Below are 72,089 nucleotides of genomic sequence, written 5' to 3' on the forward strand. Positions count from 1 at the left end.
ACTGTCTTGATTAGTTCCATAGTAAGAGATACTCTTCAGAAGCATATACTGAAGAATGGCCCTGTGAGTATATGGGGGGATAGCAGCTGTCTACTAGGGAAGTGGAGAGGCCTCACCTGGCCATGCTGGTACCCTGATCCGACAATCCCAGTTTCTAGAAATGTGAGAAAATACGTTTCTGTCATTGAAGCCACTAAACTTATATTTCTTTGTAATGACAACTTACAGTAACTTCCCCTCCTCATGTTTTATCTCTCATCTTCCCCATAGGGTGACCCACTGTCCTGGAGGGTTGGGTCTCACATACTGTAGCATCTTACACATGATTCAGTGACTCAGCACTCAAATCCAACCCAGTCTTTCTGACCAGTAGAGGAAGGACCTCTCTCTATCTGTGGGCAAATGGTTTTAAAAATAACTCAAGCTACCCACTGTGGTGTGTGTGTGTGATCTCAGCATTTGGGAGGCAGAAGCAGGAGGATTGGGCAAGCTTGAGGCCAGTCAGGGCTGCATAGCAAGACCTTGTGAGAAGAAAATGATGATGATAATAGTGGTGGTGGTGATGATGATGATGATGGTGATGATGATGATAATGATGCTGATGCTAATGATTCGGAACAAGCTATGCAGTACAGGCCTGTAAATCCCTGCAGTTTAGGGAAAGGCAGTAGGCTCACGAGTATAAGCCAAACTTAAGCTACTTAGAAAGACCCTCTCTTAAAATAAAAACAAAAGCAAGCAAGCAAACAAAAAGAGCCAGGCATATAATTCAATGGTAGAATACTTGCCTGCCTATCATTCTCAAGTTCAATGGTCAACACTTTAGGAAAACAATGAATAAATAAATTTAAGAAAGCTTTTATATCTTGAAGATTGTATTCCACCTAGAATAATGCCTCCTAAAAATAGTAACCAAGAGGCTGTAGAGATGGTTCAACACTTGTTGCTTTTGCAGGAAACCCAGGTTCCATTCCCATCGTCTACATAGTGGTTCACAACTGACTGTAATTCCAATTCCAGGGGATCCAATGCCCTCTTCTGGCTTCCCCAGTCCCGCCTCTGAAAGCCTTGCCTGGTTACAAAGGATGGACAGTTGGGGCTCTGAACCCTCCATTTCTAGGAGTCCCCCTTGTATAATCCTGAGAGTTTCTACTAGACTGGGTTTCCACATCATCCCTCCCCCCAAATGCCCTCCAATCCCAGTTATGTCTCCCAGTACTGTCTCCCTCCATCCCTCTCCTCATCCCTGCCACATGATCCTTCCTGTTTTCATCCCCACCAACCCCTAGTCCACCCACTAAATCTATTCCAGCTCCCTTCCCAAGGAGATTCATGGGTTCCCCTTGTTACTTAGCCTTTCTGGATTTGTGGATTATAACATGATGATCATTGACTTAATGGCTGATATCCATTTACAAGCAAGTACATACTATGTTTGTCTTTTTCTATCTGGGTTACCTCCTTCAGGATGGTTTTGTTTCTAGTTCCATCCATTTACCTGCAAATTTCATGATACGTTTTAACAGCTGAGTAGTACTCCTTTGTATAAATGAACCACATATTCTTCTGTTGAGGAACATCTAGGTTGCTTCCAGTTTCTGGCTATTATGAATAAAGTGCTATGAACATAGTTAAGTAAGTACCCTCGTGGTAGGATGGGACATTCTCTATGTTTATGCCCAGGAGGGGTACAGCTGGGTTTTGAGGTCGATCAATTTCCAGTTTTCTGAGGAACCACCATATTGATCTCTTTTGTGGTTGTATGAGTTTGCACTGCCACCAGCAATGGAGGAGTTTTTCCCTTGTTCCACATCCTTGACAGCATGAGCTGCCAGTTGTGTCAACTGATGTTAGCCGTTCTGACAGGTGTAAGGTAGAATCTCAAAGTAGTTTTGATTTGCACCTTCCTGATGGCTAAGGATGTTGAACATTTCTTTAAGGGTTTCTCGGACATTTTAGTTTTCTCTATTGGATTGTTGTTTTCTTGATGTCTAGTTTCTTGAGTTCTTTATAAATCTGGATTTTAGCTATGGTGGTTTGAATAGGAATGTACCCCCCCACACATACATACCATAAACTCATGTATTTGAATGCTTAATTCATAGGGACTGGCACTATTATGACATGTGGCCTTGTTGGAGGAAGTATGCCACTGTGGAGGTAGGCTTTGAGGTCTTATATGCCCAAGCTAGACACAATGAGACATACACTTCCTGTTACCTTCTGACCATGTCCTGCCATGGAAATAACGGATTGAACCTCTGGAAAATGTAAGCAAGTCCCAATTAAATATTTTTCTTTTAAGCATTGCTGTGGTCATAGTGCCTCTTCAGTGATAGAAACCTGAACTAAGACATTAGCCCTCTATCTGTGGGATAGATGAAAATCTTTTCCCATTCTGTAGGCTGCCATTTTGTGCTATTGATAGTATCCTTTACCTTGCAGAAGCTTCTCAGTTTAATGGCATCCCATTTATTGATTATTGATCTTAGTGCCTGTGCTACCAGTGTTTTGTTCAGGAAGTTCTCTCCTTTGCCAAAGCATTCACGGTTACTCCCCACTTTCTCTTCTATCGGGTTCAGTGCGTCTGGTTTTATGTTGAGGTCTTTGATCTACTTGGACTTGAGTTTTGTTCAGGGTGATAAGGACTATTTGCATTCTTCTGCATGCAGATATACAGTAAGAACAGAACTATTTGTTGAAGATGCTTTCATTTGCCATTGTGTATTTCTGGTTCCTTTATCGAAAACCAGGTGTCCTTAGGTCTGTGAATTTGTGTCTGGGACTTCTGTTGGTTCTATTGATCAATGTGTCTGTTTTTATGTAAATACCATGCAGTTTTTATTACTATAACTCTATGTTACAGCTTGAAATCTTGGATGATGATACCTCTGGAAGTTCTTTTATTATACAGGATTATTTATTTTTAGCTATCCTGGGTTTCTTGGTTTTCAATATGAAGTTAAGTATTGTTCTTGAATTGTGCTGGAATTTTGAAGGGGATTGCATTGAATCTGTAGATTGCTTTGAATAAGATAGCTGGGTTTTGTGTGTGTGTGTGTGTGTGTGTGTGTGTGTGGTGTGTGTGTGTGTGTGCGTGCGTGCGTGCGTGCGTGCGTGCGTGCGTGCGTGCGTGCGTGCGTGCGTGCGTGCGTGCGTGCGTGCGTGTGTGTGTGTGTGTGTGTGTGTGTGTGTTTAAAAGATTTATTGATTTACTATATACAGTGCTCTGCCTGCATGTATCCCTGCAGGCCAGAAGAGGGTACCAGATCTCATTACAAATGATTGTGAGTCACCATGTGGTTGCTAGGAGTTGAACTCAGGGTCTCTGGAAGAGCAGACACTGCTCTTAACATCTGAACCATCTCTCCAGCCCTAGGATAGCCATTTTTATTATATTGATCTTACCGATCCATGAGTATGGGAGATCTTTCCATCTTCTGATGTATTCTTCAGTTTCTTTCTTCAAAGACTTGAAGTTTTTTATCATACAAGTCTTTTGTTTAGTTGGTTAGAGTTAAGGTATTTTATATTGTTTGTATTTTTGTGAAGGGTGTTGTTTCCCTGATTTCTTCCTCAGTTCGTTTGATATATATATATATATATATATATATATATATATATATATATATATGCTGGTGATTTGTTTTGAGTTAATCTTTTATCCTTGCACTTCGCTGAAGGTATGTGTGAACTATAGGAGTTCCCTGCTAGAAATTTTTTTGGAGGTTGGTTGTGTATATTATCATATCATCTGTGACTAGCAATACTTTACTTCTTCCTTTCCAATTTCTATCCCCTTGACTCCTTCAGTTGTCTTATTGCTGTAGCTAGAACTTCATGTACTATATTGAATAAATATGGAGAGAGTGTGTACAGCCTGTCTTGTTTCTGATTTTAGTGGAATTACTTGAGTTCCTCTCTATTGAATTTGATGTTGGCTGTTGACTTGCTGTAAATAGCCTTTATTATGTTGAGGTATGTTGCATGTATACCTATCATGAGGGGGTATTGGATTTTGTCAAAGGCTTTTTCAACATGTAATGAGTTTTTTTTTCTTTCAGTATGTGTATATGATGGATTATCTTGAATGATTTTCATATGTTGAACCATCCTGCATCTCAAGGATGAAGGCTACTTGGTCATAGTGGATGATCTTTTTTATGTGTTTTTGGATTTGTTTTTTGATAATTTTTGCATCAATGTTCATAAGAGAAATTGGTCTGTAATTTTCTTTTTTTGTTGAGTCTTTGGGTGGTTTGGGTATCAGGGTAACTGTGGCCTCATGAAATGTATTTGGCATTGTTCCTTCTATTTTTATATTATAGAATAGTTCGAGGAGGATTGGCATTTCTTTGGATTTTTTTTTAGAATTTCTCTTTTTTGAAAGTCATAGCATTCTGAATTAAAACTGTCTGGCCGTGGGCTTCTTTTGCTTGGGAAACTTTAATGACTTCTATTTCCTTAAGGGTCACAGGTCTATTTAAATTGTCTGATCTTGATTTAACTTTAGTAAATGTAATTATTGATAAAACTATCCATTGCTTTTAGATTGTTCAATATTGTGGTGTACAGGTTTTTAATTTATGACCTTTTTAATTTATGATTCTTTGGATTTCCTTAGTGTCTGTTGCTATGTCTCTCTTTTCTTTTTTGATTTTGTCGATATGGATATTCTATCTTTTACTTAGTTTGGATAAGGGTTTATTATCTTGTTAAGTTTCTCAAAGAACCAGCTCTTTGTTTCATGGATTGTTTGTATTGTCTCTTTGTTTTATTTTATTGATTCGGCCCTCAGTTTGATTACCTTCTGCTTTCTACTCCCATGGGTGTGTTTACTTCTTTTTGCTCTAGAGCTTTCAGATGTGCTGTTAAGTTGCTAGTATGAGATCTCTCCAATTTCTTTATGTAGGCACTTAGTGCTATGAACTTTCTTCAGCACTGTTTTCATTGTGTTCTATAAGTTTGGGTATATTGTGCATTCTTTTTCATTGAATCCTAGCAAGTTTTTAATTTCTTTCTTTCTTTATGCCTTGAGCCACTAACTATTCAGTAGAAAATTGTTCAGTTTCCATGAGTTTGTACATTTTCTGTTTTTGAAACCCAGCTTTACCCTGTGGTGGTTTGATAGAATGCAGGGGTTATTTTAATTCTTGTATCTGTTCAGACTTGCTTTGTTACTAAGTATGTGGTCAGTTTTGGAGAAAGTACCATGAGATGCTGAGAAGAAGGTATATTATTTTTGTTTGGGTGAAATGGATCTGTTAGGTCCATTTGGTTTATAGTTTCTTTGTTTATTGTTTGTCTTGATGACCTGTCTGTTGGTGAGTTGTTGTAAAATAATCTCTCGTTGGTTTAACAAAGAGCTAAATGGCCAATAGCTAGGCAGGAAGAGGTTAAGCAGGACTTGTGGACAGAGAGAGAGACAGAGAGAGAGAGAGAGAGAGAGAGAGAGAGAGAGAGAGAGAGAGAGAACCATGGGATGAAGAAGGGCAGAGTCACCAGGAGATACAGGGAGAAGCAAAATGAGCATGCCATACTGAGGAAAGCCACATAGTAGAATGTAAATAAGAAATATGGGTTAATTTAAGTTGTACAAGCTAGTTAGTAACAAGTCTAAGCTATCAGCTGAACATTTATAATTGATAAGTTGCTGTGTGGTTATCTGGGAGATAGGTGGTGAGACAGAAAGTTCCACCTACCGAAAGTTGGGTATTGAAATCTCTTACTATCAATGTGTAAGGGTCAGTGTATAATTTAAACTTTGGCAATATTTCTTTTACAAATGGAAGTGCCCTTGAGTTCAGGGCATAGACATTATGAATTGAAATATCCTCTTGAACATTCCTTCCCCATGTTTTTTGGTTAATTTTGGTTTGAAGTCTATTTTGTTAGATATTAGAATAGCTATGCCACCTTGTTTCTTAGGTTCATTTTTTTTTGAAAGATCTGTCTCCAACCCTTTACCCTGAGGTAATACCTATCATTAATGTTGAGGTGTATTTCTTGTATACAGTAGAAGGATGGATCCTGGTTCTTGCATCCATTCTGTTAGTCTGCATGTTTTTATTGAAGAACTGATAACATTGATAATTGAGAAATACCAGTGATCAATTATTGTTAATTCCTGTTTTTGTTTGCTTGTTTTTTTGCTGTTATTGATAGTGGTGTTGGTGATGTGTGTGTGTGTGTGTGTGTGTGTGTGTGTGTGTGTGTGTGTGTGTATGTGTGTGTGTTTCCCTTCTTTTGGTTTTGCTGAAGTAAGATTATTTATTTCCTATGCTTTCATGAGTATAGTTAACCTCTTTGGGTTGGAGTTTTCCTTCTAGTACCATCTATAGAGCTGGGATTTGAATAGATACCATTTAAGTTTGACTTTATCATGGACTACCTTGTTTTCTCCATCCATAGTGATTGAAAGTTTTGCCAGATATAGTGGTCTAGGCTGGCAGCTGTGGTCTCTTAGAATCTGTAAGACATCTATCTGTTCATGCCCTTCTGGCTTTTAGAGTCTCTGTTGAGAAGTCTGGTATAATTCTAATAGATCTTCCTTCATATGTTACTTGGCCCTTTTCCCTTGCCATTTTTAATATTCTTTCTTTGTTCTATGTGTTTAGTGTTTTGATTATTATGTGGCACAGAGACTTTCTTTTCTGGTCCAATTTATGGTGTTCTTCAAGCTCCTTGTATCTTTAGGTTAGGGATTTTTCTTCTATGATTTTCTTGAAAATATTTTCTGGGCCTTTGAGCTAGGAATCTTCTTCTATTCCTATTATTCTTAGGTTTGGTCTTTTCATAGTGACCCTGATTTCCCGAATGTTTTGTGTCAGGAACTTTTTAGACTTAACACTTTTTTTGACCGACGATATCTATTTCTTCTATCATATCTTCAACACCTGAAATTCTCACTTCCCATCTCTTGTATTCTGTTGGTGATGTTTGCATCTGTGGTTCCTGTTTACTTATCTAGGTTTTTCATTTCCAGAATTCCCTCAGATTGTGTTTTCTTTATTATTCCTATTTTCATTTTCAGGTCTTGAATAGTTTTATTTATTTCCTTCACCTGTTTGTGTTTTCCTGGATTTCTTTAAGGGATTTATTCATTTCCTCTTTAAGGACCTCAATCATCTTAATAAAGTTGGTTTTAAGGTCTTTTTCTTGTGCTTTCTGTACTTTCAGCCATGTTTGAAAATTCAGTGATTGTTGTAATAGGACAGCTTGGCTCTGGTGCTGGCATATTGTCCTAGCTGTTGTTGATTTTGTTTTTATATGGCTCTCCAGACTTCTGTGCTTGAGGTAATTATAAGTGTAGGTACTGATTTCTGAGTTTGTCTTTGTTGGATGGGTGTTTTGTTCTTTGGTTTCTGTTTCCTTTCTTGTCTTCTAGTCAGTATGGCCTGTGGTTAAACAGGGGGTCTCCACTTGAGTTGGGGCCTGGACTTCTAGCAGTCAGTTTGGTCTCTGGTAGAGCAGGGAGTCCCTTTTTTATTTTTTAGCATACATGTAACTCTTGAAAAGGGAAAAATTGTTAGAATAAATAAATAAATAAACAAACAAACAAACAAGCAAGCCCAGGGTACTGAGGGTCATCTTCTGACTCCAGTCCTTTATCTAAAACAAGGTATTGATATTTCCTCTGAAACATAATACTACATTCTAGTAATAGCAGATGAGGGAAAGACTGGAGTCTTGGTCCATTCTCTCTTGCTAAAATCAATGCCACACATGGACTGATTCATAAAGGAAATAAATCTCTGTGTCTCATGCTTCTGGAAGTCCAGACACACAGTGCTGACACCTACATGGCACCTGGAGTCTTCCTACTGTGTCATGGCATGGTGATGCCTAATATGACCAGATGGAGAAAGCATGACAGAAAACTCCCTTTTATAACTGAATCACTCCAAAATAACCCATCAGTCCTCTACTCTACTAATCTATAAATGAGTGAGTTCAATAATTCATTAACTAACTTGTCCACTAATCCATGGACTAATCCTTTCATGAAGTAGAGCCATCATGACACACAGTCTCTTAAAGGTGCCACCTGGATTATTTGGTGTTTTGGAGACTAGCTTCTTGAGTTCTTTGTAAATTTTGGAGATCAGCCCTCTATCAGATGTGGGGTTAGTGAATATCTTTTCCCATTCTGTGGGCTGCCTTTTTGTCTTGTTAACTGTGTCCTTTGCCTTACAGAAGCTTCTCAGTTTCAGGAGGTCCCATTTATTAATTGCTGGTCTCAATGTCTGTGCTACTGGTGTTATATTCAGGAAGCAGTCTCCTGTACCAATTTGTTCAAGAGTACATGGTATGTACTCACTCATATATGGATTTTAGATATGGATCTGGGGATTGCCAGTCTACAATCCACACAGCCAGAGAGCCTGGGAAACAGGGAGTACCCTAAGAGAGACATGCATGGTACCCCAAAGAAAAGAAAGGGGATGGGATCTCCTGAGCAGAGTGGGAACATGGAGGAGGGGAGGGGAAACTGGGAGAAAGAGAGGGAGAGAAGAAGAGGGGAGAGGAGGAAATGCGGGAGCAGGAAGGTTGAGTTATGAGATATCATAATAGAGGGAGCCATTATAGATTTGAAGAGAGATCTGGCACTAGGGAGAATTCCAGAGATCTACAAGGATCACACCAACTGACAATATAAGCAATAGTGGAGAGGCTACCTTAAATGCCCTCCTCCGATAATGAGATTGATGACTACCTTATTTGCCACCCTAGTGGCTGATGGAAGCAGAGGCAGACACTCACAGCTAAACATTGAACTGAACTCCTGGAATCTAGTTTCAAAAAGGGAGGAGTGAAGAGCAAATGAGTCAAGACCTAGCTGGTGAAACCCACTTGACCTGAACAAGGGGGAACTCATGGACCCCAGACTAATGGCTGGGAGGCCAGCATGGGACTGATCCAGACCCCCTGAACATGGGTGTTAGTTAGGAGGCCTTGGTAATCTATGGGACCTCTGGTAGTAGACCAGTATGTATCCCTGGCATATGAATGGACTTCGGGAGCCCATTCCACATGAAGGGATGCTGTCAGCCTGGACACATGGGGGAGGGCCTAAACCGTGTCCTGGATTATAATACAGACTTTGGTGATCCCCCATGGAGGGCCTCACCCTTCCTGGGTAGCAGAGGGGAGATGGGGGTGGAGAATTGGTGGGAGGGTGGGAGGAGGGGAGGGAGAGGGAGCTGGGATTGACATGTGAAGCAGGCTTGTTTCTAATTTACATAAAAATAAATTTTTAAAAAATTAATAAAAAAAGGTGCCACCTGATCTTAGTATTCACAAAGGGGCATCATATTTCAACATGAGGTGTTTTTGGGTAGGGGGCATTCAAACCATAGTAGCTGGGCTCTCTGAGAACTCACTATTCCTCCTTGTAAGTGGTTCAGCCATCATAGGAGCTGATAGAGATATATGCATGAGATTGTCAGGCCCAGTCACTTGACCTGGTCAGACTGCTGTGCCTTCACTGGGGAGAAGGAGCCCGTTACATTTTCTATCAGTACAGCCTTCCTTGATGATGGATGCAGCTTCGCTGCAAATGTATTCAGCAGAGCAAGCCACTGGTCCCAGGGCCCTCTGACTGGCTGGGTGTACCTGCCCGTGTCTTCCATTCTGTGTAGTGCCTGCCTTCTCTAGCACTTCTGCTCACTGCCCCTGCAATACACACAGCCCTTGCATATTTCACATAGCATCCACACACTTATCTCTTTTACGTGGCTTGAGTGATTAAATTCAATTTCTCATATCTCACTCAAATGTTATTTGCTACAAATAAATCTAATTTCTTCCACTGAGACTAATAGGAATTGCTGATGTTATTTGCTTGTTCAGAGACATGGTCTAACTCCATAGCCCAGGCTGCCCATGAACTTGTGACATTCCTCCTACCTCAGACTCCTGAGTGTTTGACGTAGTAGTCTGTGACACCGGGACTACATTAAGAGTGCCTTCCTTAAAGTTCTAGGGACACTGGCCTGAAAGTAACTCATTACACAAAGTCTAGAGTATAGACAAGCAGCACTGAAATCCCTGTTAGTTGTCTCCTTTAGTGTTCCTTTCCAGTGAGCCTCCTTCTGTTTTCCCTGCTAGAGTCCAAGATGGTCTACCTTCATTGAATGACCACCAGAAGTCCTAATGGTCCATACTATAGAACTAGAAATGGCGTTCAGTGTTCTGAATGTCTTCTGTATCACACAAAATCTCCCCTCTTCTCCCACTTTCCCCTTCACCCCCTGCCTCCCTCCCTCCCTGCCTCTCTCTCTTCCTACATGGCTCCAATGTAGGTCATGGCTTCAGCAGATGACTGGGGCAAAAGGAGACTACAGAGCTTTCTTTCCCAGGTCCACCAAGCTTTTGGTCTGTCATTCACTCTGCCATTCACTCACTCAGTAGCCCTGGAATAAACCCAGGGTCTCCATGGCCCAACTGTCCCTGATACAAAAGCCTTTTCCCTGGGTACCAACATTTCTAAGTACACTTAACATCCTCTGTGTGTATGTTTAAATCAAGCTGCTGTATGCAACAAGGAAGGCAACTCACAACCACAAAGAAGAAACATTTTAAAAGGAGAATGAATTGGCAGCTAAAATGGTCAAAAGCAAAGAAGCCTTGGTAATCTGTCTACTTCCCGAAGACTAAATGCTCCCAGAAATCAGAGGAAGAAAGGGAAAAGAAAATGGACTCTGCTGTCTGCCATAATGTTAAGTTTTCTGGCCTCCTTCTGAAAGCATCTCTGTGGGTCCAGGCCTTAGAGGAATAAGATTTGTAACAAATTCCCTGTAATCAAGAACCCCAAAGGACTTAATGGTGCCAGAGCCCACCACGTTTGCTGGATGGTTATAAGCCAGTAGCCAGCTTGCCACTCCTTGCTACAGTCTTGGCTCTGTGACACAGCTTTCTGGTGGCCATGATGATCTTGTCACCAAAAATGCAGCCCAACCCACTTGATTTCAACCCAGAAATGCCTCAAGATCAAACCACCACCCCAGAAAGGAATTACAGAGCTTTGCACTTGGGTTAACTCATCCTTGTTCTGTTGTACTTCTAGCCAAGACCACTTTAATAGACTCACAGACAGTGTCACCAGGAAAGCTTTTGTTCTCACAACCACAGTAACATACCCCAACTCGGTAATAAAGATGGAAAGTTTGGCAAGGAGACTCCCCTACATGGCTACTCCAAGCTGTATATAGGCCCTGTAAGAAGTGCTTCTAGGAATGGTTTGCCCAGCACTCCAAAACTCGCTTTTTCTGTAGCTTGTCTATGAGTGCCATGTAGGTGTGGGTGAGATGCTGGAATTAGAAGATCAGTTTGAACCTTTTGCCCAGGTCTGTTGAGCTTTAAAGCCACACTAAGATACATGCAGAGTCACGTTCATCCTGCCCTGTTCCCAGTACTTGGGCAGATCCAAGTCCATTTCCACAGCCCCTCCGTGTCCTTCTTTGCATACTGAGTGAAAAAAGACAAACCTTTTCTAAGTCCATCCAGTTTTTAAAAATCACATTAATTTCCAAAGCCCTGGCCAAAAGCTGTTCAGAACTTAGAGACACAGAGAGCAACAAAGCCCTGACACCATTGCTGTTATTTTTCCTTGTCTTGGCCAGTCTTACACCCTGCCAGCATTGTATAAAAGGGAGGTTTTGGAACCAGATGTATAAAGTGAGGACATGACTGCTCCAAGGTATTGCTGAGGGGAAGGTTTTATTGTAATAGGAGGGAGAGTACAACGAGAGGCATCTGGAAGAGCCCAGAGCAGGGAGAGAAAGTAATAGACTAGACATGGCCACTAGACGGACTAGGACCATGAAAGGAGAGAGCAGGAAAGGAGGACTAAGAGAAAGGTGCAAGAGGTCAAGAGAGAGGGGAGCAAGAGGACCAAGAGAGCGCATGGCTGAAATGACAGAGTTATATAGGAATGAGAAGCTGGGGGGAGGGAAGCCCATGAACTGGAGACATTTGGGGAAGCAGGAGGGGTGAGAGGAGCCGAGTGGAGCCACAGGTGCTGCGTGGGCCTGAAAGCCAGGATGCACTTTGGCATTATCATTTTCTTTGGGATCTGACAGGCCTCTCAAAAGTTCAAGGCTCCCTGTGCTGTGCTGCTTAGTTGCCTGTCAACTTGACACAAGCTGGAGTTATCTGGGAAGAGGGACCCTCAACTGAAAAAAACACCTCCATATATTTCTTAATTGATTAAGATTAGTGTGGGAGTGTCCGATTCACTGGGAGTGATGCCACCCCCAGACAGGTGGTCCTGGGCAGTATCAGAAAGCAGGCTGAGTAAGTCAGTAAACAGCTTACTCCATGGCTTCTGCCTCAGTTCCCTCCTCAAGCTGTGCCCTGACTTTCCTTCAGGGAAACAAACCCTTTCCTCCTCAGCCACAGAAAGCAAACTAGGACACTCCCCTTGCCCCATCCATAATTTCCAGGAAGAACTTATGCTGGTCTCTTCACTAGGAAAAACTTTGGAGACATCATCCTTGCAGAAAGATTAAAATTGAGGTTCCTAAAACTAGCAACATGGTGTTCATTATGAGCATAAGTGCCAACCTCAGCCAAATGTTGCTAGGCAGCAAGAGTTGTGCGCAGGCTGGCCAACTGTCTGCAGGGGCCTGGGCCAGAGTCATCTGCTGTTAGGTTCCTGTTAGGAAGTCAGTGAGCTACAGGAATGGCTTTCTAAGAACAATGGCAGGGCCAGTTTCCCGCCCAATGGGAACTGCATGACTTGCCTGGGCCTAGTCTCCCCTGACTTCCCTCTTGCCAAGCCAATACAAGGAGAGCATTCCTCAGCTGGGGTGTGGGGAGCTCAGATTGTCTAGCATTGTACTAAAGAAAGGCCAAACTAGCCACAGTGAAGAAACTTGACATTGATGAACACAGGGAGAGCCCCGGGTACACTAACAGAAACCATCTCCCCAAGCTAAAGAAACCTCATCATCAGGAACTCCCTTCTTGGGATGAAAAAAAAACATACCAAAACAAAACAAAAACGTAAGTGTAAGTAGCACAATCTAGAATAGTATGGAAGTTTGGGAGACTGCATGCAGACATCCTTACCTTCATTTTCCCTGGAGGAAAGCTAAGACTCAGAGATGATCCGATCTGCCCGGGGTGACACTGGCCAGGCTGGAACTGGGCCCCATGTCTGTTTACCTCCTCTTCAGGACTCAAAGCCTTCATGCAAGGCTTTGTCCAGGGCTATACAAGAACCCCAGGGTCATTCAGGCAAGGGGAACCCATGGCCCACCGTACAGGATTTCAGAATTGCAGCCAACTCAAGTAGATCATGAACAATGCCTGGAGCTTACACCATCATTTCTCCTATGGCTGTTTAATTTGTAAACATGTTTGCCTTTATTCTGTCTCTTGCTACCCACTGACTACTTCCCCTTTGGTAGTCCTCACCTCATCTAAAAAGAATAAATCCAAGTTTCCCCATCTCTTCCCACCCCCTTTCGCAGCCTTTTGTTGGAGGCTGAAACTCTGGAGAGGGGAAGGGGACCACTGCACATTTTTAGTCCTTCTTTATCCTCAGCATGGCTGAAACAGACTTTCAAGACACCCCTAAATGTGACCAGTCATGGATCTTGTCAGTCTTCTTTCTCCCCGGCCTTTTGTTCAGTGTTACTTGGCCACTGCTTCCCTTCACTGTCTCTGTCTCCAATAGTCTCCATTTCTTCCTGACTTATCCTTGCTGCTCTGCTGCATTCTGCTTTGTGGCTTGTGCATCACACTGGTCTCTAACTTAAAATCTATCCTCTCCTGGACCAAAGGCATCAGCATAGTGCCCATCACTTAGGTGGAGGCAGAAGTGTGTACACTCTGACACCTTGTTCTGTTCTTCCCTCTCCAAATCTAGTTTACAAAGTTTTGCAAATGCTGCCCCCTTGTTTTGGTCAGCTCTCTTAACCTTGTATGTCCCTTTTTTGTTATCTACATTAAGATATCTACCTAGTCTTCCTGATCCCATAGTGAGAGGCCTTTATAAAGGTACAAAGTCAGGTGTGGTGGCTCATACCCAGCACTCAGGAAGCTGAGACAGGAGAATTGTTGTGACTTCAACATCAGCCTGGACTACATAGTGAATTCCAAGCTATTGAATAGTGACTTTTTGGCCCTGTCTTTAAAAATAAAATAAAACAAAGGTACAAATATGACCACATTAAGACAAAAATAAAACATTTAAGTCATCTTGGGAAAGTGGCTCCAGGGCTCCTCTTGGGACACCAACATCCTCTGGGGCTTGGGTTTCCAATTTAAAAGAATATTCCCACATAACTAACTCTAGATTATTGTGATGGTTAGTGGGGAGGTTGAACTCAGCAGAATCCAGAGTTGCTGCAGAGAGAAGCCCTGGGTATGCCTGTGAGGCAATTCCTAGATTAAGTTAGTTGAGGTGAGAAGACCCACCTTAAAGCTGCACAGCACCATTCCATGGTCTGTGACCCAAGGCTGCAGAAGAAGCAGAAAGCTAGCTGAGCACCAGCATCTATCTGTCTGCTTTCTGACAGCAGATGTCATATGACCAGCCACCGTGAACGCCACCCCCCCATCATGATGGACTGTGTCCTCAAACTGAGACAAAGTAAACTCTTCCTCTTCACTTTGCTTTTGTTGCATATTTTGTCACAGCAACAGACTAATAACTAATGTAGTTACTTACACAAATACAATGGAAACATTGAGAGTAGTTGGTATACTGTATTGCTTAAAGAAAATAACAAGGAAAACTAAAAAACCATCTACATGTCCAGTACAGATACCAACCTCACAAGCTCTAACTCCACGGCACTCTCTGATGTCAATTGAGGTGGGGAATGGGAAGAACAGGCCTCCATGGAGGGTCAGCTATAATCCCAACTGACTGTAAATTTAGGCCTGAATGTCCTGCCTTAGAGTCCAGCCTCTTTGGAAAGGGAATTTGCTGCTTCCAATATCTAAAGCCACTGTAGGTCCATGCAATAACCTGATGCTCCACCTCTCCCCCACTTTGCTTCTCAACTCTCCTTCATGAGAGCTATACACCTATGGATACTTCATGGTCAAATATCCCCTCTATCCAGGCGTCTCACGCCCCCCCCCCATCTTCCTCCCTGATCAACCACTGGTCTTGTGTTAGAATGTCAGGGCAGATGTGTGTGCACATGGGTGTGGAGGGCAAAAGCCAACCTTCATGCTCTCCACTTTTTTTTTTTTTTTTTTGAGACAGGGTCTCTCAGTGGCCAAGTAGGCTCAGCTAGCTGGACAGCAAACCCCAGGGATCCTCCTGTCTGTCTCTACATACATAACCATGCCCCTGATTTTTGACATGGATTTTGAAAATTAAACTCAGGTCCACAAGCACTTTATGACAGGGGTATCTCCTGAGCTCCAGCCTTGTTCTTCTAGAAGGCAGCAGTATCTAGCATAGTGATACCATAAGAGATTCATAAATTATAATGGTGACCATGGAATTAAATGAATAAGTTAGTGAGTGTAAACTGCTGTTTCTAGAACTTTCTGGAAGGAAAAAGGTCAAAGATGGGAGAAGGCCAAGACAGAGAACACAGTAGCATACTCAGATTAGGGAATCATCCATTGAATTTAAGTGGCAGGATCTGGCAAAACATTGGCTGCCTTGGGTATCCCAGAGAGTTCAGAAGTTACAGCAAGCAAACGACAGGGCCTGTGGTGACCTGTAAGGCCTAAATTGAAAGGTGACAGACCTGTGATAAAAACAACAGCTACTTCATAAATTTCCCTCAGGCTCTTTGTCAAACAACAGTCTCACAGGGTTGATGGATTGGGTTATGAAGAGAGTAGTGAAAAATCCCTGAAAGTCAGAAAGCTTTTTCCAAGAAGTCAAATTCACCAGTGTGATTAGGGCTCCACCTGATGGATTTATACAGAATGAATAAAGACTCCAAATGAAAGTAATCCCAGCCTTCCAAAGCTGAGCTCCAGCCCAGACTAAGCTACGACAGGAAAAAAAAGAAAGAAAGGAAAAAAAAAAAAACCAGCTAAACAAAAACACAGTTTAGCTAAAACAATCCTGAATGATAAAAGAACTAAAGGGAAAGTACTATTCCTAATTATAAGTTGGACTACAAAGCTATTTCAAGTTGTTCTGCAAATAAAAATAGCATAGTATTGACACAAAAACAGACATGCGATCTGATCCATGGAATCAAATAGAAGACCCAGACATAAATCTACACACCGATGTACACCTAATTTATCTATACAGGAGCCAGAAATGCACATTGGAAAAACAAAGCATCATTAACAAATTCTGCTCGTCAAACTGGACAGCTACAGTAGAAGAATGCAGATTGGCCATATTTATCACCTCGCACAAAATTCAAGTCCAAATAGATTGAAGGCCTCAACGCAAAACCAGATCCACTGGACCCGATAAAAGAGAAAGTAGGGATTAACCTGGAATACATCCACACAGGAGAAAACTTTCTGAACAGAACACTGTTAACACAGGCACTAAGATCAACATTCAATAAAAGGGACCTCATGAAACTGAGAAGCTTCTGCACAGCAAAGGACACCACCATCCAGATAAAGTGACACCCTATAGAGTAGAAAAAGATTTTTACCAAAAACATATGTAATAGAGGACTAGTATCAAAAAATATAAAAAACTCAAAAAACTAGATATCAAGAAAACAAATAACCTAATTAAAAATGGGGTACAGATCTAAAAGGAATTCTCAAAGGAGGAAACTCAAATAGCTGAAAAACACTTAAAGAAATATTCAACATCCTTAGCCATCAGAGAAATGCAAATCAAAACTACTTTGAGATTTCAACATACACCTATCAGAATGGCTAAAATCAATAAAACAAGTGACAGTTCATGATGTTGAGGATGTGGAGAAAAGGGGAACACTCATCCGTTGCTGGTGGAAGTGCAAACTTGCACAGCCGATATGGAAATCAATTCCCCAGAAAGATGGGAATTGATAGATGTCAAGATCCAGTTATACCACTCTTTGGTGTGTACCCAAAGAATGCTTCCTCCTACTGCAGAGACACTTGCTCAATCATGTTCATTGCTGCTTTATTCACAATAGCCAGAAATTATAAACAACCTACATGTTCCTCAACAGAAGAATGGATAAAGGAAATGTGGTACATTTACACAATGTACACATTTTAAAAAAAAAGATATCATGAAATTTGCAGGTAAATGGATGGAACTGGAAAAAAATCACCCTAAGTGATATATCCTAGACACAGAAAGACAAATACTGTATGTATTCATTTACATATGGGTATTAGCTGTAAGGTTAATAATAACCAAGCTACATCCAAAGAACCACAGAGGTTTTGAATAGAGTAAGCCATGGGAAATGGAATGGATAGTTCTGGATGGATGGGGGAACTGCAATAAGAGCATTAAGTGGGGAGGGAGAGAAGAGAAGGGGATGATGGAGAGAGCAGGGGAAAAGACAGATAAATTAAGGGGCATGTGAGGAGTGGTAAGGAAACATAATACAGTAGAAACTTCTAAAATGCATACATATATGAAGACAATATGAAATCACCAAGTAGTGGGGGAGACAGAGTCTCAACTGGGCATCTTTTGTCACCAAATGAAGCTTCCAGTACCAAGATTGGGTTACATCTAGTGAGTTGTTGGCCAAGGGGGTCCCGTGGGAACCCTCAAACAACCCAGGCTGTTGTCAAGACTATAGGTTGCTCTCCTCAAACTCAAGTCAAGGCCCTGTTGCTGAGGGCAATACTTATGCAACTCATTGAACATGGAGAAGCAAGCTGGTACCCACATAAGCTTAACCCCTATGTCACAGCATCTTTGGTACAGGAAACTACTGTTCATACTACCAAAAGATAAATGCAAACACCAACACAGCCACACTCGCTCTGATCTACAATGGTCTCCTGCCTGCAGCATATGTTAGGGCAATGGTGGTACAAAGCTTTTGGTAGTAAACAACCAGTATCTGATTTGACTTAAGGCCTATTCCACGACATGGAACCCATACCCAACACTGTTTAGGTGACCAAGAAACTGAGACTAGGTAACCCAGAGATCTAGGATAAAACCAGATAGTATTGTTGTAAACAAACAAACAAAAAAAGATAGCAATAAAATGACTCTTGATGACATTCTGCTATACTGAAAGATCCATGCCCTACACAGCCATAATCAGATAATTTTCCTCCTGGAGAAAATAGAAAACAAAACAAAACAGAGACCCACAGCCAGACATTATGAGGAGACTGACCTTGGAACAGTCAGCCCTAAATGGGATATCTCCATCAGACCCTCCCCTCAGGGACCAGGGAACCCTCAGAAGAGGTGACAGAAAGACTAACAGCCAGAGGGGATGGAGGACACCAAGAAAACAAGGCCCTCTAAGTCAACACATGAACTCACAGAGACTGATGCAGAAGCACAGAGCCTGTATAGGTCTGTACCCCATGGGGTCCTAGAGCTGAAAGGAAGATTGGACACACGTCCCCATCCCTAACCCAGAAGCTCTCTCTAATTGATAACCTCTTGCAAATGCAAATGCAATGCAAGTGAAAATTTAGTTTCCTCCAAGGGAGTCTCACTGAGTAAACAAACCTCTCTTAAGGGTAGGCAGCAGTAGATGGCCAAAAGAAAACGAACTCAAAGGCATCTTTGAAGGTTCCTTGTCTTATAATGTCATGTATAAAGCTTTTCTTTAAAAAAAACTTACCTTGTTTTTTATTCTTATTTTATTTATATTTATTTATTTCTCTTTTTGTTCTTCAGATCCTTTGCATATCCTTTACATTTATATTATACTTTCCAGTTTAGTGAGTTTTTTTTTTTTTAAGATTTATTTATTTATCATGTATACAGTGTTCTGCCTGCATGTATGCCTGCAGGCCAGAAGAGGGCACCAGATCTCATTACAGATGTTTGTGAGTTTGTGTGGTATGTGGTTGCTGGGAATTGAACTCAGGACCTCTGGAAGAGCAGCCAGTGCTCTTAACCTCTGAGCTATCTCTCCAGCCCATGTGTGGTGGGGATTGTTTTGTTTTGTTTTGTTTTGTTTTGTTTTGTTTGAGGCAGGGTTTCTTTGTGTGGCCCTGGCTGTCCTGGAATTGCTATGTAGACCAGGCTGGCAGATCCACCTGCTTCTGCCTTCTGAGTGCTGGGATTAAAGGTGTGAGCCCCCACACCTGGCCAGTTAAGTGTTTTATGGGATTCCTGAGTGTGCAGACAAGTAATGGATATGTTTCTTGTGTTTTTTCTTGGGCTCTTTTCCTTCTGTGTGTTTATTTTGTCGTATTTCAATGTGTTAGTTTTTAGCTTATATTTTATTATTATCCCTCCAAAACCTGTTTGTTTTCTAATGAAGAACAGAATGGGAGGGGAGGTGGGAGGAGTAGACAGGAAAAACATAAACAGAATATATTATGTAAGAAGATAATCTAGTTTTCAATAAAAGAAAAATGTCTAAAAAAATAAAACCAAAACAAAAGGTAAAATTTTATAATTCTCTGATTTTTTGAAGCTTTCATCTCATTTATATGTGTGTGTGTGTCTATATTTGCTTTTCTATTGCTACTGTTAAAAATTTAGTGGCTTAAAACAATACATTTTTAAAAAGAAATTCTTACAGTCTCTAGAATAGAAATTCAAAATAAATGTCGCTAGGCTAAAATCCAAGAGATAGGAGGGGGTGTTCTGCTGTAGGGTGAGAGTCTGGGGGAATCTTTGCCTGACACACACATTTTCCAGCTTCTCGAGACCCCCATGCTCCACAGCTCACAGTTCCCCTCCACTTCAGAACCCTCTGACCCTTCTCTGGCTACACTTCAGACTCCCACCACAGCTGGGATAGGCCCTCCTCCATGAAAGATTCTAGAGAGAGTCCATCCCTAAAGATCCAGAATAATAGTCCCATCCCACGACTCATAATTACACCTGCAGAAGAGTCTCTTTTACCATGAAAATGTATATATTCTCGGCTTCCCGGGATTTTGACGTTGTTGGGGCTCAGGGAATGATACCCTGGGATGGTGTTCCCACACACTGCCGGGCAGGAGAAGTTGCTCAGAATCCAGGTTCCTCTGCCTTTGTCTGGTTTCTCTCCAGAGCGCAAGGACAGGCTCACTCTGGAACTCACTTATCTGACCAAGGGGAGAAGTCTCATTAACCAAACCCATCCTGGCTGCCCTGAGTTGCTGCAAGGAACAGATAAGGGAGTGCATGCACTAGGCAGAACAAAGGATTAGCCTCTCCTAATGACTCTGATGCTTTCATAATTCCTCAGCTACAGTGAAGAAGAAGAAAGGTGACTTGGCTAGGAAGAGTCTTGGAATGCCCTGGGGGCATTCCCCCACACCCCCACACCACACCCACACCCACACCACCAAGAGTCTCGTCAGATAACCAGGGGAGATAAACTACTGGGATAAGAGACACTACCATCGTCACACCTTCTGTGTGCTTATTTTGTCCTAGTCCGATGTGTCAGCTTTTCCAGTGTTTCTTCTCTCCACACAGGGATGCACTCCTTCACTGAGCTGCACATCCAGCCTCTCCACCCCCTTGACTTTCCATCTGTTTTTCCAAAGGCAATTCCTGGAGATTGCTTAAGAGCCTTTATCTCCTCACTGGGCCAACCTTTGTTCCCTGTGCATTCCTTTCCCTACCTCTCCTGAAGCCTTACTGACAACACACCCCAGGGCATTCCAAGACTCTTCCTAGCCAAGTCACCTTTCTTCTTCTTCACTGTAGCTGAGGAATTATGAAAGCCATGAGCATCAGAGTCATTAGGAGAGGCTAATCCTTTGTTCTGCCTAGTGCATGCACTCCCTTATCTGTTCCTTGCAGCAACTCAGGGCAGCCAGGATGGGTTTGGTTAATGAGACTTATACAGAAAGGCATCTGCTCAGGCTCTTTCGGGGCACAGATCATTCAGGCTAAGTCTGGTTTGCCTAGACCTCTGTCCATATGTATACTCTAACCACCTCCTAAAAGGAATGTGCCAGAAACAATCACTTTGTTACCCAGTGATGTGACCTAGCTAAATCTGTGTTTCCACCCTGAGAATATATTTATCCTGAAATGAAAGCCCAAAGGTAAGCTAGCCAAAACACCTGCATTCAAGATAGTTGTCAGAGAGGCCACCAGACAACATACAATTTCATTATGGTTTCATTCCCATACTAAGTGACATGCAAGGGACATTTGTTAGAAAAGCACCTGGTGCAGAAAATGCTTGCTGTTGTTGTCTGCTTTACTAGGCCTCGTTAACTCCTCTAGATCTGACTCACTGAGTGGACAGAAGCAACTCCTACTGCACTGACGTCATGTGCCAGCTGTCACAGAGCTGTGATTGTCAAACACCCAGTCAGCTCCTGTTTGGAACTGTCCTGGGGTGGAGACAGAACCTATAGAAAATAAAACCCCACAAGTTTGCTTGGAGAGCTGGGAGGAGGGCAGGGCAGGGCCTTCAGCAGAAGAAAGAAAGATCTGAACAAGGTACAGGCAAAGAATGCCTACAGAAAACTGCTCTAAAGACAGGGGCTGCCTTCTGCCTGTAATCACAGCATTTGGGAGGTAGAAGCAAGAGGTCTGCAGGTTTGAGGCCATCCTGGGCTATATAGTAAGATTCAGATCAGCCTGCTGTACATGACAAAATACGAGCTCCCAAGAAAATACTTTTTACTTAGAACTTGTAAGTATAAAAAATTAAGGATGTACAGACCCCACAGTAATCATAATAAATAATAAGCCTTCAATAAATGTGCTACATCAAGTTTATCAGAGGGATTTGTCTGGCTTCCTTTTTGGATGCTTTTTTCAATTTAGTGTGAAGTCTACTGCCCTCTTCTGGAAAGAATGGAAATTGACCCTTACTTATGATGGTGAGCATGGAAATCTGAGGCCAACTTCGCTGTGAGAGTGAGGTAGAATGGGCAGGTGACTCCAGACAAAGGAGAAGCAAGATGGAAACAGATAGAGGTTACAGCATCGTGGCATATTTCTTAAAATATGAAGAAAGACTTGAATGCCCATTAAACTTGAATACTTGAATTTTTTAAACGCAAGTGGGTGATGACTTGGTTCACAGAGTACTGGATGTGCAGGCTTGAGGATCGAAGTTCAGAAGTCCAGAACCCAAAAGCAGGCATGGCTGCATACCTGTCATCACTGTGCTGGAGAGGCACTCCCGGGGCTTGCTGGTCAGACAGTCTACAGTGTGCTAAAGGTTCAATGAGAGACTTTTCTCCAAAAAAAAAATAAGGTGGGAAGCAGTTGAAGAAGGTACCTAAAGTGAGCTTCTAGCTTCCATAGACGTGTGCACACACATGCATACATATACATAGGAAAACCTCTACAAAATTTATCCACGAGCAGACAGCATTTGTAACGATTCTGGCTTAACAAGGAAGGGACTCAGACTTGGGAGTCATATTGATCTGAGTTCCATGCAGGCTCTGTTCTTTGCTGTTTGAGAAGTGGCGATCTGAAACCAGTTGATCATTTAACATCTCAAACTCGGTTTTTCATGTCAAACCCAGTGGGATAAAGTGAGAGACCATTTAAGAGTCTCACACATCATGAATTTCCTCTTGAGATAAGTAGTTAAGGAAAATTATTAAAACCCCCAGGGGAAAAATGAAAAGGATTCTAAGTTGAGAAATGCCTGAGATCTTTGACAGTCAGCACAATTAACTAGTGGGGATAGAAAAGAATTAAAATACGTATGGGAGTGGGTGAGTAACTGGGAAGAAACATGAGGGGAAATGTGTTTTCTTTCATATATATATATATATATATATATATATATATATATATATAATTATATTCAAATCTATCAAGTATGCACTTAAAACTTAGACATGTTAGGTGTGTGTTACACTCTAATTTTTAAAAAGTGATGAGGACAGAAGACAAGGAGGAGAAAAGAAAGGAAAGAAAAACTCTGGGGTGGGTGAGGGAATCTTAGCTGTGGTGTCAAGACAAGGTTTTTAACCCTGCCCCACCACACCCTAAATGTCCTTGCAACATCTGTGGGCTCTGGAGCCTAAGGAAGAGAGAGCCTCATGCAGAAGCCATGAGAAATTCCTGCTGAAGCAGCCATGAGCACAGTAAAAGTAGATGAACCTGGGGCTTGACCCAGGGAAAGGAAAGGCAACTCTTAAAGAAACGGATTCCAGAAAAACAAAATTCGGCAGAAAAAAAATTAAATCAGATTCCACCCCGAATTCTCTAGTGAGAAATAATCATGCAAATAAGTATTATTAATTTAGAAAGTCATGATTAAACTATATTTGGAAGTTGAAGGGCAGGGAAGGAGGCAGCAAAGATATTCAATGTCCATCCATCTACCTTTAAAAAGACAGTAAATTATGGGGTGGAGAGATGGCTCAGAGGTTAAGAGCATTGGCTGCTCTTCCAGAGGTCCTGAATTCAATCCCCAGAAACCACATGCTGGCTTACAACCATCTGTGATGAGATCTGTTGCCTTCTTCTGGTCTGCAGGGATACATGCAGGCAGAACACTGTATACATAACAAATAAATAAACTTTAAAAAATAAAAAGAATAGACAGTAGATTATATCAAATTGTTGTCAAATCAAGAAAAGGCTGGGCGGCCGACCGACCCACGAACGAGAGCCCTCATCCAGTGGCTGATGGAAGCAGAGACAGACATCCACAGATATACACTCAGCTGAAATCTGGAACTTAGTTGAAGAGAGGGAGGAATGAAGAGCGAAGGGGTCTGTACCAGGTTGGAGAAACCCACAGAAACAGTTGGCCTGAACAAGCAAGAGCACATCGACCCCAGATGCTGTCTGGGAGGCCAGTACAAGACTGATTCAGACCCCTGAATATGGATGTCAATAAGGAGGCCTCTGCACTCCAGGGAGCCTCTGGTGGTGGATTAGTATTTTCCCCTGGTGTAAGAAGGGACTTTGAGAGCCCATCCCACGTGAAGGGTTACACTCTGGCCCTGGACACATGGGGAAGGGCCCAGACCCAGCACAGGAAGATTTGGTGGACTTTGCAGAGCCCCCGTTGAGGGCCCTACCCTGCCTGGGGAGTGGTGGGTGGATGGGGTGGGGGTAGGTTGGGGGTGGGGGAGGAGGGATGGGGGTGAGGGGAGGGAGAGGGAGAAGGGACTTACATGTGAAACAAGCTTGTTCCCTAACTACAACTAATAAATAAATAAATAAATAAATAAATAAATAAATAAATAAATAAAAAGAAAAGGCTGGGCAATTTCCATAATATAATAATCCTTCTGTAATGTTAGTAATAATAATAATACATAAGAATACGAAAATAGAGGATAGTCGCAACTGATGGGAGCAGATGTCGAGACCCACAGCTAAACATTAGGTGGAACTCGAGGAACCCCTCAGAAGAGAGGGAGGAGGGATTGTAGGAGCCCAAGGGATCAAGGATGCCTCAAGAAAATGGTTCACAGAATCAACTAAGCAGGGCTCATAGGGGCTCACAGAAACTGAAGCAACTGAAGCCTACATAGGTCTGCATTAGGTCCTCTACATATATGCTAGGTTTGTGTAGGTTGGTGTTCTTGTGGGACTGCTAACAGTTGGAATAGGGGTGTGTCTGACTATTTCACCTGCTCTTGGCACCCTTATCCTCCTATTTGGTTGCCTAATCCAGCCTTGATGTGGGGTTTACACCTGGTTGTATTGTAACTTGTTATGCTGTGTTCAGTTGACGTGCCTGGGAGGCCTGCTCTTTTCTGAAGGGAACTGGAGGAGTAGGTCTGGGGAAGAGGAGAGGGGGCGGTGGGAGAACTGAAAGGAGTGTAGGGAGGAAACTGCAGTTGGGATGAGATGTATGAGAGAAGGACAAATAAAAAAAAATAAATGAAAGAATATAGAGGATCGGACCCGTTAGCCATAAAGAGTGGTTCAAAAACTGCTGAATGTTTGAAAGATTAAAAAAATGATTTATGTGTATATATGTGCATCTATGTATTCTATAGGCATGCATGCAGATGCCCATGGAGATCAAAAGCAAGTGCTGAAGTTACAGGTGGTTGTGAGCTGCCCGGGGTGGTGCTTGGAACTGAACTTGACTCCTTTAGAAGAACACTTAAATGCTGATGTGTCTCTCTAGCCCCAAACTGATGCAACTTTCATATGTGCTCATTGGTTGAATAGTGGCCCAACTGTTACAGTGGTAATTAACTGCTCTCTGGTTGGATTTAAGTGCTGTTCTACAAGACAATATCCATGCCTAATTTTGGTTTTTTGTTTTGTTTGTTTGTTTGTTTTGTTTTTCGAGACAGGGTTTCTCTGTGAAGCTTTGGAGCCTATCCTGGCCCTCGCTTTGGAGACCAGGCTGACCTCGAACTCACAGAGATCTGCCTGCCTCTGCTGGGATTAAAGGCGTGTGCCACCAACACCCAGCTACCTAATTTTGTAAATCCAATCAAAAACCCATGACTAAGGAGGACTTAGAATCTAAGTGAGAACATATTACTCCTGTACAGTTAAATTGACACAGCATGAAACCACCTTCTAAATAGCTATATTTATATGATAAACAAAGGCCTTAATTAAAGAAAACTTTTGTTTGCAGTGAGTGGGGGTGAGCATGGAAACCCATGACTTCACAAGATGCTAAGAATTAGGCTGTTGTTTAGGCTGTCTCAGCCCTTCCTTACCTCCTTAAGGCTTGGAAGAGGACGCAGAAAAAATCTAAGATCTGGGAGACGGAGAAGAACCATGAAATGCCATCTTCTCAGCATGATATGGTCATAGCAATCATGAACTATCAGCAGTTATGTTTGCTGGCACTAGGCCTACACAAGACTGCCCTGGCCAACAGTTAGCTATTGACTGGGAAGAGCCTCGTGGAACTCTACCTCTTACTGTTGAACTATGAGCAACTAACAGTTTATAGAAGGGGAGATGGTATCTAATTGCATGCCAACTGGTAAGCCCATCATCCATGGTCACACAGATGGCCCTAGTTAAACTCAGTCACAAAAAAAAAAAAAAGTCATGAATGAAAAAAAAATGAGATTCATAAGGAACTGAGACTTGCATGGTTAGGAGTGAGATAAGAGAGAATGTGGGAGAAAGTAACTAGAATGTACTATATAACATCTATGAGGTTGCCAAGAAACAAAAGTTATTAATAAAAATCGGTTATTTTAGTGTATGAGGCATTTTGTTTTAACTATGGTCATGCATTATTTAATAAGTACAGTCTATCAATCCATTATGATGAAAGAATCTTTAGGTATTTTCCTGGCTGTGTGGACATGAACTCAGATAGAGCCTGGCCTGGTGGCATAGGCCTGCCATCCTAGCTACACAGGATGGAGGCAGAAGGATCACAAGTTCAAGGGGTGTGTGGGTTATAAAATGAATTCAAGACATGCCTGGGTGACTGCAGCAAAATAAAAAGTAAAAAACAAGGACTGGAGGTATAGCTCAGTACAAGAGCACTGCCTGCTTCACAAACCCTGAAGGTGTGGCCCAGGGGACACCTAGGTACATACCATAACCTTTGTTCCCAAGCCACAGATCTGCAGAGCTCATTTCTTTAACTGAACACTAGAGACAACAGTAGAACAATTCAAGCAGCTCCCAAAGTGGTTAAGCATTTGAGTGACTAAATATATCCAAATAAATAAAAGGTACAATGACAATACAGTATGAAAGCCACAACGGCACACCCACTGGGGCACTTCCCTTAATGGAGGTTGCAGGACTAGAAGCTGCTCTGAGAGTCAGGGTGGGGAGGGAATGTTCTGGGAGATGTCACCATACCCTGCTGAAGACTATATGAATATTATAAACGTGGGCTTCATGACATGTTTAAGCTATTTTAAATAATAAACCAATTTAGCATTCTCTAACAATTTTACTTTAAAAAGCTTCTAAAATATTTTTATCAAATAATACTTGGCAAAAAAATAACAAGTGCACTGTACAACTGTGCAAAAAATATTTTTCTAGATGAGCATAGTCCTGAGTGACTGTGATTACAGCACTCAGAAGGCTGGGGCAGGAGGGTTGTTGCGAGTTCAAGGTAAACCTGTGTTACTTAGGAAAACCATCCATAATATGTCTCCAGCAAACCAAAATAAACCCACTACAATATTTTGTCTTTGAGCACTTATTATATAAACTTTTGCTACTTTTAAATTTAAATTTTTGTTTTTAAACTTTTATAATTAAAAATGAAGATAAAAATATACAATTAGCCAGATCTGTACAAGATCAGATCACCCTATCGCTGTCTTCTACCTTTGTCTCACTGGAGAGTCTCCAGAGATAGAAGCTTACATGCAAAGCCTGAATTCTTCTGAATTTATCCTAAAGGACCTGCCTGCTGCTCTTTTAAATATATTAGGTAGGGGCTGCAGATGGAGTTCATAGTAGATGTACAAAGCTAGGGGTCCCATCCCCAGCACCAATCTAAATAAAGTGTGGTGGCTCATGCCTATAATCCCAGCACTCACTATGGAGATTAAGGAAGGAGGATCGAAGCTCAAGGCCAGCCTGGCCACATGAGACATGTGTGTGTGTGTGTGTGTGTGTGTGTGTGTGTGTGTGTGTGTGTGTGTGTGTGTGTGTGTTTAACCATTATAAAAAGTATACCATGGGTGCTGCAGAGATTGCTCAGTGGTTAGGAGCACTGGCTGCTTGCTCTCCCAGAGGACCTGAGTTGTAATCCTAGTAACCACAAGATAGCTCACAACCTTCTGTAACTCCAGTTTCAAGGGATCTGATGTTCTCTTCTGACCTCCAAGGACATTAGATATACACACGGTACATGGACATACATGCGGGCAAAACAGTCGTACACAAAAGATAAAACAAATCTTTAAAAGGTGCAACATAGGGATCTCTCAAAAAAAATAGTGCAACATGCTAAATAATAAACCCACTAACATGGCTGTTTATTGCTATTATTAAGTATCACACACATAACTGTGCTCAACTTTGATATGAATGGTTTACGTACACCAGTATCTGCACAGACAAGTATGGCATTAAGACCTAGCAAAATCACTGGGAGATGGGAATATTTGAGCTTTAGTACAATCCATGGGACCACTATCATATTCAACCCACCATTGGCTAAAACATCTTTATGCAGGAGCCTGTGTAATGACTCAGCTTGGAGGAGAGATCTGAAGAGACCTTGTCCACTCTCCTACCTCTGCTAACACTGCATTCTTCACTCTCTAGAACAAGAATAAAGGGGGAGGAAGAGAAAGGAGAGCAGGAAGTAGCAAAGGAGAAGGAGTGGAAAAGCAGAAGTACAGAGGCAGGAGGGGAGACGAAACAGCGGGAGGGGTACAGCTGTGGTTCTGAGGTGGTGGTGCAGTGTTTGCTGCCTCTCAGGGTTGCTAAAGGCTCTTCACTGAGGCCCCGTCCCTGACTCTCTGAAAGCAATCCCAAAATATTCCACACACAGAGGAAACACAGAAAGCCATGTCTGCAGAAGCTGATGCTTTGGCACAGAGATATGTGAATTAGTCAGCTTTCTTACCTCTGTGACTAACTCCTGCAAAGACAGCCGAAGGCTCCTGGTTTCAGAGGGTTCCAGCCCATGGCTGATGGCCCTTCACACTTGGGCAGAATGTTAGGATGGCACATGGCAGAGGTCCTTGTTCATCTAAAGGCGGACATGAAGCAGAAGAACAGGAAGGAGCCAGTACAAGACAGCCCCTTGAAAGATCCCTGCTGCTGTGACACTTCCTCCAACCGGACCTCTACCCCTGCATAACCAGAGAACTGTCTGGTTGTACTCTCCCATGACCCAGAGAGTGTGTCTTGTACATAAGGTTGCAGGGTGAATTCAGGAGACCCAAACTGTATAATCTGTATGGGTCCTGGTGATGGTTCATGTAGTTCTGCCTACACAGGTACAACTAACAAGTACTAAAGACCCCTATGATTTCCTGCTGCATGCCATCTGCAAGCATCTAAAGTGCTATGTGGACAGGTTACATTGCCCTTTCTTCATGTCAACCTCAGAGGACGTGCACAGGAGAGTGACCGAGTGCAATATTTTTCTGACAGTCACTTCTTCAGCCCATGCCTTATCTAGAAGGATGAATCCCATAGTAAGACACTGTAGGTCGACTCTACTGTGGAAGCATCCTGAGGCTCTGAGGCCACCATTACCAGAACTTTCTAGAAGGTGTAAGCCTTGCTAATCCTAGCTTCTTTGACTTGGGTTCCTCCCCATATGAATTTCCCTGACTCTCCCACACCACTTTCCCTGCCGTCATCCATGAATCTTCTCTGTGTTTCTCCAGCTCCTCCTGGACTGTCTGCCTCTCTGTGAGATGTGGACATGCCACACTTTTGTGCTGGGGAATGAAGCCTTTGGGTTTGTCTTCACTCTGAGGATGCCCAACATGTTTCTGGCATTTCCTTCTGCCTTCTTTGTTTGACCATCACTGGGTGCTCTTTGCACTGCCTCCTTTGGTGAAGAGAAAAGTACATCTCAGTTGTTTCATGGGGCAGATCACCTGCTGCTTGGAACAGCTGCTGCTTTTACAGAAAAACCCTCAAGTCTCATTCTCAGTACATTGACATTTTCGTTTTTAAAGATTGCTATGACCCGCCAATGTTTGATGTTTACCATGCATTCTTTTCATGTAAGGCCATTAATAAAGACTAAGTTTATTCTCGAGATTACTTCTGTTATATTATTTCTTTGTTTTGAAACAAACATCAGCAGTCCCTGTAAGAAACCCAGCTTTTATTATAAACCCCACCTGCATGGATGTGCTCCCCTCATTTCTTCCCTCTTTAACGGTTTGTGTGGCCTATTCTCTCTCTCTCTCTCTCTCTCTCTCTCTCTCTCTCTCTCTCTCTCTCTCTCTCTCTCTCTCTCCCTTCACTGGGAACTATGGCTTAGACATTCAGGTAAATAATTTGCTAATTTGACCTTTAGGCTTCTTTAAAGTGTTATCAGCATGCCATTTGCACTAAATGATACAAGTCTATCTGGTTCTACAAATCAAGGAAGTCTAGTTTAAAGGCAAACTCCCAAAACACATCCACTAATCAGATAGTCATTGTCTAAGTGACACAGATTCATTGAGAGTCAGCCAAAATGTGCTCTAGTGAATCAGGGTTTGCCCTGAATCTATCCAACTCCCAGGGAAGAACATAGTGATCCAGGTGTGACTCCAGGTCAAGTCTGAGCATCCCGTCTGGCATCAAGGTACCTTCACAGCATCCTTTCTCCACGTCTGTCTCCACTGTTATCCCCCACTTAGACCTGAGTATCAATGAATATTATATACTCACTTGGGTTGTTTGGAAATTTTATTCTGTTTGTTTAAACAAATGAGAATTACTTAGGATGAGTGCCATGTCTCCCATTTTCTTGAGTCTCCATCACCCAATAACCATTTCAAAAATATAACAAAATGTCGTGTGATTTACAGCACCCACTTTATTTTCCCGCACACCCTCTCCTGCTAAAAAGTGACATCTGGCTTATCATGTCTGAATTAGATAATGACTTACTCATTGACACGTGTGAACAAAGAATGCCTTATTCCACTCCTTACTCCACACATCGGGAGACATTTCAAGTTTCTTTTTGCTTCATGCAGAGAACTCTTGAGTCTAATGCCATGTTCTTGGTTTGGGGTAGTTTTTTGTTTGTTTTGTTTTCTGTCATTAAGCCACTTTTATTTTTAAGAGTTTAAGAGGTTTGGGAAAGATACAAACATACACGAGAAATCACAAAAACAGATATAACTCAAGCCTGAGAAAGCTGCTTATTTTCTTTTGATTGGGTAATGAAAAGAGTAGGAAGGCTTCATTTAACGAGGGTGAAGTCATTTTAGCATATACACCTACATATAAAGACATATATATATATATATATATATATATATAATATATATATATATACTTTAAAATAAGCTAAGCACTATATATTGAAGCTCAACAGGGAAAATCAGGGGAAAACATATCACAGGACAGAGATCAAATCTCATGACCTGTTGGGAATATGTCAAAGAAAACCAGAGAACAAAGCAAGGCTTGCCATTCGTCCTTCTGGTTTCACAGACACATTGTTCAATGCCGCCTGCAGGAAGTGAGTCATCCCTTGCAGAACTTGTCACAACTCAGCTTTCATCAGCCTCACTTTGGTCTGGCAGGAAGTAGCACTGTCCTCCCAAACAAAATGGGCCACCTATGGCATCAAAGCACAGAGGGAGACTGGTGGCTTGCACAAGTGATTAAGGGCAAGGCATCAATGAGAAGACAAGCAGGGAGACACCCAGATCAAAGGAAAATGAAACCCATTGAATGGTCCATAGCGATCTTGTCCCTGGGGAGCAGGTGGTCACTGAAATCCAAGTCTTAAACGGGGTCACCTGGGATGACTTCTTCAGCTACTCCTCACTGCCGGGATCATCGCTGTTGTCCCCCAAGGGAAACTCCTTTGTGGGCTTCCGGGATGCATACATCTGAGTCTCCATGGGGCATTCCTGGCTCAGAATAGCCTGAAGCAAGAAACAAGTATAGATATTACTGCATAGTTTTGACCATCCTGTTTCTTGTCCACACTAGCACATCCAAGCTTAGTGCAGATGTAAGTACAGCATCCTCCTTCTGCCTCATGAATAGGCTCAGGCCTTCCAAGGTACCTAGGCACATGATTCAGGTCCAGTCAGGACAAACATCTGATATGCTTGTTCTTGAATCCTAGCACCAGTATGTACAAGGCACAGAAAGAAGCTGGCTGAAATGGATTCTCCTCTCATAGATTTTTCTGCCTACTCCTGTTCCTTTGAGAAGCTTCTGCATACTTCCTGAATCCACGAGGCCCTAGGGCTGCTGGGGTGTTCATGCTACAAGAAGAGCAAAGTATCATATTAACTATATCAGGGAGTATACAGGATCTTTTTACCTAGAGACTATTTTTTTAACTTTAAAAGACATGGCCTGAGTTGAGAGATGCCTCAGTAAGTATGAGCACTTAACTCTGCAAACATAAGGACTGAGCTGGAATCCCCAACACCCATATAAAGACTGTGCACAGTCATATGCCTGTAAACCTAGTACTGATGAATAGAAACAAGCAGGTCTTGGGAGCTCACTGGACAGCCAGCGTAGACAAGGCCAGAAGGCAAAGAATAATAAAAGAAGACAGTACCCTCCTCTTATACACTACCTAGAATGCACCATATGCAGACAAAAATAAATAAAATGAGGTAATTTAAAAAAAAAGACATCACCAGATAAGGATAAAGCAGATTCAAATGAATGAGTGTGTGAGTGAATATCTGAACATACTCCGTGGAATTCTGCTACTTATATAAGATATAACTTAGTAAATTGAGTCTTGCTATAGTAACCACAGGATGCCTTTTATAGCCAATATTCCCATCTCTCAGTAAGATCTCACTTTTCTTTTTTTTAGTTTAGTTTTGTTTTATTTTGCTTTTTTGAATAGGTCTTATGAAGGCCAGGCTAGCCTTTAATTCCATACATAGCTGGGGACAACCCTGACCTTCTATCCTACTACCTCTATCTCCCAAATGCTGGGAGACCAGATGTACATGACCATGCCTGCTCCCCATTTTCCTTCTTCACTTAAGATCCAGATGATAGAGGATCCAGTGGCTTGGAGAAAGAAGGGAAAGGAAAAAGGGGGAAAGGAAGGATACATGTGTTAGGAAGAAGAGAGAGAGATACTACACCACCGAGAAATGACCAGCAGAGGGGAAATGAGCTCACAGTGGAGCCACAGGAAGAAACAGTCATGTATTTTACTCAGCACTCAGGGTGCCTTACAAGCTTCTCCTCCTTAGCTGGGGGGTTCTGCAGGAAGCAGCAGAGAGGCGCATAGATGATATTGATGACACCAATGACGACCATGAGCCACGGGAAGCCAATGACCTGTACAACAGCACCCCCGGTAGATGGACCTGTGAAAAAAATAAATCAAATTCCAAGTGTTTGTTGAATTAGGGGAAAACTATGCTAGGAAAAGTGGGTAACCACAGAGGCAGTAACAGATTCCACTATCTTCAGCTCCCAAGGAAAATAAGGCATCTGGTTCCACATCCAGGTTAGCTACAATGGATAGGGGAGACTGGGTCACTTGGGCCTGGGAGTTCCCATCCGCACCCAACCAACATACCAATAGCAAAGCCTATGCAAAAAGCCACATCAGCGATGGCATAGACACTCCCATACACAGAGGTGTGGCGCAAATCCACCAGGTATCCCATGATGGGCATCAAAGAGGAATCCACCATGCCTGTGGCCAGAACAAGCAAGATGCTGTCAGTCAGCTTACCCATAGCTACAGCACCTCCCTCTACTCTGCCTCCCTGGCCTGCTGTCCCCACAGTCAGCACCAACAGAGGTCCAGGTAGGAACCACGAGCCCACCTCCGCACATCTGCCATCTCCCATTCCTGCCTTCTGATGTGAAAATGGGGAGGAAAGGAACCTTACCCAAAGGAAGTTCTCAAAGGCTTCTTTTTGTCTTAAGAGCACTACTTACCTATGGCAAAGCCAAGGCCTGCATTGGGACCAATGAGACCAAAAATGTTGTGAGCCAGAGGCACCTGGAAAGAACCAAAAGAAGAGTTCCTCATAGTGCCACTGGGATGGGGGCACAGCAGGCAGAGTTTTCATGTGACAGAGTTTGGAGACATGTGCTGTATGCATTACCTCTGATTTCTCACACCTTCTTTTGAGGAATAATCTTCCTCTCCACTTTGATCACATGAAAGCTGGATTGGAACCACCCAAAGTTATGAAGCCAGTAAGCAGTAAGATCAAGTTTGAACCTCAGACTGAACTCTATATTTCTTGAGATAGGATCTCACTAAGTTGCCCAAGACAGACTTGAACTTAGTCTGTAGCCCAGGCAAGCCCTTACCTCCTATCTTAGCATCTGGAGGTAACTGGCATTAAAGGCCTGAACCACCAAATTAAGTCCTCACATTTATTTGAAACCCTAACTTGGTAGCCATTGTAGCAAAAAGATAAAAAAAAAAAAAAAATGAGCCCAACAGTTAACAGCTCAACAACTGGAGAGACTGGTGGAATCATTTGGGTGGCACAAGAGCAAGCTATGGCATGCATAGCCTTGCTGAAAGCCTGTCCTTCCCTTTTAAGCAGTGTCCCTACCCTTTCCTTGGTACCTGTTACCCAACCCACTATTCCATCGCGTAGCCCTCAAAGATTTAGCATGCCATTTAGCACTGACAACTCATCATACCTATGGAGCAATACCTCAAGAGGCGCTCATGTTTATCAGTGGCAGGGCTGACTTGCCCGGGGCTTTTCATGTGCCCTCTCCATGCTGCAGTCTATGTGGGTTACCTCACACATCCTGTGATATGCAAGCAGAATCCTTCAGTGAGAATACTGAGCAGAGGGGGTGACATGAGTAGCTCAGAGCCACATAAATGACAAGTGACAAAGCTGGGGTGGAGGCCTGAGTCCATGCCTATCACCAGGGGTTCCAGCTCATCCTAGGTGCAGTGCTCAAAGCTCCGCAGCTCTGTTCTCATATCCTTGAGCCTGGAGCCAAATGGACTGATGGACTGGTGGTCTCCACTGAGAACTGGAGACAGTAAAGACCTGGGAGTGCAAAGGGCTCTTAAAAATGGAAACCCCTGCTTTCCCTCTTCTACTGAATTTTCTGGTCCTAGAGACTGAGCCATTGATGGTACCTACCCTGGTGGCTGGTGGCAGTTGTCACAGTAGATTGAGTAAGTGGATTCATAGAACACCGTTGGCTGGCTGGCTCCAGAAAGATAGCAACATGTTTCACTTTATGTCTATGTGCACAGCCTCGCACCTCTGGTTCCCCCCACCCACGGCCTGCTTCCTCTCCTTTTCCACCTCCTTTTGATGGCATGCCCTTTCAGTTGATGGCATCTCCCCCAGCACCAATTTCTGCTCATGTCGAAATAGTTTCCTAGAAGTTCCTACCAAGTCAGCCCACTGCCCATCTAAAGGAAAATTATCTTTCAATGTCTAGCATGCCTCCTTTTTCAACTGGGCCTTGTACTTACACAGAGCAAGCTGATGCCTACTGCCACCATTCCAACGAGGGCGCACAGCCACCTGGAAGAAAAGAGCCATCATCCCACCCTATCTGTAGAGAGATGGCTACTACTTGCCACCTCGGCCAGTCCTCCACACCCTACTTCAAGCAATCCCTTGGATTGGGAAGGGAATGCATAGAGACAGACTTCAGGACCAGGTTGAAGCCTTTTGGCCCCTGTCCTTTGCTTGACCACTTCTCCCTGACCTCGAAGCTCTTCTCATAGCAGTGCTGGGAGAAGTACAGTGGGACGTGTGCTTGTTTCCCTCAGAACTGGTCTGCTGGCTCCAAAGGCACTCGGTTCTAGGGAGGTGGCCATGCTCTTGATTACTAGTGGTTGCCAGTTCAGGTTATTTCCTTCATAGTTTTTCTTTATTATTATTTGAGTGAGGGGGAGTGTGTGTGTAGAGTGGGGGTGGTTGTGAGAAGAGGCACACCACAGCATGTGTGTGTCAGATGTCAACTTTGTGGAGTTAGTTCCTTCCTTCTGTCTTTATGTGGGTTCTGGGGATTGAACTCGGGTCACTAAGTTTTTGAGGTCAGTGCTTTTACCCACTGACCTATCTCTACAGCCCAGCTCAGACTCCACCTACTCATAATATATGTGGTTTGCATCTCAAAACCCATATGGAAATATGCATACCTCCTCATACCCATAACGATGCTTTCAAATGTACTTTTTAAATCTTTGTACTGAGCTACAATGATAAAATTAAAACCAAGGCTATTTCATCATTGTAGTAGGAGAAGAGAGAATCTAGATTCATACTTCTTGCCACCCCAACCCCTGCCCCTATTGGCTTCTGATGTCCCTGTCTACAATTCCCTCAGTTCCATGGAATAGAACTTGGCAACTGCTGCCCCCAAATGCATACTGCGTTTTTTCTTTTGGCATCTGTTGGCTATTGGGGTGGCATTATCTCTTTAGCTGGAAAGGAAGGGCTATCTCTGTGTAATCACTGCCTCTGGAAAGCGGTCAGCTCAGGATAACCCATTCTCTATCCTGTCCCCATCACCTGCCCATTCACCTCCCTCATGGAAATTTTTATCACTGTGGCCTATAGTGTCTCTAAGAAGCTGTCCCAAGTACAGGAACAAGCTCAAAGGACACTGTTAAGTGACCATTTAACCATTATTCCAGTTCCTCTGAGTACATACCGACCCATCTTGTTGGCCAACACACCAAAAAGGTTTGTGCCGATGAGGTAGGCCACACTGGCAGGCAAGAAGGCCAGACCTGTGGAAGAACATGGAAGCTCACCTTAGGACTTGCTCAACTTAATCTAAAGCACCTTATTTCTTACAGTTGTGGAGTACCTCTGACACCTCCAGGTCCCCAAACCACTTTGCTGTATGCTTTGAAGATCTTTGCGCAACTCAACAGCAGCAGTCTCAGGACCCTGCAGCCCTGTTTTCCTCAAAAACAAGGCTGCTTTTAGCCTCAATGTATTTAATACATTCTCAGCTCCCAGGCTTTCTGACAAGTGACTCAGTGAGTCACTGGAATGTATAAGATTCACTTGGTTATCAGCACAAAAGTAGGAGCTTCCTGGGAAGTCAAATCCCTCACTTGCGTGTGAGCTGTCTGTCCTCTTATTGCTTTGCCTGTGGTCTTTGCCTTTCCAAGCCTGGGCTCCAACATCTGACTCTAGCAAAGCTGTTACTATATCATGCCAGGTAACAGTGGGAGCAAGTTGGAAAATGTTTCCTTAACTACTGTCCTGGCCACATGCCTTTATGACAACAGAGTGAGATGATCTGAAACATGGATTTCAGAGCATAGTTTGGGTTCAGTATGTGGCTTGTCCATTTGTAAACTACATGACTTGGAAATTTTCCTTGTTATTTCTGAGTTCTTCCCCCACCCATCCATCTTTTTCCTTCTTTCTTGTGTTTTCCTGATGAGCTTGTACCATGTGTCAGGTATTCTTAAGGCCGGTGATTGAGCAGCAAATAAGATCAACACAGAAGGGCTCAAGAGATAGCTCAGTGGTCAAGAGCACTGACTGTTCTTACAGAGGGCCCAGGTTTCATTCCCAGCACTCACATGGTGGCTACAATCTTCTACAACTACAGTTTCTTGGGCACCAGGGACACATGTGGTGCATAGAACATACATATAGGCAAAACACCCATACACATAAAATGTAAAATACTTTTAAAATATTTTTAAAGGTAAAAAAATATTTTTAAAAGGTAAACATTGAAACAAATACATAATTCCAGTATGGGGGAGGCCATAGGCAACACAAGGAAAACATATTGTCTTCTCAAGGAAAGCATTGAACCAAAGGCGGGAAGTGCTATTTTAATGGAAAAATTAAAAAAGAAATAGAAAAATACAAATATTGGCACTTCCTCAAAAATCAAAATATATGCTCAAATGCTTTATTATGCTTTTCTACTATGACAGTGTCCATTAACCAATCAGGCAAGAATGTAAAACCGAATTCTAACCACTAAGAGTGAGGCACAGGAGCCCTGTGCAAGTGCTTGCTTGATTAAGCAGTTAGCAGATAAGTGCCCTTCTACCTTTTTGCCTTGCAGAAGTACTTGGGATTATGTGGCCATTGTCTTGAGATCCCCGATGGCTTTTCTACTAGGCTGAGTGGAGAGCATTATAAATTCAATGTCTACATAGCAAAACACTATCTTAAAACAAACAAGTATAAGCATATAAACACGAAAGACGATCATAACTCAAAGTAAGCTCACATTTAAGGAGAGATTGATAATTAATGCTACAATAATTTATTTTATTTGCTAAATAATAATGCTAAAGTAAACACTAAAAATAACGTGGAGAAAATAATTTTGAAAAATGTGAAAGAAATTTCATGTAGCCATATGTCAGAGTGACTGGAGGAAAGACAACCATGCATTTGTGAAGCCAAGAAAGGCTGCCGGTGGTGCTGAAGCTGAGTCGTTGTTTACTCAGCTTCAGCTGAGTAAAGTGAAGAGAGAAATGTGTGGCACCCAACACAAGCTCAGAAGCTTAAAGAACAAACCACATAGTGCGCAGCTGCAGGCGCAGGAAGGCTGGCTGGGTGCTGGGACCTGTGAGCAGACAGCACATGAGAAGCTTCAGAGACAATTATACAAACCAGCCTGTGTTTTCTAAAGTATCTTAGAAGAATGGCTTCACAGGACAAGAGTGAAGGCAGAGACTGTCTGTCGCAAGCCCTGGAGAAAAGGCAGAGTCTCCTCTTGGAAGCCAAAACAGAGAAAAGTAAACAAAATTGGAAGTATTTTTAAGGTGGCATTGTAGAGCTTTCCCTCCTGTGGGGACACAATGAGAGTGAGAAGAGAGAAATAATGAGAACTAAAGTTTTTTGTTTTGTTTTAAACAACTGGATGATGGGGAGAGGGAAGATCCTGGAAAGGAGAAGTCAGGAGGGCATGAAGGGCTTGAAACAGCCGTGGGGAGGGGCCGGACAGCAGATATACAAGGGCAGGGCTCCAGGGAGAGGTCATGAGCACACACACTCAGGACTAGCTGGTCGCTTCTTGGTTTTTAAGATAATGGAAGCGGGGACTGAAGAGATGGCTCAGCGATTGGGGGCTCTTAGTGGTCTCGCAAAGGATCTGACTTCTGTCCCTAACAAGCAGGTTAAGGACAGCTGCCTGTGCTCCAGAGGGATCTGACCCCTCTGGCTTCTGAGTACCTGCACTCACATGTACATGCCCCCTGCCAAACAAACATTAGTAATTATAAATAGAGACTTTTTAAGAGCACAAACTCTTTTTGTTTTAATATGGGAAATGGGTGGGATTTCCTGCAAAAGTTCAAAAAAAAATAGATATCCTAATTTGCACACCACAGTATAGGATTCCTTTTTTTTGTAATTCATAACCCTGACTATCCTGGAACTCATTATGTGGATAAAGCTGGATCTGAACCCACAGAGATCCCCCTGCCTCTGCCTCTGCCTCTGCCTCTGCCCTCTGTCTCTGCCTCCTGAATGCCAAGATCAAAGGTGTATGCCACCACACCCAGGTTAAAAATTTTTAGTTATGTGTATCAGTGTGTGCCTGCTTGTCCATATGTGCACCATGTCTGTATGTGCACCTTGTCCATGCAGTGCCATCAGAGGACATCAGGTCCCCTAGAAATGGAGTTACAGATGATCATGAGACACTCTGTGTGTGCTGGTGATGGAACTGTGGTCCTCTGGAAGAGCAGGAAGTGCTCTTAACCACTGAGCCATTTCTCCAGCCCAAGGATGGAATTCTTATCTTTGAAAGGTAGCAAAGAATGAGAGGAGAAACTTATGAAGTGAAGGATACAGCTAAGAAGGCAATGGGGAGTCACTAGAATGATTCAGCCATCCCCAGAGAGAAGGCAGTATCTGAGGGCACGGATGCAAGACAAATGGTGACAAACCATAGGAGCCCCTTGGCCTCCCTTTAAGAAAAGTCAATAGCTGAACATGTGAGGATGAATGTGTAGAGTGTACAGAAGTCTATCTGGGGAAGTATAAAAACAAAACAGTTGTTTTGGAAGGAGAAATGGAGCATATAGCTAGCAGCATATAGGAAGACCATTAGCAGAAAAATATACTTTAGGTTTGTGGTCATAAATATTAGGTGAGAGCTAGACATGACGACATATGCTTTCAATCCCAGATACTCAGGAAGCTGAGGCAGGGAGACTGCAAGTTCAAAGCCAGCCTGGGAAAGTTGGTGTGGCCAATCTCAAAATAAAATTTAAAAGGCTGGAAATTTAGCTTACTAGCAGAGTGTTTATCTAGCATATATGGGATCCTACGTCTCTACTACTGCAATAATAAACAAAATAGGGATGGATCTCAGTAGAGCACTTGCCTAGCATTCATGAGGCCCTGAGTTCAATTCCCAGCACTGCAAGAAATAAAAGAAGATAAGGAAAAATATCCTGGCCATATGTTATACTGCTGCTCTATTCACTGTTCTTGACAGAGGCAGGACTAGAACTTTTAACCAGAAGAGAGTCTCAGAAGCAAAGAAGACTTTCAAAGGAAGTGACATTAGTGCAGGACTCTAGAAGCCAAACTGAACTTTGGGGGGGGGGGGTGCAAGAGGCATGAGCAGTGATGGAAAAAGAAAAACACCTAAGGCGAGTGGATGGCTGGTCTAAGTAACGTTAAACTGAGCGAAGAATGTGGAAGATGCCAACTAGCTTGCCTGAAACCGAGATTCCAGAGGGGATGGGATTAGGAGTGGTGTTAGTAGCAAGGGCATCCATAGCATCTAGTGGTTAAATTGAGGAGAAAGGGATCACTGCATGCAAGTACCCTGAGAAAGTGGGAGGCTTAGGTGTTGACAGCCTCACCCACCAGGGCAGTGAAGTCACTAGCTCAGGACAGGAATCACCCTGGAAAGAACAAGTGTGAGAGTTTTTGTGGGAGAACAGGTAACAAAGAGGTCGGTGGATGGCAGTACAAACTGATGGACTATAAGGATCCAGGGGTCATTGAAGGTGAACAGGAAAGAAACTGTCTGGAAACAACAAAAGAGAGCAAAGCCTGGAGGGGCAGATTGTCGGCAGGGCACAGAGCAAACTGTCATCAAGAGCCCTCGGGATCCCATGGTGCTCTTGGGAAAGAATCTAGCTTTTTAGCAAGGGTGAGAGGTACAGAGGAGAGGAAGACTGCATGCTGATACTTGCCAAGGTCAGGGAATCCCACAAAGCCCAGGATTTAGAAGGGCCATGGCATACTGGGTCAGGTCAAAAGAATCTTTTAAATAAAGGTTTGTAAATTGTTTGTATGTGAAACTCTCCCCCACCCCCCGAAAATTCATGTGTTGGGCGTTTGTTCCCCAGAAGGTTGCTGTGGGTGGAGAAAAGACCTTTAAGAGCAAGGCCTGTGGTGCAGATGTAGCTCAGTTGGTAAAGTGCCTGCCTAGCAGGCACAAGAGGCCCTGGGTTCTATCCTCAGTAGCGTATAATGTCCACAGGTCCACACACACCTGTAATCCTGGCATTCTGGAGGTAGGGGCAGAAGGACAGAAGTTCATTTTCAACCTCAGATACACAGTGAGTTTGAAGCCACTATGTGAGACCCTGCTAGAGGTGAGGGCAAGTCCTTTGATCATCAGAGGGGTTTCCTAGAAACATATTAAGTAGGCTCCCATGGACCACTAGAACTTTTCTGAGGGTAAATTGAAGGATGGGATTGCACCTTGAATTGTCTGTGCTGCTAACACCCAGCACTATTTATTTGTGCCATTTACCTCCAAAGCTTGCTAAATTATGAAGTCAGCCCACCTTGGCCATTTTGTTATGAAAATAAAATTAACCCAGGGACAGGATGGTTTTGATTCACCAAGAAAATACTACATAGACTCTCAGCCCTCATTACAAAATCTTCTTTTTGTAGCAGTTGGAGGCCATTACAAAGAACCACAACTAGTCAAAATGCAGAGAGCAAGTGACTTTCAGGTGCCTGTCCCCAAATGAACAGAGTGACATAACCCTATACCCAAAGCTCAGGGAACATTACGTAAGATTATAAGAGCCTGAGGACAAGGCTAATTGTTGCAAAATAGCATGTTCTGGATTCAACGGGGAAGCTGCAACCATGAAATCTCAATAATATGGTTGTCTGCACAAGACCACACCAGTCAGTATTCCAGTGTACGTGGGGGAAGGGCTCACAAAGTTCAACCCCTAGTTGAAGATCTCCAGGCATCAGAAGGAAGGAGAATCATCTTTTTTCAGGAGTGAGCCCTTTTGAAAATTGTCTGTGCCCAGGTAGTCAGTCATACATCCATGAGCATATGGACGACACTATTGGACCCTGAGAGATTTTATACACATGTATGCATGTAGAAACACATGCCTGAGCACACACACTAAAACAGTAATAATTAAAGACGAGGCCATCATTTTAAAGGCAGGGTAGGGCAACATGGCAAGAGCTGGAGAGGCTGGGGTGATGGTTATGATAAAAATACACTGTAGTTATGAGATTATTAAAAAATTTAAAATGTTTGTAGAGAACATAAAAAGTAAGAACACACCGGGTGTTGGTGGCACATGCCTTAATCCCAGCACTCGGGAGGCAGAGGCAGGCGGATATCTGTGAATTTGACGCCAGCCTGGTCTACAAGAGCTAGTTCCAGGAAAGCCTCCAAAGCTACGCAGAGAAACCCTGTCTCGAAAAAAAAAAAAAAAAAGAAAGAAAAGAAAAGAAAAGAAAAGTAAGAATACACTGGATATCTCTTAGACGGGCTTGGCGCAGAAGTGCCCTGTGAGCACTCGGCTTAATTATGGTGGCCTGTGATGGTCAGGACGAACCCAGGCATCTCACTTCAAGGCCAGGTGTTTCCTCTACCCAAGCCCACCAGAGGTACTCCTGGACAGCTCTGGTTGGAGAGTATGCTTGGAACCAGCAGTGTGAGTCTCTTTGGGCCTCATAGCCCCTCCCTGTACCACTTTGGACCTTAAGGAAACAATGTAACCCAATAGAAAGTACCATGTCTCTGATCCCAAAGCCCAATGTAAACAGTTGGTCAGGGCCGGGCAGCTGCTTGTTTGCTTTTAATATTGTCTTCCAGGCAGCAGAAGTGAAGCATGCCGTCCTGTATTTGCCTACTTTATCTGCACAGGGTGGCAATCTGCTTCAAACTGTACCTGTTCATTTGTGTGTAAATGCTTTTGAAAGTTTAGAGGTAATAACTACTGAATGGTTTAGCTAATACAAAGAAAGAGGAAGCTCACTGGCCTAGTTCCCTGTCTCCCTGACATCCTTGTAAATTGTGTGAAATTTCCTCAAACAGGCACTTGTTCCATAGCACCTGACCCTAGCTGGTATTTCAGCAGGACTTTGTGTTCTAGGCTAATTAACACCCACATGCGGTTCACAGCCTGTCTCAAGGGTGGAGCGCACATAGCCATGACTGTCAAGATGAATTATTAGCTGACAAATCCTCTAATCCACGCACTGCACTGCACTAACCTCCCTGAAATAAGTACAAAGACCAAGACCCTGAGAGATTTTATAAATTTTACAAATGAAGACGGTTGTGGTGGTGCACACCTATAATCCCAGCACCGAAGAAGTTGTCATAAGAGAACTGGGAAGTCAAAATCTGTCCAAGCTGTATAGTGAGATCTTGTCTAAATAAATAAATATAAGAAAAATCAGGGCTCTCCAGCATGACAATTGGTAAATGGCTGGGTATAAGTTCAAACCAGAGTGCATCTGTTTCCAAAGACAGTGTTATCTTCTGTAATTGGTAGCAGTACCTAGGACCCATTGGCCATGTGGCACCAGGTCCAATTCAGACCACATGTCACTCTCAACAGCTTTTATTATTGTTGTTGTTATTGCTGTCAGTTTGACTGGGGTTTTTTGTTTGTTTGTTTGTTTTGCCTTTTCTCCTTCCTGCAAACTGGAGAAATGTTCTTCACGGGCACTGATTTTCTAAGGGTGATTGACAACAGGTGTGGTGTATACCCTTGTCCCCTGGAAACTCATTAGAAATGTTACTTGTTCCATGGGGTGTGGGGCACATGCCTCAAAGCCTAAGGTCCTTGGGAGATGGAGGCAAGAGGATTAAGAGTTCAAGGCTAGGTTGCCTATATATCCAGTGCAAGGCATGACCGGGCTATGTGAGACCCAGTCTCAAAACAAAAACAAGATCGTGATCAAAAAAGATAGGAGTGTAGCCCAGGCTGGCCTTGAACTTGTGATCTTCCTGTCTCAGCCTCCTTTAGCAATCCTACCAGTGTGTACCACCACAACTGGGAGTCAAGGTGTCTCTGACTCTTTTGTCTGCTCTTGGGATCCTTTTTCTCCTACTGAGTTGCCTCCCCTGCCGTGTTATGAGAGTCTGTCTTTTTGTATCTTGTTACACCATGTTCAGTGAACATCCTTGGGAGGCCTGTTCTTTTCTGAAGGGAAATGGAGGAGTGGATCTGGAGAGAAAAGATTGGGTAGGGGGGTGTTGGAAGGAGTAGGGGAAACTGTGGTCAGGGTGTATAGAAAACAAAAATAAATTTTAAAAAAAGAGGGAGGTGAACTTGATCTGTTTTTGCCAACTTACTTAGAAGCCCCAGCATCATCTAGAATGTATAGAGTTTATAGGTACAGACAGCACTGAGGAAAAGTAGTATAAGATGCTGGTACTTGTAAGTGAGGCTGCTAACTGGATTGCTGGGAGAGGGCTGCTCCAGGTTGTAGTGTACTCACTAGTACCAGGAGCCAGAGTGTCCAGAACCTCTTCGGAAGAGATATTATCTGCACTGAGCATTGCCTAACTCAATTAATTGTCTTGGTCAGAGGCAGTTACAGCCCAAGAAATTCAATTTGAAGCTAAGTGTACAGCTGGACTCCTGCTTTGAATTGGTCCCTTAAAATTAGATTCTGTATTTTTTTTATGGTCCATTGAGCTATATCCAGTTCTTATCAGCTTTCTCAAGGCACCACAAGCCTCTCCTGCCTCTAGTGTCTGAGTTGTTTACACGTAGCCTCTTCTGTCCCCTTGTCCTTAGGTTTCCTGGAAGTGGTCCAGGCATTCTCGCCAAGCTCACTCAAATCACAAGGCTTCCACGGAGCAGAAGAGGCTGGGGGCCTCTATTCTGGGCCTGGATGGATGCTGCACACCCTTTATAGAGTATATAGGACAACAAAAGGAGGTGTAGTGACAGTGTGGTTGGTTGTGAACCTACACAGTGTACAGGTACAGAGCACACCTCAGGCCATTTGTTCCTATAATAGCTCTTTGAAGCAGATGGCACTACCATGTTCATTTTAGACATCAGTCAAGTGGTACTCATTGTGAAACCAGATTACTTCAAAATAATGTGGTACCAAGTGCCTAGTTCAAAGGCATTAAGGCTTAGGGTTTATTTCTCAGGTCTCACTAAATAAGATAGCATGGCTGGGGCTGTAGCTTAGTGGTACAATGCTTGCCCAGTTTGCATGAGGACCCTGGGATTTATCCCCAGGACTAGTCAAAACTAAAGAGGAGACAGCATGGGCACGGTTACCTGTAAATGGAGCTGATAAGGCCTCACTGGCTGGAACAACAAAGCAAAATTTTACCTTACAATGTTACATAAATGAAAGATTCCTTGAAGGTGATGCTCAGAAGGTGATAGTTAATTTTATTAATTACTGGATCAGAGTCTCTGGGAGACACACCTCTGGGCTGTCTGTGAGGGCATTTGAAGAGGTTTAAATGCAGAGGGAAGACCCACACTGAATGTGGGCAGCACCATTGGGGCTGGGGCCTTAGACAAAATAAAAGGGAATTTAAAAAGAACACAGATAAGTGCAGGCATCCCCTGCTCTCTGTTTCATGGTCCCTCCAGAACTGAGGCGGTCCAGCAGTATTTAACTCTGCAGGCCTTCCGGCCTAGATAGACTGTGTCCTCCCAAACCATGAGCTAAAGGAAATCCTCCTTTTGTTATGATGCTTTTGTTGGGTACTTTGTCACAGCAACAAGAGAAGTAATACAGATAGATGAGGTGATTTTCACACATTTCTATTGCCAGTCAATACTATGAAAACAAAAACAAGCCTTTGGCTGGAAATACTGAATACTTTTAAATTAATACTAGGCCCGTGACCTTTCCATTGCCCGCCATCTTTCATAAGGTGATTCTCCACCCACCCACTTGGACTCAGTTCATCCGTGTGGACATGGGCTGAGTCTGTGAAGGGTGTGTACTGTCCCTTTAAGAGGCTGATGACATGGACTTGATGGTTGTTGATTACCTTCGAAAAGACCCATAGCACCTGCCTGGTGCCTTAGCCATTGGTGGGGACCCAGGTCACTTACCTAGCTGCCACTCAGGGGAGCACATGGTCTGCATCATCCAGATGGGCAGTGTGGGCTCTAGTATGGCAACCCCCATGTTGGCCAGGCAGATGGAACCTGAGAGACAGCTCTGTGAGCCAGTGTGGCTGCCTAAAGCCCGACTCTTCCCACAGAGAGGGAGGCAGCGCTCAGCTCACCTGCTGCCACCAGGATGTAGGGGTCTTTGAGAAGTGTCAGAAGTGGAGTTCCCATGGCATTCTGAGAAAACAAATAACATGAACCTTCCATTTCTACAGGCTTCACAACCTGTTTTCACAAGATCTGAGATACGACCTTGGATACCATTGGCTCCTTTACTGTAGAAACTTGGGTGGAGGGAAAGGATGTGACCTATCTGCTATCACAGCTAGGGACAGAGTCCATCTTGTGTACAAGTCCTGAGGCAATTGGCAGCACACTATGTATTGGACATAATTCCTACCTCCAGTGAATGGAAGGAAGGCCAGGATTGTCAAGAAGTGCCATGGGACTTTCCACTATATCTCTCTAGAAACATTGTTTGACCCACAGGCAACATTTGACAACAGGCAGAGCACTTAACCTCAATGTGACTGTGGAAGTGCTACAGAAGAGAGTTCAAATTCAGGGTCTCCCTTTGATCCATTCTGTGCTACACTGTGCAGTTGGGGAGTTTGAATACTGATGTCATCATGCTGGTCCTAATGACTAGTCTTGATTGCCCCTCTCTCGTGTCATTACCCTTATACCAGCTACACCTGGACACCCCACCTTCCTTTTGTTATGTTTACCCAAATTACCATCATTCCCATCCCCCTAGTTCTCCATCTTACCTGCCCTTCAAGGTCAAGTTCAAATTTCACCTTCCCACGGTGTTCCCTGACTCAGTAGTTGCAACTAAAGAGTATTTCCTAATCTCTTGTGTGCATTCTACTCTATCACATATGATATTTAGTAGTCTGGATGCACACACAACAATGGATAAATACAGAGGTGCTCAAACTAAAATTATAATATTCTTACCCCATATACAAATCAAAGAAATGAATATAAATAGTAAACATATACACAAAGAAGTAAACAAGCATCACAGTTAAAGATATGTTATGTTTACTGCCAGAGCTGGGGTGTGCACAGCTCAGTGGTAGAGTACTCGCCTGGGCTGGGCATGGACCTGTGTTTGATTCCTACTACAGTACTGTCAAAGGTGAGGAGGGGGGGAGAGAGGGAGGAAGAGAGAAAAAAGTCAGATGAAGAAGAAAGCATTACTTCCAAAATTATAAAATGCATGTTCATGAGGTTATTAATTGAAGTACTATTTGTGATGGCAACATACTAAAAACCACCTAAATGCACAAACAGGAAACAGAAGGAAACATTTCTTCCCTAATATGGATCATAAAACTGCAAAACAACAAGGGGGTGTTTTTTTTTTTTTTTCAGGATACATTAAGTGAGGGGGGAAGGAAAATGTAAAGAAGCATATAGAGTGTGTTACCTTTTATGGAAGGAAGCGGGTAACCATAAGAAAACAGACATAAATCATTTGGGAGAGAAAACACAAAAACAGAACAGAATTGAAGTGCTCACTTTCAAGAGATAGAGGTGAGGGAAGGAAAATAGCAAGAGAGATTAATGTCCTGTGAATATATCTTCTAGATAGCTTTGGCTCCTAGATGGTAATGGTCTATACATCCCCAAAATACTATACTAATGTTATGAAGTTATTATATCCCTTCCGACTCATACAACAAAGTATAATACCACATTCAAGGGAAATTCTTTAAAGTCCTCCCACTGACACCCAGGCCACAGTACCTTCATCTACAGTAAGTTCTTTCTATCAAACTTTGTAGCGGATCTCATCCCCTTTCTCTTCATATCTAGAATCTTCTCCAGCTCAGATGCATCCTTACCCTCCCAGTGGTGTCCAGTCCTTTTCTACTTCTGTTGTTACAATCCCTTCTCCTTTGACTTCAGACAACTCACCTATGAGGAGACCTGACCCAGGAATGGTAGACACATTCATTCTTCTCCACTGGCACCACTGCTTCTGTCACATACACACAAAAATGCTTGCACGCCAGCACCGTCTTAATCAGTACTCGAATGCTGGGCAACTCCTTGCTCAATGCTCTACCCATACCCTCATAATACTTCTTGATCTGGATTTCTTAGAGCTGTCTTTGGCTTGACGTCAGATAAACACAAATGCTGGTATTTCTGAACTATAACTGAATGATGCTTAACTGGGGATGTTCTTGGTTGTCCAGAGGTCTTTGTCACCTTTGCCATTCCATAGAAAGCACTTCATTCTTTCTACAGCCTCACTTCCATCTTTGTCCAAGCCAGACTCCTTTGCTACTCTAAGTGTAGGCCTCCAGGGAATCCAAAGCTGGGGTTCACTTTTCTCAGCATCCCTTTCACCTGTGCTCAGCCATGCTCTTTTTCCCAGAGCAGTGGAATTTCCTGTCCACTTACCTCAGAAGACACTTTGGAAGGCCATAGGATGCAAAGCTGGAGAGCTGAGGAAAAAGGGAGACCGAGGGACAGTTCTGCTTAGTCACTGATTATCCAGGCCTCTACTAATCGCCATGTAGCTACCCCTTCAACCCCTTCAGTTTCTTCCTTTTCTCCTAGAATGGGGCAGCCCTTGACCCATCTAAACATGTCAAGATAGACACCATGGCATAGTGCACTTCCAACCTGAGCGGAGGCACCAGTATTGACCTACCTCCATCCAGAAGGGCCAGGAAGGCCAAGATGAGGAACGGCGAGGACTTCCCCACGAATTCATACATCACACTTCCGAAAGGTGCTCCCACTGAAAGGAAGACAGCACAGACACCTGCGGTGTGACTCTTCTCCATCACCCACCCACTCTGCCTTTACTGAAGGCACTAAGCTCCACTGAGGCTGGGGGTTCAGAGCTGGAGAAGATTCAGTCTTGTCCTCAAAGAGCTCCTTTCTAGTAACTGAAATTTTGCAGGGCAGGGATGGGAGGGGGAATAGGACAAATAATTGAAATGTGGCAAAGCACTCAACAGTAAACGGTCTTGTGCACAAAATACTATGTAAGTCTAATGGAATGAGTCAGAAAGGCAGGATGGTCGTAAACACTTTACCAAGTCTATTACACCTGGGGCCATGTGTAGGAATAACACTGAAGGGTCCGAATGGGGGCACACACGGAAGTAAAAATTGATGTTAATGCAACATGAGTGTTTTGAGGGGAAATATGAAGATGAAGATAGCTGAGGCAACATTAATCAAGGGCTCCAGGTAGATGAGGTATCTATTGATGTAACCAGCAATAACCTTGTTGGTTATTGAGAAACATGGTACTTTTTAGCAGAGAAGAAACACCACCAGGTGTAGGCTCTAAAAGATTCTTCTGGTAGTATGTACTATGAAGGAAAGAGGGGGTGTGAAAGAGAACCTGTAGGAGGTTAGTGCCATGCTCAAACCAAGAAAGAAGGAGCAGTTGACATTGAAGGGGCTCTATGGGATGTAGCATGCTCATTCTTCTAAAAGTGACTCTGATAATGGAGTCTAATATGACCCAAATCCAACCTGGGTAGCCATATGGCTACTAACAAAGAACAGGGCTTTCTTCCCTTTGTTCTGTACCATGGTGTCTGGTAGAGCATAGGCCAGGGAAGAATGAGACTTAGGTCTTCCCTGGGCAAGTTTGTAAACTCCCTGAGGGCAGAACATTGTCTGAAGTCTTTAACCTCTATGCCCTCTGTGTTAGCATTGTGCTTGGTATGGAGAGTGCAAAAGCTTGTTGAATTAGTCAATATGAAGTCTGAATGTCATCCAAAACATAAATATGTTGTTTGGAGCTGGGACTTCTGCGTACAGAACATCTGTGTCCTTATTCTGGCCCTGGCATTACTTTGGATAACTCCTTAATCTTTATAATTCTCATCTCTAGCCTGAGGGAAGCCATTCATCCTTCACAAGTTGGTTATAAGGATTGAAAAACATTACTTCTATGAAATCAGCAGAGACTCTGGTAAAAGCCCGGTTCTCCTGTGGAAAGTACCAGTAATAGTGCCTAGTAATGTGGGGGCACTCATTCCCTTGGGAAGATTGTTTTTCATGACTTCCCCAGGGCCTCATGCATTTCACAGATTCTTAAGAAGAAAGAAATGCCACCTTCCCCTAGTGATCTTTCTGAAGGGGTCAACATAATTGGGCTAGGAAGGCAAGGAAAATACTTACTTGTCTTCCATGACAGGGAAGTACCTGCCTCCTGAAGCCATCTCTGTAGAGTTTGCAACACCCCCATCTCCTGAATTCAGGCCTCTGTCTAGGTGCTACTTACCCAGAAGACCCAAAGCCAGGCCCCCCAAAGCAATTCCCATGGCTCTCCCTCTCTCATGGTTGTCAGTATAGACACTGGCCAGCATCCCAAGTCCTGCACAGAAAATGACAGCTGAAGTTGGCATGTGGGAGGATGCTGCTGCTGATTGCTTCCCTTTGTTCCATCCCTGTAACATCTTGAGTGATTGTCTTTGCTGAATATTTCATTTGAGGGGTTATAAAACATAGCTCACAGTATATTGCAAATACTGCCTTCTACAGTTGCTCCGCCCTCTTTCCCTACATGCAACTTACTATTTTGGTGCTGATGTTGTTAATATTGTTAACAATAAAAAGCCTTAGGGGAAGGATAATATAAAAAATGCTACTATCTAATTATTTCATGTTTCATAGGGTTTTGTCATTTCCTAATATATTTCTCTGCATGAGAAGGTCACAGACCAGGCCAGTAAAGGAAGACATATGAGTGGACTACTGTATTCAGTGGTGCTCAAGGAGGAGCATGAAAATACTAGGCACCTGGGAGGGAGAACAGGCTGGCAACATCTAGCATCTGTGCCATCGGGCCATTCACTTATGTGAAAGGCATAACACAGCAGCTTCATGAGATGCTGTGACATCTTCGCTTAGCAATACTTTGAAAACTATGATGACATTACAGAAATGCAAAGGAAAGGCCAAGAAGTGGAAGCAGATAAAAAGCCTGAGCTTAGGCTTATTCTGACTTGAGCTAGCTGTACCTGTATAACAACTGACCTTAACCCAGGCCAGGGATCTCTGGGCCCCTCCCACAAGCCCACAGTCACTTTATTCCTGAATTACCTCCCTGGATGGCGTTTTCCTTAGTTTCCTCAATTTTATGTAGTAGCTAAAGTAGTTCAGTAGTAGTAAGAGAGGTGTGTGTGTGTGTGTGTGTGTGTGTGTGTGTGTGTGTGTGTGTTGCAGCATTACCTGCAACAGATGAAAATGAAGATCCGATGCCTTGAAGGGTTCGGGCCACAAACAGCAGGGCATAGGTGCCAGAGAAAGCAAACACTGGGAAAGAGAAGAGTCAGAATGATCCAGGTTGACATGAGGAGAAACATTTTCCTCAGTGTTGTAGTCACTAGCATGGTGCTTGTGCTCCTGTAAATAGTCCCTCATCCATGCTTCTGTAAGTAACCCTAATTAAACTTGTTGGGTCCCAAAAAAAGACATGAAAGAAGGGGGCTCTTTGGGAAGAGGAAGATTATCAGTGAGAGTGAGGAGGGATAAAAGAGGGTAATTGGGGAGGGGGATGAACATGGCCAAAAGTACATACTATAATGCATGAAACAATCGTACAAACCCATTACTAGATATTAGGTTAATTAGACTGTCACAGTCAGATTTGGCAATCAACTTGAGATAGCCCAGAGTCATCTGGGAAGCAGTTGAGGAATTACCTAGATCAGATTGGCCTGTGGCCATGTCTGTGAGGCATTTTCTTAATTGCTAATTGATACAGGAGAGCCCAGCCCAAGATGGGCAGCACCATTCCTAGGCAGGTGGTCCTGGATTGTGTAAGAAAGGTAGCTAGCTAAGCAAGGAATTAGAAGCAAGCTAGTAAGCCTCTTTCTTTTGTGATCTCTGCATCAGTTTCTGCCTCTGGGTTCCAGCCTTGGCTTTCCCCAACCATGAACTATATTAGTCTGTAAGCCAAATAAACCATTTTTTTACCTAGTTGTTTTGGTAACAATATTTTATCACAACAGCAAAAAAAACAAAGCAGGACATTAATAAAATAACATTTAAAAAATAAGAATAATTTTTAGGCCAGAGAGACGGCTCGGTGGGTAAAGGTGCTGACTGCAACTTGAGTTTGATCCCTGGAACCCACATGGTAGGACAGAACCAACTTTTTCAAGTTGTCCTTTGACCTTAATGCACTCTGTGGCATTCATATGCATGTATAACAAACAAATAACAGAATAAATAAACATCAAATTTTTCATAGAAAAGAAGAATTAGCAAGATGACTCAGATTCTGTAGAGATGAGTCACTATTACATAGATCTTAAGCATGCATGATGAGATGAGTGCCCTGTTTCACAGAATTAACATATTTAAATATAAAAGGAAGAAAGCATGGTGATGTTTGCTTTTTGTTCTTGAAGTTAACTACTTAATCGTCCCAATCTTCAAGTAGGACTGATTTTGAATTGATGAAAAAGCTGAGAAGCCACAGATGCATAACTCAAATCAGTACACAGTGGAAGGAAGGTGGTAGTTCTTGCTGAGAATCTGATATTCTACTCACTGAAATTGGAAACTGGTACCTAACCCTACTCCTGGATCCTGCATTACATCACATTGGCCCCTTACCATTGCTGGGCCCTCCTGGGCCATCTTTTGGGTGCACCTCAAAGCCATAGACATTGGGTAGAAGGCATCTTACATTCTATCTGACCCTTTCCCCTTGGCAGAAGATGCTTCCACCAAATCAAACTGGGATTTACTAAATGATACTGAGTGCCCTACTCTGCTGGACTGGTAGCAGATGTGAAAAAGAAAGAGTGCATCCAGTTTATGCCCTTGAAGATGGATCATCTACTTGAGACTAACACAATGAAACTGAGAGGCAAACTGGAGAGTGCTGTCTCAAACTAAATTACAGGTTGTAGAGGTTGTGTTGGTAGTCCCAGACATCACTCATCCTTAACTCCCAAATAATATCTCCAAAGAGAAAAGAATCCTACCCAAGGTGTCTGATTCAGACAAACTTTAATCCTCCTGACCACTTATTATATGTATCTTTGGTTGTGTGTCATGATCTTCAGTTATAGCCCAACATGACCACACCCAAGCACTCATGGTCTTCCCCAAAGCACACTTTCTCTGCCCCTCCTTTTTTAACCTCCAATGCCCATTCTTGGATGTTCTAATACTAGTATGCTCAAACCCCACACTTTTATGTCCTTAAAGAATGGAGTGGCTAATTTGTCTTTCATTACCTGGGACTTTTATAGTTCCAGAACTAAAAGTCACATTGTGGAGAGCCTCAGTCCCAGGAAAATCAAGATAGTTGGTCACACTATTGAGAAAAAAAACCAATAATTTTCCTTTTCATTTTTCCTTTTTGTCTGTTTATTTGGTTGTTGTTGTTTTTTGTTTGTTTGTTTTTTGTTTTTTGTTTTTTGTTTTTGAGATGAGATTTCTCTCTGTAACAGCTCTGGCTGTCCTGGAACTTGATTTGTAGACCAGGCTGGCCTCAAACTCACAGATATCCACTTGCCTCTACCTCCTGAGTTCTGAAATTAAAAGCATGCACTACCACCTGGCTCCTTTTCTTCTTTCTAAATTAATATGGGCCATTATTTGTCCCCCAGTTACATCAAGAAGACCCAGGTGGGACTTTAAGAGGAGTTATAAGCAACAGCAGCTTCTTAGTAATTTTGTTTTTCTGAGACAGGGTCTCATGTAGCCTGGGCTGGCCTTGAACTCACTATAGCCAAGGATGACTCTGGACTTCTAAGCCTCCTGCTGCTAGCTCCCAAGTGCTAGGATTACAGGCCTGTGCTCAATTCTTCTTCTTCTTCTTCTTCTTCTTCTTCTTCTTCTTCTTCTTCTTCTTCTTCTTCTTCTTCTTCTTCTTCTTCTCCTCCTCCTCCTCCTCCTCCTCCTCCTCCTCCTCCTCCTTCTCCTCTCTCTAGATTTCATTTATTTATTATGCATACAGTGTTCTGCCTACAGGCCAGAAGAGAACACAAGATCTCATTACAGATGTCTGTGAGCCACCACGTAGTTGCTGGGAATTGAACTCAGGACCTCTGGAAGAACAACCAGTGCTCTTAACCTCTGAACCATCTCTCCAGCCCCTGAACGCAGTTCTTATTATTTTATTCAAACCCCAAGTAAGGCTGACATAGGCTATCCTAACAGGCAAATATATGTTCTTTTGTATAGAATTGGGCTAACCCAGTAGAGCAACACTAGTGACCTCATGTAAACCATAATTGTTATTTAACACATACAGTTAGGTAAATAAGAAAAGGTTTGACTCTACTCCTTGGCAGAGGATCAGGCAAGGATTTTGTGATAAATTGCTTGGATCACAGATACACTTTGTGGTCTTATTTTACAGGGTATGGTCATGATTCCCAAGGCAACCACAACACCCTCCTCTAGACACCTAGAACATATTTTATTGTTTATATGTGTTCCAGACAAAATTTTAATGAATTTCCAAGTCACATTGAATGACTGAGTTCCCTAACACAGACTGTGTTCTCTAACACAGACTGAACTTATAGAAAACTAGTGAACACTGATAACGAACTTCTGATCTCTTTTCTTGTGAGTAAATTCTGTCCTCACCCCTTCATACTTGTGCACTTTGGTCCCCACCCCACCCCCTACTTCCATTTCCCTCTGAACCCAACCAGCCCTTCCACCACCCTAAGTCTCTTGTCTTCATTTACTGGTTTTGGTTTTGTTTAGTGTCCCACAGAGTTTGATGAGGGCCTTTTCTGTGACCCTGAGTTTAGAACTAGGCAGCAGAGCCTTGTGACCTCATTTTCTTTCATTCAGTTATAATGACCCAAGAGTATTTCCAGCTCTCAGCCAAAACATCCCATTTCGAGCTCTTGCTCTTCAGCCTTCCTTGCATCTCTAAGTGCAACTATTCTCATCCAACTTCTTACTCTGGGAAGAAGAAAAGCTGAGAAGGGGGAATAAGGAGGATGTGTGATAGAGTACTAAGAAAAAAATCAAGAGGAAGAAGCTGCAGTTAGAACAAGGAATTTGCAGAGGCAGTAGGAACCAAAGGTCGATCTCCAGGTGCATTCCCTGCTTTAATCCCCTAATAGTGAACAACTCACCCCGGTGTTTCAGCCCTTTTCAGGCTCATACATCAGGCTTATTCATCTCACTGTTTTGATTCCACCTCCATTTTATTAGGAACATAAAGCTGACACTGGATGAGCTTTGTCATTTACTTTTCTGTTTCTTTAGCAAATTTACTTTCCTAGGGTATTACCTTTAGTGCCCTTAGTTGGGAAACATTAGGATTTGGGGACTTTTCTAGTTACTATGATACAACATTCTTTTGTTGTTGTTGTTAGTCACCCTTCCCATAGCACACCAAAATAATACCTTTACCACAGCACAATAAAATCATGCTATCTCTTTTTAAAAGATGGGAGGCTTGTAGTAAGCTTGCTCAAGAGGTTAGTCACACACACACACACACACACACACACACACACACACACACACACACCATAGCATGTACATCCAAACAGCTCTCACGATTTAGAGTCTGTTCTCCTGTAGAAGAGGAGAATTGCTCCAGTTAGAGGAGGTGGTTCCTAAGACTATCCCAGCCCCATTCAAATGACTACAAAACTTTTCAGTCAGTGTCCCACTTGACTTGTTCAGATGTCTTATTTTCCTCTGGGCAATTCAATCCTGCTCCCTTACATTACGTTTACATGATGGAATCAAAGATGCTTCATGAAGGGAAGCAAATGACTTACTTAGTGTGGAGAGAAACATGATCATAAAGCCAGCAAACATCGGGATGTGATAGCCAATCCTGAAACGGCAGTGAACAAAGAAAGATAGCATTGCAGCAGCCATTCATACACTGGGACAGTGGTGTGAATGCATACACATTAATGAACAAACATGTAAATCCACCCATAAACAAGGCTCAAATTATCCTTTCCAGGAAAAAATATCTCTCAAAACCCCAGTATCATCCTAGATTGGCTTTCTAGGAGGCCAGAACATCAAAATGTGTTCAGACTGTCTCAGACTCCTCATCCCACCCAAGCCATGCTCTCCAACTTCCAGCTAGTTTCGGTGTTCAATAGTCACATCACTAAGAAAATGTGACATCTATAACATTTCACCAATAGCCTGTTATCCTTTGGGATAACAAGCTTCCAAACTGCTAGCTCCCCTGGAGGCCAGAGCATTTTTCGTCTTCTAACCACCTGTATCATCACTTCTCAACCTGTGTGGGTCATGAGCCCTTTGAGGATGGAATGCCCCTTTCACAGTTGTCACACATCAGATATCCTGCACATTAGATATTCACATTACAACTCATAACAGTAACAAAAGTACAGTATGAAGTAGCAATGAAATCATTTTATGGTTGGGAGTCAAGCCCAAGAGGAACTGTATAAAGGGTCACAGCATTAGGAAGGCTGAGAACCATTGACCTATATGAGACCTGGACCTCTGTACTAAGCCCCAGTCTGTACTATGTGGATGGGACACTGTGGCATTTGAATAAGAATGGCACCCATAGGCTCATATATTTGAACACTTAATTACCAGGGAGTGACACTTTGAAAGGATAAGATGAATAAAGGGGTGTGGCCTTGTTGGAGCAAGTGTGTCATTGGGGGTGGGCTTTCAAAAGTCCATGCCAGCTGGGAGGTGGTGGAGCATGCCTTTAATCCCAGCACTCAGGAGGCAGGGGCAGGCAGATCTGTGTGAGTTTCAGGCCAGCCTGGTCTACAAGAACTAGTTCCAGGACAACCTCCAAAGCCACAGAGAAACCCTGTCTTGTAAAAACAAAAAGTCCATGCAAACTCCAGAGTCTATCTCACACACTCTCTCTCTGCTTATGGATCAAGATATAGCTCACAGCTACTACTCCAGAACCTACCTGCATGTCACTAAGTTTCCTGCCATGATGATTATAGACTAAACTTCTGAAACTTTAAGCAAGACCTAAATTTAAATGCTTTCTCTTACAATAGTTGCCTTGGCCATGATGTCTCTTCTTAGCAATAGAGCAGTGGCTAAGACAGACACTGTAGCTACTGAGTTACCTGTTGGTAAGAGGTCCTACAAATGGGTTGACCAGAAGTTGCATCAAAGCCTTTGAAGCAAATAGAACCCCAACCCGGATGTTTTCTTCTTCCAAGAATTCTATCCCTTGCAAGCAGCTGTTTTTAGGTGCTGAGCCAGCTTCAGTGACTGGAGGAGGGATGGTGCCATTTGTCCAAGCTACATGGAAGAGTACATGCGCTTCTGCAGTCGTAGTGGTGTTGTCAAAGAAGGAGAATATGGTAGAGAAGTCAGGAGAGGTGACAGCTTGCTGGGACCTTACAGAAGGACCCCTATGCAAAGAAGAGTTGACATCTCTGAACTCTGTCGCATACAGGAAGGTGGGCACAATGGGCACTGAAAATCAATAAGGATATGTGAGGAAACTCAAGGACAGAAACCCTTTAAACTACTAAGTTCAAAGGCATTACTATGAGGCCCAGGTTTATGCAGAGAGAAGACTCCTAAGTAACATCATTCAAAGCCTACTAAAGATCACAAATGCTCAAATCATCCTATTAGTTAAAGGACCAAATTCTAGTTATCATATAGTTAAGCTTTATGGGTTTGTGGCATCTTTACTGGTTAATTCACCTACTTTGTAATCAATCACATATAATAACCTGAGAACCAATACTTGATGATGATCTATAATGATTTTTCACAGATGGGTGAAAAATGGGGAAAAAATAGTCACCCAATACACATATTCCAGCTGAAATAGAACAAGGTTGGTTCTGCCTCTTTGTATAAGCTCTCAGACGACCAGAGGGCTGGAGAGTCTAAGGACCCAGGCAGTGTGGTATGAGAAGCTCTGGCTCTGAGGCAGTTCACAGGTATTGAATTCCAGCCCCAGTGCTTGCCAGTGGGCAGCTTGGGTATGCCATTAACACCTTTGAGCCTTCTGTAAAAGAGAAAGAACCTTCCAGGACACATTGACGTCGAGATTTAATAACTTCTATGGTGGAGTGGAGATGGTGTATGCATACTTCACTTTGATTCAGAGATTCCTTATTTTCTATTTCAGTGTTTGTGAGAATTTTATTAATATAATTATTAGAACCACAAGAAATGAGTATTGACTGTATTGGATTATGTACTTGTCACAAGGTGACTCTTCTTTAAAGCATGTATGTCACCCAGAAGGGACAACATGCTAGTACTAAGTCACATACTTCTGTAATGTCATGCAAAAATTAGCGAAGTGTCAGCCAGAAAATTCGGGACTGTGGGGCAATGAATTGCAAACAAGACTAGGCTTGGTAAGGACTTGGATGTCCTATGTTTGCAAAGAAGAGGCTGGAATAGCATCCCAGGAAAACCTTGCTCACTGCCTCAGGTGTCTCCAGAGTCATCAGAAACCATGAGAAGACATAATGGTGAAGAAGTGACATTCTGGCTTAGGTCTTCTTTTCATGCCAGGCCCCTCTGAAGCTGTTTTTGTTTGGACCTCTGGAGTCATTGGTCTGAAGTCTGACAGCCTCAGAGCCTGCTGCCTACAGTTCGCTCTGACCCTCAACAACCTCCATGTCTTTTCCATATGAAAATCTTAGCAAGTCTGCTCATTGATGAAATCAAGTAGGGTACAAGCTGCCGTTATGACTTAAAGCAGACACACCCTCATCCCCAAAAGCCCCAGACGTACCCACCACAGTCAGCAGCATGTTGTCCAGGAGCAGAGCCACAAACACTACCACCAGCACCAGCTGCCGGGACTCTCTCCCTTCCTTCAGCAAACGCTGAGGAGCACCCAGAACAACCTGGAACATGGCAGGGCTGCAGGGGGGTGGGCTGGGTAGGGAGTGGGAGAGCAGGGGTCTTCTCCAGGTGTTTGGGAAGGTTTCTTGACAGATGTGGGTCTTCTATCACCTTTATAGAAGAAGAGGAAGTCTGCCTGGTCCAGCAACGCTCACTGTTCAAATCAAAAGTGTGAAGGGTTGCAAGTAGCAAAAGAGTTTGAATTTTCCATGCCTGTCTGCTCATTTCTTATATAATCCCAGTAATTCTATATTTCCCACTACTCTTTGCAGACTTTGCTTACCAGGGATTTATGTGTGAAATTGCACACACTGCACTGAACAGCCTCCACAGATGACCAATGACAGACATCAGCCTTTCTTGTGAGAGGTGTTGGCACCACCTGAGCCATTACATTCTCTTTTCCACTAATTTTTAAATTGTTTTAATTTTGAAATACTGTTTTTAAGGGCTCCTTTATGAGTCAGGCATGGCGGTGCACACCTGTAATCCCAGCCAGAAGGATCATAAGACTGAGGCCAGCCTGGGCTACACAGAGATCCAGGTCACAGCTACACAGCAAGATCTTGCCTCAAAAATAAGATAAATACAAAAAAAAGGCAACTTTATGACTATGCAGAAAAAAGTCTTATGTTTATCACCACTCAAAAATTATGGTGTGAGAGACTATATGTAGCCTGCAAAATTATGTGTCACCCAGACTGTCTGTCCACTGACAAGCATTAACCAGACACAAAACAGAAAAAAATAAACTTAAGCTAGAGGACCCTGTTCAGAAGGGTATGTTGCTGTGTAAATAAGATACTTTGACAACGAGTTCTCTAAGTGGAGTTCTGTATCAGTAGTTTCCTATTTAGGAACCTGTCTCATATGTTACCATCATATGTCCCTTGTCTAACCTCAGGGAATTGACATTTTTGAGACAATTCTATTTGCTTTTTATGAGGCTTCTGTTAGAGTGCCAAAAATACTAATAATGTAACCATTGAAAATGGACTACTGTCACAAAATGTATGATACATACAGGATGTTACATTTACAGCTTAACATTTGTATGTAAAAAAAGGGTATGCTTGCTTATTTTTGAAAGACTAGAAAGATGGCTACTTATAACCAGTGGTTTTACTCTTTTCCTCGTTTATCATTTTAAAATATTTTACAATGATCTAGTTTCAGAAAGCAAGCAGTAAATAATTTTGAATGTTATCTCTGGAATTAAATGTTAACCTCAAATAGTAAATTACCCCAGGCACCGAGCGGGCATCCTCTCCGCCCCAGGCTAGGAGAATACCCTCCACACTGCAGTTCAAGAGCAAGCTCCTAAGTGAAACAAATTTCCAGATAATTTTGAACCAGGAACCACATACAGTGACCTGGGAGCCTTCATGTTTTCACATAGTAAGTTTGAACCACAAGCTTACTTAAGACACACAGAATGAAAATAAGGAAAGAGTAAAGGAAAGCAACAAAAATAAAGTTGTTAAATAGAGTAAAATAAGTAGGGAGAGATTCAGCATACAATAAAACAATAACAAAAACAAAACAAGAAATCTGTCAATCCATCCATAGTAAACTTAACAGTCAAAATCCTCTAATAAGAAACAGAAACTTTAAGGAAGAATTAAGCTTGTCCAAAAAGAAAAAAATCTTACCTTACAGTTCATCTTGATGTGAGGCACTCAGAGAGAAATTGGTAGCTATTAGCAAGACAGCTGAGACTGAGCTCTGCAAGTGGATATGCTAGTGGATTTATTGCTGCTTGTTATCTGAGGATACCGTGTGTGTGTGTGTGTGTGTGTGTGTGTGTGTGTGTGTGTGTGTGTGTGTGTGTGTACTCAGGCGCTTTGTCCACAAAGACTTAATTGGATCCTCCAACAGGTTCCATTTAGACCCTTAGCTCCCTGCGTCAAAAGCAGGCAGGGCTGGGGCTAGAGAGGACAGAGGGGGTGGATTTCTTCCTAAGCAAAGAGGCTCTGGGCTATGCTGGTTTTCCTCTGCACTTATCTATCATGCCACTCATTTAACTCTTGCCTGGATCTCAATACAAACTAGAATGCAAGATAGAACCAGGGTGCATCTCCTGTCTTTGCTACTTAAAGACATCTCCTGGGCTCCAATTCTTTCATTAAAAGTAATAAATCTTGTAACATTTATGTGAAGAAAAATTATGTGCTTACCGTTCTTTAGCCATAAAAGCTAACATCTGGAGCTGGGGAGATGACTTAATAAAGGGTTTGCCACACATGTATAAAGACCTAAGTTTGATTCCCAGTACATATTTGCTATTATACAACTCTGGAGGTCAGAAGTCCACACAGCTCTACCTGGGTTACAATGAAGGTATCAGCAAGGCTTTGTTCCTTCTGGAGGCTCTGGGGACAATCTAATTCTTTCATCTCCTAGAGGCCACCTACAGATCTTGGCTCCTAGCTTCGGCCTTCAAAACCCCCAGTACGTGTTTATCTCCCTCCTTTACTTACAAGAACCTTTGTGGTTACACAAATATTTCAAGATTGGCTTCCTATTCCCAGGACCTTAACATAACCTGTAACATTTGGCATGCAAGAAGCAGTCACAGGTTCATGACCAGGATGTGAGCATCTCTGGGTGCTGTCGCCCTGTTATCACAGGGGGCAAAGCACATGGGTGTCCTAACATTCCCCTGTACCTGTGTCTCTAAGGAAAAAAAGGAGAGATGTATCAGTAAATACATTTTCTAGCTGTGGGCAAAGGCCAGAATTCAGTTGACACTTCTGCCACCATGTTCCCTGCCAATGCAGAGTATATGAAATGATGATTTAGAGAACTGAGGGCTTATGAGGGCAGATGTGGCTGAAGGGTGATCATACTTTATATTAGCAGAAATAATAGTAACAATGACAGCTGCTATTAAATGTCTACTCCGTTTTCAGCATATTGCTAATGTGCAGTCATATATTATATGCAATATATATTCTATTTAAAATATGTGTATATGTTTTCAGCTGTGCAGTGCTTATGTTCATAGGCAGGACAAGTAAGTCTTCACAGATTCAAAGTGCTCATCTTCCTCCGGTTAATGTTTTCATTTATGTGTGTGTGGGGGGGGGGTGCCAATACATGTGTGCCATGACACAGTGTCAGTGGACAACCTTGGATGTCATTCTTCATCTTCTGCTGTGTTGAGACCGCTTTTATTTGTCACTGCACTCACCAGGCTGGCAGGTCCACAAAGTGGGTCCAGTGAATCCAACTCAAGTCATCAGGCTTGGCAGCAAGCGCCCTTACCACTGAGTCATTTAATGGGTGCTGAAATATAAATTTGTGTGCACATTTTCAGGCATGCGCACACTTTGTAGAAGCTGAAAGCAGCCCTGATGCCCCCTGATGGACGAATGGATCAGCAAATGTGATAAATACAAATCTGGTGTGGATTAATCTTGAGGGTATTATGCTAAAAGTATGCCATTCATCACAGGTAAAGCTCTCTATGATGCCATCTATATGAGGTGCCTAGAATAGGGAAATTCATCAAAACAAAAGCTGTATGTTTGCTAGGGTCTGGGGGAAATGGGAATGGGAAGTTGTTCTTCAGTGAGTACCGAGTTTCAGTTTCACAGGATGAAAAGCTTTTAGAGCTTGGCTGGTAGAACCAATGTCACATAATGCTGAATTGTATATTTTAATATGGTTAAGATGATAGGTTTTATATCTCATTTGAAAAAAGTAAACTTTTTCAAAAATTTTATGTACATCATGGTCATATAATACATATTTGAATATATAATAGATATCGAGGAATATTTGTTCATATTCTTTAAACTGAACAGGATCTCAGTTTATAATCACAATCAAATCTATAATCTCAGCACTCTGGAAGCTAAGGCAAGATATCTCCATAAGTTCAAAGCTGGACGACACAGTGAGTTCTAAGAGAACCTAGGCTTCAGAGTAAACCCATGTCTAAAAAACAAACAAGATGGAAACTGCCTACTCCAGCTAGTCTCAAATTCACAGTCCTCCTGCCTAGTCCTCCCAGTTACATGATTGTACATCTTAACTCCACATATCTTCCACATAATAGTGGAAGAAATTTAAAACGAAAGAGTAACCAGTAAAAAGCAACAGTTCCATCCAGATACAGATATGTCAGTGGCCTCTAAGTCCTTGCAAATTCCTCATTTTTGATCAGAGCAAAGTGGAAATGTGAGGCTCTCCATCCATGGTTCTGTTCTTTCCAGTTTAAATGGCTGACAATTGGGACCTCAGACAGACAGCTTTTTCTCTATATACACATAAAACAATAACTGGAACTGAGGTTTACAAGGCCTGCCACAACGGGTGTGGATCCTAGACTCAAATCCAAGCAGTAGTTTTGTTTCTCATTCCTTCCTGTTTCCCTTAGCTGTTCAAACATTTAACGATCACTTCACACATCCTCATATTTACCAGACGTGAGGGTTGCAGGCCCAGACTGCAGAGGCTTGGTTCCCAAATATATGGCTTTGGTTCAGAAGTTATGCGCAAGCTTCCAAAAAAGAACAGGGATATTTAGGAGGAGGGATTGTAACTTTCTATGGCCATGATCGTTATGACACTGGAGATCCTATGGAATAGAGATGTGTCCAAAGGGCAAGGAGTCGCTGTGTGTGAACAAACATAACTGCTGGTTTTAGATCCAGAGGAACAAGGCACATTAAAACACCAAAAATCAAAGCCAGGCATGCAGCTTACATCCATAATCTCAGCACTTGGGAAGCTTCAAGGTAGTTCCAGAGGACCCAAGAATCTCTTCTGAATTCTGAGGGCACCAGGCACACACATGGTACATATCCATCACACACACACACACACACACACACACACACACACACACACACACACACACCTCATACATATGCCCCAAGTTGACATAAACTGGGGACTTCACATAATCTTTCCATTCCAAGACACCAGTAGCAAATTCAATAATATGTAAGTAGACCCAAGGGCTTCATTCCCAATCCTCTTGAAGAAAGAAGCAGGAAATTTTAAAGCTAAAGAAAATATACACTCAATGCCAGTGAAGTCAAGCTTCCTTACCTTAGCCAAGTCCCTTCACCTCGGTCTGGATGTCCTTCAGCTGTGGCAGAAGCCTGCAGGCATCTTATAACAATAGAGAGCCCCAGAGCAGGCTTTGGAGTGGGATTTGGATTTGAGAACTCCTGGACTGTTGTTTCTCACTGTGACCTCAGCCATGACCTTTACCTCTTTGCCGTATACCTAAGTCTCCAGCACACACTTCTACCCAGTTTCTGCTTTCCCCTGGCTGTTACCCACCCTTTCTGTCTTTTGCTTGGTGAAGACTCTCCCTTCCCTCTATGAGCTCTCTACTCCTCAGGAAGCCGTTTGAAAGAGCCCTGGTACTTCAGGCACTGTGCCTGAGCGTGGAGATCAGAAAAGAGCATTGGATCCCCTGGAACTGGAGTTACAGCAGGTTAGGAGGTAACTCTATTCCTGTAAGGCAGGGTCTCTCTCTGAACCTGAAGCTCTTCTTTTCTCAGATAGTCTCCTGTCTTTGGTCTCCTCCAAGTTTGGTATCTTAGTTGGGGTTTTTATTGTGGTGAGAAAACACCATGACCACAAAGCTAGTTGGGGAAGAGTTTATTTGAATTACACTTCCATATTGCTGTTTACCACTGAAGGACAGGGACTCAAATGGGGCAGGGACCTGGCCATGGAGGGGTGCTGTTTACTGGCTTGCTCCTCAAGACTAACTCAGTCTGATTTCTCATAGGATCCAGGACCAACAGTCCAGGGATGGCACCTCCCATAATGGACTGGGTCCTCCCCCACCAATCACTAATTAAAAAGTACCCTACAGGCAGGCCAGCAGCCAGACCTTAAAGGAGGCATTTTCTTAATTGAGGTTTCCTCCTCTAGGATTACTTTATCTTGTGTCAAGTTGACATAAAACTATCCCAGACACTGGGGTTAGATATATGCATGGGATGCCTACATTATTACATGGGCCATAGCATGTGCCACTGAGACATCTCTTCTAGACCCAAGTCTTAGAATTTTCAATGCCTCCAACCCTTCAGAATGTTGGAACACAGTACATCATGGAAGGACTGCATGGTTGAGGACATTTTTCTACTTCATGGCAGCAGAAAAAGCTAGGATCCCATATACTCTTTGAGGGCATTCCCCCAATGACATAACTTCCTTCTACTAGACCCTACCTTTGAAAGTTCCCCCCACCTCCCAATAAAGTCACAGGCTGGCCTCCAAGGTTTTGTCACAGAGGTTTTTTGAGAAAATTTGCATGGCAGTAACTATATATTATTATTTCTATTAATATTAAGAATTTTAAATCATTCTTGACTCTCTAGACTTCACAGAAGCTGGGCTGAAGTACAAAAGTCCCCGAAAGGGACTCACACATTGCCAGAGCCTCTTTGCTTAAGAATGAGAGTGAAGAAACCCCAGCTTCCACGTGGACTTCAATTCTGAAACCCACATTAACCTGGGCTGTGTAGGCAGAATTCTACCTCTAACAGGTGAACTCTTAACTTCAGCAATGGCTCCTTATAAAATCTGATCCTCCTCATACCATTGGACAAGAGAACTGGTGAAAATAGTTGTAACTTTGCTGGAGTACGAAAGGGAAGTGTCACTTGAGGACAATGGACATGTTTTCCCTAAACTCAGTTCTCATCAAACCCATTCTTAGTAAGTACACTGACTTAGGGTTTTCATTGCTGTGAAGAGACACCATGACTATGGTAACTCTTATAAGGCAAATATTTAATTGAGGGGGCTCACTTACAGTTTCAGAGGTTCAGTCCATTATCATCATGGCGGGGAACATGGTGGCATGCAGACAATACTTATTAGGAGGATCTCTTTAACCATCAAATTGGGTCTTAATTATTCCACTAAGCAACTGTGGGACTGTGAGCAACTACTTTATTTCTCTGTGCCACTGCTTGCTAACTTGTGGAGATTTTGTGGAAGGTCAATGAGTTAACAGTAAGCACTTAGTGGGCCATGGTGGTACATAACTTTATTGAGGCAGAGGTAGGAGAATTTCTGATTTCCAGGGAAGCCTGGTCTACATTATTAGTTCTAGGCCAACCAGGGCTATGTAGTGAGACTCTATCTCTAACAATAAGCACTTAGAAGAATGTCTATATCACAGGCCCCTAGACCTTAGCACAACCAACAGCATGATGGAAGTACCATTCAGGCCTTAGTACCCAGCATGTGGGCAACAACACCTGCCAAAATGAAACCAAAGACCATCAAAGTCAGTAATTCTGGGAAAGTTGCTAAATGCACTAACCTTGCTTTTTTGGCTTTCGTAGATCTGCTTCTGGCTAACTATAGTGTGTCAGCCAGGATGTGGACTTTTCCTGAGAAAGGCTCAGGATGGCACTCAGGTCCTGAACGCCCAGTGTAGTAGATGACAGGCTAATAAAGACTTTCCGTTGGCTTGAATCCATGTCCAAATGGTCTTCTCTGGTAGATACCTCACAACACCTGGGACATAGTAGGCATACAGTGCTATCTTCTAAGAACTTAATTATCAGAAAAGCATGAAGACATGGATTCTGCTCTGCATAGCCTCTCTATTTGTGGAGAAATTTTCCAAACACTGTTCTCTAAGTAACTTTCCCTTTGAAGTGCATCATCCATCCTGACCACTTCAGAGCTGTTCCTTCTTGATCACCACAAGAATTTGCAGATTGCTCAAGACTTATTTGAAACACCCAGGACTCTTCTTCCTGTCTATATCTTCTCCACCTTCTTTTTGACTTTTTTGTTTTGTTTTGTTTTTGTTTGCAGTTCTGGGGATAGAATATTTTACCTGCTAAGTGAGTGATCTACCGTCAAGACCTAACCCCACTTCTCCAAATTCTAACTGAAAGGCCTACCTCCCCTCTCTTCTTGGCCTTAATTAACCCTAGGTGTCTCTTTTTTTAACCAGGTGTACAGTGTAGCATTTCATTTTACAATGTTTTACGCTATCTCTGTGGGATTATATGTGTTGATCTTGTCTCCACTATTTAGCCCTTCGTTCTTTAGAAATATTGTTCTACAAGTAATGGCATCTTTGCTTTAGAGGTATAGCAATGGGCCCACAGACACAGAACTGGTTAAGAGTAAGCATGACCTGCTCCATCTAGCTTAATGCAATGTATTCATGGCCAGAGCAAGAATGTGTCCTGAAGTTCTTTGGTGTTTTTCCAGGAGCCACACTACATTGAGTTCATTACCATATAATAGGCACTTGCTTACATAAGGCATCATTCAAGTTTTGATTTGATCTTTTGATTCTCTGACTGATGTTGTGGAGTAACCTTTTTGTATACTGTGAAGATATGCTGCTCTCGTTGGTTTAATAAAGAGCTAAATGGCCAATAGCTAGACACAAGCAGGTTTAGGTGGGAGAGCCAGATGGAGAGAACTCTGGGAAGAAGAAAGGTGGAGTCACCAGATAGACAGAGAAGGAGCAAGAGGACAGGTAAACGTCATGAGTCATATGGCAACACATAAATGGATAAAATGGGTTAATTTACATTGTAAGAGCTAGTTAATAACAAGCTTAAGCTATCTGCTGAGCTTTTATAATTAATAATTAATCTCTGTATGGTTATTTGGGAGCTGGCTGGTGGGACAGAATACTCTACCTACAGAGAGCATTGCAAGTAAGCTGAGGAAAAAGAGCTTTCATGGTACTGAGATTCAGACTTAAAGAGAATGCACGAAATGAAATGGCAATGATGGAAAGGCCGAGGTGAACCAAATTAGAATGTCTCTGGAGCTTTCCCTGAAAAATCCCAGAAGCTGTATCTCCAGTTTATCCCCAGGTCATCTTTCATATCAGACAAAGGACTGTTAGCAGATTCTAAATGAGAGCCTGGGACTTCAATTCTCACTTCAGATCAGAAGCATCCCCTCATCTTAGAATTAATTTGATCTCCCCAAATTTCCCACTGATAGTTTGTTAGAGGTATTTGTAGTTTTTTTGTTGTTTTTTTGTTTGTTTGTTTGTTTTTTGTTTTTCGAGACAGGGTTTCTCTGTGGCTTTTTGGAGGCTGTCCTGGAACTAGCTCTTGTAGACCAGGTTGTTCTTGAACTCTCAGAGATCCAAATGCCTCTACCTCCCGGGTTCTTGGATTAAAGGCGTGCACCACCAACACCTGGCTGATATTTGTAGATTAATCTGAATTTCTTCATACAGAAGAGCATTGTATTTTCTTTTACTCTAGACCCATGGTGGGACACTAAAATATTGTTGGTTCTTTTACTCTTTACTCTTTTACTCTTTGGGTCTTTTGGGGTGGGGGTGGGGAGATGGTGCCATTCAACTCCCAAATAAATCATATATGCAGAGGGTTAATTCTTACTTATAAATATCCAGCCTTAGATTGACTTATTTTTAGCCAGCTTATCTTAATTTAAATTATCCAGGCTACCTTTTACCTCTGGGCTTTCTCCTTTTCTTCTGCATATCTTACTTTCACTCTTACTCCATGGCTGGATGGTGGCTGGCCCCATTCAGAATGGGTAAGGCCTCCCATGGGAGTCAACAAAGGATAGCATATCAGGTTGAGGCAGGACCAAGCCCCTGCATCAAGGCTGGGCGAAGCATCTCAGCATGGGGAATAGTTTCCAAAAAGGTGGTGATCTCAGCATTCAGGAGGCAGAGACAGGTAAATGCCTAAGACTTCAAGGCAGCCTAGTCTACATAGTGAGTTCCAGGCTGGCCAGGACTGCATAGTGATACTTTCTCACACACACACACACACACACACACACACACACACACACACACACACACACCAGCCCAACAAAAATTTTATCAGTGTAAAGAGAAGCCACACAGCACCTTAATATTCCCCATTTTACTTCTTCTTCAAAAGTATAATGAAAGCTCAGCAGCAGAAACTGACAAAAAGCTGGGTGCAGTAGCACACACCTGTATTCCCAACAGAGCCTAGGGTAGGAGGATTGTGAGTTTGATGACAGCTTGAACTACATAGCTAGACCTTGTGTCAAAAAGTCAAAAGGAGCCCCTGAGGTCATAAGAGCAGGAGAGCTGTTCCTGCCCCTCATTAGCTGCAGCAGTAGGGAGAGCAGGCCTTGCACCTTACCTGAGCAACACAGTAAAGCTGGCTCTGAAGGTATATATGTGGGAGAGCTGACCCTGAGGATAGGAAAGCCAGAGAAATAGCCCCACCCTTTGCTCATTGCTGCAAGGGGTGAACTAGTTAGGGCAATGCTGGTGAGCTCACCCTGGTGGTGAAGACAGGGGAGAGCTGGTGGGCTGACCAACCCTGAAACTACCCAGGCCCAGAACCAGGGTTATATGTTGGCCCACCCCAGTATCCACCCCATTAGTGATCTCCTGGAGCATGGGGGGCAGGGATTGGTCCTGTGGACCCAAGGCTGCAAGATATCCATGAACAGGGCAGCAACAGGATGTCAAGGAAGAGTTCCAGTGAGGGTCCAGAGTCAATGGTGTAGCAGAGACCAGGGGCCTTGAAACAGACCAATGATTCTTTGCGATGAACACCTGCATGTAAAAATGTATGGATAAAGGCGTTTACTGTGTGACTCACTGTATCACACTGCAGCTTCCATGATGAGATTACAAGATTCTCCTTCTTCCTTTTCCCCCTTCTTCTCTTAAATTTTATTTTGTTTTATTTTGGCGGGGGAAGGAAGAGAGATGGGTGAGATCAAGAGACATGATGTGAAAGACACAGAAAATAAATAAAAGAAAGTTTTTTTTAAAGTCAGAAAGGGAAGAAGGAGGAAGAGGAGGACCACATTTTATAATTCAGAAATAATTACTGTCAACATATTATGTATTCCTTTAGGGTATTTTCTTAAGTTGTGTATTCATATATCAATAATACAAAATATTTGGTATGTATTAGATTCTAACCACTACTTTTTCCTCAGTGTTTAAAATAGGATTCTATCTACATTAGTGTCTATAATATTCCATCAAACAGACATACCAGCATTTATCAAACCAAGGAACAAGAGAGGACCATCTTAATCTGACAACAGAAGAAAGCCTTGACAAACAGCATTCAAGTTTCTAGGACATGCACTTCCGCTACCAGGCTCCAGTGCAACACCACCTGGCAAAGGGACTTCAGCCATAAGCCTTTGAGATTTATGTTTAAACAATTGCACCACTCTCTTTCAATAGCCGTTGTTCTGATAAGAGGGGGCCCTCTGCTGTTCCTCCCTTTTTCACAACACATTCATGACCCTAGTGATAATGAAAGGAATATGGAATAGAAACAGAGATCTCAGTTTTCAGGTCAAAGTCATTTCCAGCCTCTAAATCTCACTATTTCTGATGGTCAGATAGAAGACAAGGAGGAGGAGGAAAAGTCAATCCAACAAACCAGAAATAATTTTAAAATTTATCTTTTCTTCCACTTTATGTTGAACTTTTTATACTGATACTTTTATGTTGCTTTATTCCATTTTTTATGCAATATTTTCCTTGAGTAGTATTTTCCAGCAAATTAAGAAAGATTCACATTGTATGGGGAAAATTAAATCACTGGCATGAGCGCTTCTTGCCCGTCCTTCCTTATTTTTCTTCCTCAATAAATATCTGTAATAAAATACAATTCACATTCCTCCCAGAGTTCCTGAGTGCTATGAGCCTAATTTTAAATCTTTAAGAAAACCAGGCCTAGAGGCCCATGCTCAGAATACCAGATTGGGAGATGGAGACAGGAAGATAAGGAGTTCAAGGAGGGGTTCACTACATAGTGCCATAGCAAGTTTGAGGCCTGCTGAGTCTACAAGAAACTGTATCCAAAACACTAAGTAAATAAATTCTTAAAGATATGCATAACATAAACTATTCCCTACTCACAGATGGCTAGTGAGAGACAAAGGAACTGAGAGCTGCCCCAAGGTCACATTGTATATTCAAAAAGACTGTCAGCATTGAAACCAGACTTGCTGACTCTGAGTCTCATGCTCTGACCACATTCTCTGCACCTGGACCAGCTACTCTTGCATTCCTTGGAAGTAAAAGAAGGCACCTTAAAAACACTCCATGTAAAAGAACAAAGGTGTGACACAGTTCGCTCATCTGATAGATATGTATTAAGTACTACCTGCAAATTAACACCTTATGTGCTTCAGATGAAAGACACAAGAATATAGCTGTTTAAAACAAATTGGTTGGAGTGGCATGTCATTTAGTTCTAAGAACCTAACACAGTGGTTCTCAACTTGTGGGTCATGACATCAGATAGCTGCATATGAGATATTTACATTACAATTCATAACAGTAGCAAAATTACAGTCAGGAAGTAGTCTAATCCACTGATCCTAATAATCCCTTCAGCATCTCTCCACTCTACACATAGTCTCAGCTTTCATTCTTATGCCTCCACATTCCCAAACTGATGCTAAATTACAAATCTTACCTCAGGCCAGTCTAGATACCTTCTGGTGTGTTTATCAACAATCTATGGAGATCTAACAGTTACCCAAAGAAAGCAGTTTTCCCTTGCCTTACCCTATCACAACAAAGTCCTTGTCTTCCTTTTCTGTTCTTAGATTGGGAACAGAACCACTACCTATTCACTGGGTTGTTCATTTCCCACAGACAGCTGGTTTTTCTGCTTGCTTGTTTTTGTATTTTTTTAGTATTTGACTCACTATGTAACTCTGGCTGTCCCAGAAGTCACTATGTTGACAGGCTGCCCTGGAACTCACAGAGATCTTCCTGCCTCTGCCTCCTGATTGCTGGGACTAAAGGCATGTGCACCACAACACCAGGCCAACAGCTAGCTGATTTTATCACAGAAATCAACAGAAAACAAACCAAAACACTCTATGTGCGTTCCACCCCCTTAACTGGTTTTCAAGTCTGTTCTTAAAGCCGTCTTCCACACGGATAAGCAACCAAGCCAAGGTCTGTTGAACGGATCCGTGAGAGAATGGACTCGGGGGGAAGATAAACTGAAATAAATTATGACAGAAAGCACTCCACGTGGGCTAGGTAGGTTTCTGTGTTCTGCTTTTCAAGGTGGTTTTCATAGTTTGACAGCAGACATCAGTTCTATGTCTTTGTCTTATTCGTGTTTTCCTACCTCCTCTTTCCCATGAATCTTTTTTCGTGTGTGTGTGTGTGTGTGTGTGCGTGCCTGCATGTGTGTGTGCTCACTCTTTTCCTTCCATCCATCTTGCCTTTCTGGCCCCGCTTCGCCTCTTTCCCCGCTCCCGTCCCCGGCCCCGCGCTCCCAGCACTCTGGTCAGCTCCCTCATCGCTGGCGAGCACGCGCACGCACTCTGCGCCACCCCCGCAGAGCGCGAGTCACGAGGCTGGGGGCGGGGCGCCGCCGA

The 72,089-nt window shown here is 42.8% G+C and overlaps 1 protein-coding gene across 3 annotated transcripts; it reads right to left on the reverse strand.

Moving 5' to 3' along the window:
• Window positions 1-31,217: 31,217 nt before the first annotated feature.
• Window positions 31,218-58,741, reverse strand: Slc18a1 (solute carrier family 18 member A1). Of its 3 annotated transcripts, XM_027388859.2 has the most exons (15): window positions 58,618-58,741; window positions 56,975-57,329; window positions 55,664-55,722; window positions 51,120-51,203; window positions 50,170-50,262; window positions 48,574-48,663; window positions 48,321-48,364; window positions 46,019-46,079; window positions 45,843-45,938; window positions 36,230-36,308; window positions 35,040-35,091; window positions 33,515-33,578; window positions 33,147-33,266; window positions 32,798-32,931; window positions 31,218-31,503 (listed from the first exon to the last, which is right to left on the reverse strand). In XM_027388859.2, the coding sequence occupies exons 1-15, from the start codon at window positions 58,739-58,741 to the stop codon at window positions 31,393-31,395; spliced, it is 1,566 nt and encodes a 521-aa protein (XP_027244660.1). In that variant the 3' UTR covers window positions 31,218-31,392. The 3 variants fall into 3 exon arrangements, with proteins under 3 accessions (XP_027244660.1, XP_035307771.1, XP_035307772.1); XM_035451880.1 differs by lacking the exon at window positions 45,843-45,938; XM_035451881.1 differs by lacking the exon at window positions 32,798-32,931.
• Window positions 58,742-72,089: the final 13,348 nt, after the last annotated feature.

This window comes from Cricetulus griseus, assembly GCF_003668045.3.
Source record: "Cricetulus griseus strain 17A/GY chromosome 1 unlocalized genomic scaffold, alternate assembly CriGri-PICRH-1.0 chr1_0, whole genome shotgun sequence".
NCBI lineage: Eukaryota > Metazoa > Chordata > Mammalia > Rodentia > Cricetidae > Cricetulus > Cricetulus griseus.

What these genes read in the sequence shown, in the direction of transcription:
- Slc18a1 (XM_027388859.2), bottom strand. Translation starts at nt 58,741, where the DNA reads ATGTTCCAGGTTGTTCTGGGTGCTCCTCAGCGTTTGCTGAAGGAAGGG. An exon ending in GTAGGACCTCTTACCAACAG is followed by an intron (nt 55,723 to 56,974) that starts GTAACTCAGTAG and finishes CTGCCGTTTCAG; the next exon opens with GATTGGCTATCACATCCCGA. An exon ending in CATGTTTCTCTCCACACTAA is followed by an intron (nt 51,204 to 55,663) that starts GTAAGTCATTTG and finishes TCTCTTTCCCAG; the next exon opens with TGTTTGCTTTCTCTGGCACC.